We start from the raw sequence: 63619 nt of genomic DNA, 5'->3' as shown, positions 1-63619 counted from the left end.
TGCCTTTGTCACGTTCTTTGTAGAAACGTCACTATTCAAGCAAAAGGCACCGTGGGACGAACCAGAACAGCACACCTCTCACTAGAAGATGGAACTGCCTCTGCGTGGAGCACGGGCTTCACAGGAAACGTATTCACGTCCTGTACCTGGGCACCAAGAAGCGCTGCTGTGCTCCCACTCGGGAGGAACAGTCAGGCCACTGAAAGACACGGTGGCCGCGCTCTGTGCGGAAGGGTCCACACCGAGAGGCCGATGTCTGGGGGGGAGCCTTTAGGACTGGGGACGGGGGGGGGGGGGGGGCTGAGGTGCACACCAGCCTTGCTCACACCCACCTGCGGAGCGGAGGCTTGTGAGTGCTCGCGGAGCAATGCGTGCGTGACTCCAACCCCACGTAGGCGTGTTTGTCTTTGTCACTCTGACTGCGGTTGGTCCCCACCCCAGAAGCCCGGACCCGGGCTGTAGTCCCTGGGCTTCTGTGCTGACGTGGCAGCTGTCACGCGTCATGTCTTGGGTGCTCACTCTCTGATTCTCGGGTCTGACGGTTGGGCAGCACAGTGACGGGCCGCTTTCCCGTGTGCCCCCCACGGGCCCTCGAGCACACTCAGTGCTCCGTAAACACGGGAGCGGCCGGCCCCCGGCCCTGTCTCTGAGCCTCGGGCTTGGTTCTCCCCAGGCCGCTCCGCTCATCACGGCTGGGCCTTCGGTCCAACGCCCTGCAGAGGGTACACCTGGAGCCACCTAATCCAGAGGTCGGCCATGTGGAGCCCCTTTGGAAAAGCCCCTCGGTGCCCATGAGTCACCGTTCACTCATCCAGCCGCGTCTCCTTGATGAGCTGTCGCAGGTACGGGTGCTGGGGGTCAAGCCTTCGCCGCCCCAGCAGCTGGGGGGAGGGGAATCCAGGCGGAAGCTCCTCCAGACACAAAACTGAGAGACGTGCATGATCCACACTCCCGGCTCACAGCGAAGGGATTTTAGACAATGGAGTTGTATGAATTTCTAATCACACGCTCTGTCAGCACAGAAAGTTCACATTTAAATTTTAAAATTAACTTCTATCCAATGCCTTACTTCCAGAGAGCAGAAGAATGAGGGGTCGGTGGTTGTTCTGACCCTTCCCCCCACCTTGGGACAAAGGAATCCGGGGAATTTCATGGTGCTGGGCGGGGGAGGGGACGGCGCTCCTCAGTCCATGGCCTCCTGGTCCAATGCAGTCTCCTCCACGCCATGCCTGCCACGTGGCCCCTTTCAATCAGGCTGCACTGTCCCCAAGGAGCTGGGAGGCCTCACAGGCAACACCAAAACCCGGCCTTTCTCGTGGCTTCTTGGGGGAGCTCCCTCATCTGCTCCTGCTCCTTCCCCTCAAAGGCCTGCTCCCCTTCTCCCTCAGCCCAGACGTCCCAAATAACCTCTTTTGTGGGTGAAACACCCACATAGGACAGGATACAGAGCCTTCAGCTCTGCGGACACCCCCAGAGCCAGGGGGAAAAGAACCCACAAAGTTGGAGCTATTTTCCTAGAATACCTGGAAAGAAGAGGCAGAAAAAATCTACATAACGATCACAATAAAATGTGTGATCAGAACAACAAAGAATAATAGCTTAAGGAAGAAAAACTCAGCTTCAAGACAGAGAGCCCAGGGAGGGAAGACATTCTGCCCTGCAGACATTCAGCAGCAGCATCATGCTGCAGGGACTGGAACCTCCAGTTCTTAGGCTGTCCTCCTAAGTCCCACAGTCTCCTGACATGACCCTCTGTGGACATGCGGTCTTTGCAGATGTCCTTAGTGCAGATGAGGTCACCCTGGAGTCGAGGGGGCATGCCCTCACCCAATAGGACCGGTGTCCTTATGGAAAGGGGGCATTTGGCGGCAGACAAACACAGGGAGGATGTCACGTGAATGTAAAGACCAAGGTCAGGTGGCGTGTCCCCAAAGAGAGGATCAGCACCCACTGCCCGTGAAGTGCCGTAAGCCGAGACCCGAGCAGAGTCTCCCTCAGGGAATCAGAAGCAGCCAACTCCGCAGACACCCAGACTTCAGATTTTAGGGCCACACCCATTTCTGTTGTGCAAGCCACTCTGTGGGACATATTTGCTCCAGCAGCCTGAGCACACGAATACCCGCACCTAGAAGGTCCCCGCGTGTGGTGCAGCCTAAAAGATGAGTGTCACAGTAAAAATAAAACGCCATGCAGAGGGGGTCAAAGCAACGATAATAAAGCGGAAGTTCGCTGCTATGTTAAAGAGAAGGAAGGCCACTTTTCCTGGCGTCCTCCCAGGAAGCAGAGATGTTGGCTGTGCTGTCCCCCCCCAGGCCCAGCGCAGGAAGAACGGGTCTGGACGCTTCTCAGATGGCCACAGGGTGCAGTAAATGAACCTTGTTTTCCACAGCTCTGTGCTCACTAGCGCTGGGGTGTGACTCAGAGGCAGATGTCAGACAGCCTAACAAGACATGTAGGCCAGAGGGAAGGTTCCGTCTACTCTTTCTGCTTCACGTTCGGGGACACCGAGGTGGGATGCAGCCCTTGGGGGCCGTTCCAATGTCGCTGCTTGCGGGGGACACCTCCTCCCGGCTCCTGGTGGATCCTGTTCTTCTCACGCCTTATTACAGGGGGTTGCCCTCGCCTTCAGTAGAAGGTGGCCTTGGTGGCAGACAGGATTTTAAAGGGCCTTGGCATTCTGAAGGGATGATCGGAGAACACAATGGGGCTGGGGGCATTCTGGGGTGTATCTTGGGGACCCGATGCTGTCTCCAGGGCAACAGTGTCAGAATTCGGTGGACGGCAGGATGCCCAGCTGGTGGGGAGCAGGGCTCGGTGTACCAAAGACCCACACGGGCACTGGGACCAGAATCGGACAGGCCAAGTCGAGATGGCCCTGGAGGAAAAACACGTCACCCTGGGCAGCTCCCGGGCCTTCCAGGGATCGGCCTGCTCAGGGCTTTGTGTGATTTTGCTGTTTTTAAGATAAAGTGAATTCCCAGAACGTGAGGTACACTCACATTCATACTCGAATACGTGAACAACTCAAACACCAAACCCAGTGGTTCCTTTTCTCAAATTAACGGTGGTTTTTCTGAGTGCCATGGACGCTCTTCTCATCTGTTAGTGTGAATTGTTGAGAACTGGGTGTTCCATTAAAGTCTAAGGGCACTCGAAGGCTTTAGAAACCTCCAGAAACTATTGAAAAGTAAACTCAAGCATGAACCCGATTCTCATAAAATATGTATAACTGGAAAGATGGGAAACAAATTGGTAGTTAACCTGCCTCTGGGCGATATGATTAGGGGTAATTTTTATTTTCTTCATTTTGCTTTACTCTTTTTTTTCTAAGATACTTCAAATGAGTATTATTTTTAGAGTCATGAACAAAATATTAAAATCTCTCTGACCTCCCCAGCCCATGTTAATGGCCCCTGAGTGGGACTTGCTAGGCAGGGTTCTGGGTCATTTTCCCTCTTTCTCCCTGACAAGGCAGGGTCCGCATCCGTAGGGGCTGAGCATTGAGCGGACCACCCTGATGTGGCTGTCAGGGACCCAGCCCCAGTGACAGAGACTCCGGCCGCCCGTGGGGGCTCTTCGCTGTCTTTTAGCCCCTGGATCTGACCCCTGTCTGGGGTCTGGGGCCCCCCAGCTTTCCCAAGGAAGTGGGAGTTTCTAACCAGAGGTCAAGGACAGGGGCGGGCATGTCTAAGGAAGGCCATTCTGAGTCCAGAGGCCATGAGGCGAGCCCTGGGGCCAGGAATGTGGATCCCTTGGTGTCGAGAGCTGGGACAGGGGGCAGGAGACAGAGCAGGTGACGGGAACGCCGGCTGCTCATGATGGTGGAGTGAGGCCGTTGGCAGAGCGCGCCACGGCTTTGAACACACTTCACATGGACCCACTGAGAGTGCAGGCATATATAAGAACACTTTATTATATTAGGACAGCTTATAACATATCAGACCGATATACAAAAGCACCAGGCACAGAGAAAAAATAGATACACACACATTTCCCTAAAAACTCAGGCAGCCTGGACACACTCAAGTCGAATCTTCAAATCTTAGCACGTGCATTGTCCCCTCTGGACACAGCTGGTTAAACAATCTCTTCAACGGGGGTGTAGGCGGGGTGGGGGGCAAATTGTTGCTGGATGGAGCCTTTGCTGCTCCGTGGGCCCGCTTCTGCATCATGGCTCCCTGTATCTGCCCCACACCCCAGTTCCAGCCTCACCGGGAGCCTACACCGCAGATGATTCTGCCAGATGCTCGCCTGTCCGCACGTACAAGAAAACAGGCGCATTTCCTACCACTTCTCACGGCGTCACGGAGGTGACGCGCGCTGTTGGAGCCCGTCTGCTCTCACTAGTGCCTGATGCTTTCTGAGACAGAATCCCCACCACCACATTACAGTGTAGACTTAAGCAAGAATTCAAGGTGCACAAAGTATTTGCCCTTCACCCGTAAGTTGAGATGCTCAATAAAAAAAAATGAAAACATATTTCATAAAACTGGAGACTCGCATTTAAAACGAAAACCGTGAAACAAAATGTTATATAACTTAAACTTAAATACTCCTGCAACGCTACAAGTCCTCGCTTCTCCCTTTTAAGAAAAGATGCATGGTTGACTGTTTTAAACATTAAGGCTCTGAAAATCCCGAGGGTGTGTCGGGAAGGGACAGGAGGGTCTAGGCAGCTGGAAATGTATTTACGCACGCCGGAGCTTATTTCTGAAGTCCAGCCTTTCTGGCTTGCTTTGTTCTATATTTCCCTCTGGGGAAAGAGAAATGCAGCCTTGTTCAGTCTGGGGAAATTCACTCTAAGTCAGAGGATCTGGGTTTCAGATTCAGACTTTGTCAGGTGACACCCACTGAGCCCCGGCTCTGTCCCCAACCTGCCCCTTGGTTCTCACGTCTGCCCTTTCCTGTTGAACTCGCTACTCCATGTGGCTCAGAGTTCACTGAGAAGCAAGAGCAGGCGCGGCAGCTTCAGCAGCGTGAGGCCCTGGTGAGCCCTGACTCCTGGTCACCCTCTCTCCCACCCGCCGGACCACGTGCTTCCGAGACCAGCTCAGGCCGCCCAGCGGAGAGGGACAGCCACCTGCTCACATACACCCACGAGCTTCTGCTGAGGGCCAGGAAAGGGGCCGTGTTACAACAAACGGATGATCGGGAGGGACCTTTTGCAATCTTTTTCAGATATGAAACTTGGCGGCATCTCAATATTTAGCATGAAAGAATGGACTATCCCATCAGCCAACTAAAAAGATACAGGTTCAGAATGGAAACGCGGGAGTCACAGTAGAAGTGCTCAGAAAACCAACCCCAAGGTAAGCCAACTGACTGAAGTCAATGGCTTTGCACCACCTGTGGATTTCAAGGATGCAAGTATGTGTGCAGTGACCACAGGTCACCAGAGAGCACAGGCGACAGAAAATCAGATCTGGGGCCCCGACAGGTGCCCGCGGGAGGCCCCGCAGGCGGCGCAGTCCGGGCAGGCGGCCCGGAGGCGGGGGCCCTACCAGTCCAGCTTCAGCTCCGCCTTGCTCCACACATACTTCCCTCCGCGCTTCAGAAACGCCTCCTCGTCGAAGCCGCTGAACTTGATGGCTTCTTCCACCCCCACGTCCAGGATGGACCGGGACGGGTCCTTGCGCCCCTGCCGGCAGTTCAGGAAGCGCATCTGGAAAGTTCAGGACAGAAAGTGAGAAGCTGCCGTGTCAGTCATCCTGCAAAACTCAATGTTGGGATTTCACCCACGGCTTTTGGGGGGGTTTCAATCATTTCAGTAAATGTGTGCTGAGGACCACAGGCCAGGCGCTGTACCCAGGATGTCACACTCTTCCAACGCCACGTCTCCAGCCATCGGCTCCCCTCCACCCACGTAAACATGCCCTATCAGTGAGTGCATGGCAGACCGAGCTGGAGACGGGCTCCCGAGGTGCGCGTCCCGCCATTGGACAGGGCAGGGGAGGGGGATCAGGAAAGACTTTGGAAAAACAGGGACATCTGCGTGACGCTTTGAAACTGGGAGCTGGGTGGAGCAGTGTCGTAGAGGCACAGGAGCATGGAGGGGCCGGGGGCCGGGGGCAAGCTCAGGTGTGTGGTGTTGAGTGAAATCTGCGAGCATGAGTGTCTAAGTGTGAACGTGGAGAGAAGCTTCTTTGGAGAACGGGAGAGAGGAAGAGCAGAAAGTTGCTGCAGAGACAAGGGCCCCAGATCAGGAGGGGTCTTGTTTTTGTCCTAACTCATCCCCCTAGAGTCGGGAGCGAGGTCCTCGCACTGCTGTGACCTGCCGCAGTGCTGGGCGTTTTGCGGGACCTCCAGGGACGCTTGTGGAATCAGCATGTTCTTAAACTGCCAAAGCAAAGTTTGGTTCCACTCCGTTTGTTCCAGTTTTGTGGAGACCGGAGAGTCGGTTGAGGAAATTTGGTCAAAATCCCCAGCTGACGGTGATAATTTGGATTCCCAAACTAAATTCTGTTTGAATTCCCCTCTCCCTCTGAATACATGAAGTGCACATTTGCATTTGTCACTTTTCCTCTGTGCCCCAAAAAGAAAAGAAAAAAAAAAAAAAAGAAATATCTGCGAAGCAGCTTTGATTAACCTGAAAACAATAAAATGCTAAAAGTCACTATAAGCATTTCTCGAAACTCTGAATCCAGTCCAAACATTGACACCACGGTTCTTGTTAGAACTCATTTTTTAAAAACAGGTCTTGGAATGGAATTATTCTGTTCTAGAAATATTGGTAACGTTTCATAAATCCAGATGCCCCCCACCCAACAACAACAACAAAAAAATCCAAGGGGAAGGGAAAAGTGATGTATTTTTTGGTTTTGAGAAGAGTGGATTTCCCTTGTCCTTTGGGAGGTGAGGGAGGAGAAGCTGCCAGCAGCCGTGGAGAGGGCCTGTCACCTCTTCTCACCAAAGCCGGGATTGTCAGGCGGAGCAGGAGCTGGCGTCCCCTGAGGTAATGAAGGCCACGTGAGACATGGCTTCCTTCCCAGTTGCCCGGGGTGCCCTGTCGCCAGAGAGCACCTCACCCAAGAAGGCATAACAGAGGACAGCTTAGTGTCATGTCAGTGTCCATGGGACACCCGTGGATCCATAGCCACAGGGGAGAAACTGTCCCCGGGGCTTAGTGCAGACACAGGGACTGGCCCAGGCTCACGCCTGCCCATGGACTTAGCTCATAACTTGACCCAGTGTCGTCAGGGTGCTATAACATGAAAGCCACTCCGTGACCATCAACAGTGAAAGGCTGGCCAAGGACACGTGTGGACTAAGTGGTTATGCTCCCCACTCGACCCTGGCCTTGCTATGTAATTAATTTTAAATGACAACCTTATAATTCATCGGAAATACTCACATATTCATCCAGAATAAGGTAGGAGTCTTTCATCTGCAAAGGAGAGATTAAATACAAATTTAGTTCCAAGTGTACTTGTTCGGTACGCACGCTGAGTGGCCTGCCTGGTGAGGTCTGTGTGCGTGTGTTTTACTCCTTCCGGCTCAGCAGTCCCTGCTCCCGTGTTTTTGGGGGTGTTGCCCTCACTAGGGGAGCACCCCACCACCACACTGAGCGCATCTCCAGGGGCAGCTGGTTGTGTCCCTTCAGATCCCACCAGAGTCACAAAGGCTAGTTTCTCTTCCCCGTGCCCAAAGGGTCTGGGGCCGCCCTGACAACTCCTCTGACCATGAGTCTCCAGCTCATTCCCCCATTCCCTCAAGCGGTGGTGGTGGTGGTGGGGCCTGTGCTTCATTATTTGACATTCCTGGGGGACTGGTTCCACCTGGCCTCTAATGCCTCCCCTTTCCAGTGTCTCTGTTATTGGAGAGAGATCTCACCAGCCCTCCCAGGTGGCACTCAGCCCCCACTGGGGGGGGGGGGGCGGGGTGCACCGGGGCCTCATTTGGAGGCCCCCACAGCTGGAATGGGGCCCCCGTCTAGCAACCCTCTTAGATGTCCCTCTTTGGAACCAGCCTCAAAGTGTGATGGTGAACAAAACATCTGCCAGAGACAACCTTGTCATTGCACTCGGGCACCAAACAGGTCACGTCCTGGTGGCGGTCGAGGAAGCCTTGGAACTCCTCCTTGCTGATGACGAACCTCTCGGCCTCCCTCAGGGCGCCTTCCCCCGCGTTTTCCCCCTCGATGATGAGGCACTGGAACACCTGAGGGACAAGCGTGCTTCCCGTCAGTCGGCGGCCGCGAGCCCCGGTCCCCGGCCCGCGTGGCGTGGCCGCCTCACGCCGAGGATCGTCCTAGAAGGGTGCTGCTCTGGGGACACAAGAGCCTGTCCGGACGCTCAGGATGCACAGATGTGCTTAACACATGGACTCACAAAAACCAGCCTGGGCTCGTTACGCGTGAGCCAGTCTTACCGTCTGATTTTCAGACCACAGAATAGGAAACGCTCGTTGAAGGATGTAGAGACCATACGAAAACATCAAAAAAAGAAGCACATCATTTGCAATCCCCAAACCAAGAAAGAAGTATTTTCCAAACTTCCGCTGAGTTTGACTATGTCCTCCTTAAGCCCCCTAGAATGGATTAAATATAAGCACAGTTTCCCAAAGCCATCAGTTGTGTGTTCCAGCATTCTCTTACGTAAATAAATAGGGGTGTGTGTGTGTGTGTGTGTGTGATGCGTTACTCCACTGAAAGGAATACATCACCTAAAAGGAAAACCCCCATCCCAGGGAATTGTTCGAGGTGACAGGTGTCAGCAAATCACAGACGAGGAGGGCGGAACCCAGGTCTGCAGGGTTTTCATGCAAGAGGGGATTCTGTGCAGCGGGTCATTAATTTTCATCGGTGTACAAGGAATTTTAAATGCCCCACATTTTGCCTTCTTCGCTTCCCCCGTCTCCCGATCGCCCCTTCTGCCGTGCTCCCCAGACCTCCCCTGCTGCCTGCTCAGCCCCTGGCCACGTGGCTGTGCCCTGTGTGCCTCGGTGGCTGCCTTCCTCTGGCACACCACCCACCTCTGCTCCCGCAGCACCCACCCCAGGCCGGGCCCAGGGGAGGACAGCGTCCTGGCAGGGTAGGGGGTGCCTCCACAAGACTTGGAATCCCGGGCTGACACACGTATCAAACACTGCAGATGCACGCGGACATTTTTCCGGGTGACTTTGGCTCCAGAATCCACCAGCAAGAAGGGAAGGGGCCCTCGGGGTGGGGGAGGGGGGGAGCCAGGTCACAGGGGCTTGAAGAGCAGTGGGGGGATGGGAAGGGACGGTCAGGTGGAGCACACAGCAGCAGCCCCCTGGCGTCCCGCGCAGGTGACAGCAGCACCCCCTCCCCTGAGGAACCCCTCACCTCCCAGCAGAGCTCAGCGCGGCTGCTCTGCAGACAGAGCCCCTGAGCCCAGGCCGCGGAGAGGAAGCGGCCTTGGGGAAGCAGGTTCTGAAACCCGGAAGGTGTTGTGCCACCGCCTTGATTGGCATCCGTTTGTGGCCCGCGCCCCGAGCACCTGCTGGCGAAACTGCTATGCGCGCAGGCAGCAGCTCGTCCGCTCCGGCCAAAGAGATCTGGGCTCTGAGAACGTGGCTCCGGAGGGAGCCAGGCCAGGGCACGCCAGAGCAGGGGTCAAGGATCGGAGGGAAAGGCTTCCTAAACTATGCCGCGGAGAGGAGGGGACAGGCGCCGTGGGCAGACCGAGGACCCGGCGTCCCAGCCGGCACCGCTGGCCCAACGTCCGTGCCTCCCCCCCGGCTCCTAACCCTCCGGTCAACCAGGGCAGCCCCGGACTCACCTTCCAGCGGACGGGGTTCAGCTCCTTGATGTGCTTTCGCATGTCCTCGTCCACGTTGAAGCGGTTGATGACGGAGTTGATCTTGAAGGCCACTCGGTAATCCCGGCACCATCTCCTCAGCTTCCGGAGGTTCTCCACGTGGTTGATCTTCCCCTGCCCACGGCCAATCAGCACGTTCACGTCCTCGTCGAAGCTGTCACAGGAGATGGCCAGGATGTCCAAGTACCGGCCTGAGGGAAAACGGGCACCACTGAGATTTCCTTCCGAGGACCAAGCCCTTCCGGCTGTTTTCGTCTCCTGGGGACACCACCTACCTGGTCTGTCTGTACGCTTTAATCTCTTAAAAGCAAACAAACATTTCCCCTCATGCCCTCAAACCCACTGAAGTGTGTTATCCTTGGTCCTTGTGTAAAATAATCATGAAAAACATACACCTAATGAGATGACAGCCATGCTTACACGGGACCGCTCTAGGACTCCGCGTGTGTGTGTGTGTGTGTGTGTGTGTGTGTGTGTGTGTGTGTACTTCCATGACGTATTTCATGAGTGCTGCCACGGGGGCACGGGCATTCTGAGGCAGGCTGGGAGCCTGGATCTAGGAGCATTTGCGGCCCTGACCTCTTCTCAGCCCGTTAGTACGATCGCTCTGCAGAAGAACCCCAATATTTTGGCCGCGATCTTTGTTTACTTCTTGACCTCTCTTCTATATCTGATTCATCATCTACATATTTGCAGAGACCCTGTGACGTGCAGGGCATAGCTGGGCTAGACGTCGGGGAAGCCCAGATAATGGGAGTCAGGTGGGGTGTCAGTCCAGCCGCTCCCCGAAACACCAATACGCAGAGCTCTGATAGCGGGGCCTGACAGAGCACCGACATGCCCACGAGGGCCGTCTTTGCTTTGGTCTCCCCTCCTTCGCTCGCTGTGATGCCCCTTCTCCCCTGCGCTTCCTGTTCCTCCTTTAATTTCCTCGGCTGCTTCACACCCTCACCTGTGTCTTCTTTAATCTGCTTTTGTTGTTTGCATTTTGACTACAATTCACCTTCACTATCACTCTGTATCAGTTTCAGGTACGCAGCAAAGCAGTTAGAAAGTCACGTGCCATGCAGAGGGGTGCCCCCATCTGCCCGTCTCAAAACCACGGCCATTCTCTGCTGCCAGCCCAGTCCCTGCAGTTGACTAAGTTTGAGGCTCCCTCGTTCTTGGGGGGGGGATGCAGAATCAACTGCAGGAGGCAGCTCTGAAAACCACCCTCCAGTGACAGAGAGCAGGGGCTACGGAAACAGTGAGATCCACCGTTTTGGCCCAGTTGCCACTACTGAACAAATGGCTGTTTCTGCGAGGATTTGGAAAAATTAAACATTGACAGCAAATGAACGGTAAGGTCACGGCCTGCCCACTGCGAGCTGCGTGCATGTCCCCGGAGAGCTGCTAAGCTAAAGCCTGAGCCCTTGCTCCCTGCTATTGCACATTGGAACAGACCGAGGGTCATGCTTACCAGTATTTTCTGTTATCTGTCTGGACAGGCTTGTTTACAGGCAGCTCTGCAGAACTAAAAGGCCCTAAACTCAACACACAGCTTGAAGAGAGATTAAAGTCAGCACGTTTGGTTCCCCGGCCCGGCCCGGCCCGGCCCCCGCAGGCCTGGCCCGCAGCCCAGGACGGAAGGAAGAGTGGCCCCCCCAGTGACAGCCGAAGGGTCCCAGGAGGAAGCTCACCGTAATTCATGAACCACCGCTCCCGGATCAGGCTCCCGTTGCTGACGATGCTCACGCTGGGCAGGCCCAGGTCCCGCTTGCAGAAGCGCACCAGCTTGCCCAGGTACTCGCCGCGGTCGTGAAGGAACGGCTCCCCGCCCGAGAAGTTGATCTTCTCCATACCTGGGAGAGACAAAGCACTCGTTTTCCTTCCACGTCTGCACGCCGCAAACATGGTCATTTTCGTGGCAAACGTCGTATGTTCTCTGTGACACAGAAATGAAACGAAACTCGTTATCCTGCCCGCCCCGAAGTCCGGTCCCCAGCGCCATTGTATGGGAATAGCATGTGCGTGATCCAGGGCTTCACAAAAACCACCACCTGAAGTTGTTTCTCTTTTCTTCCTTCTATCGAAACAGCCTCACTGTAACGTAGGGAATTAGTTACAGAGGTGCTAGAATTCCTTAGAAGCCCGAGGGTGCGAGGAGGCAACCCGGAGGCCTGCAGAGGAGAGCGCCCTTTCCCGGTCTAGAACAATCTACAATGCTTGTGCTCGGGCCACCCAGCCCTGCGGAGTCAACCTCCACGGGTCCGGGACGTCCCCGCCCCCTCGCCCGTGTCGCGATGCCTCTTGTCCTGGAAGCTTTGACCTGCTCTCCGTCAGTTCACTCCCTTACTTTGGAAAATTCTTTTAGGAGTTTCCTGGAAAAAGTGTAAACTGGGCATGAAAGCGAGGACTTGTCTGTCTTCAAACAGACGTGCGGTCAGCGGGGCCGCGTGTAATGTTCCGGCGGAGGTCGCTTCGCACTCGGAGCGGTCAGGCCCCGGCGCACTGCGTCCACGGTCTCGCCCCGTAGTCTGGCGACACACCTACACGTGCGGCCCTCTCTAAGGGAACGGCTCTCTCCCTTCCAGAAGCTTCTCCCAACGTTCTGTCAGTCTTCTGTGTGTCAAAGCCAGAGAAGTAAACAACACAGACGCATCTACAGCCAGACCCGTACGTTTTAATTTTACATATAGCATAGGCTTGAACGAAAAGGAATTTTAATTATAGTGTAAATTTAAATATTTAATTATCCCCCAAATAGACTTCCCTCCAATGGCCAGAAACCTGCCTCACGGGACACGGCACCCATACTGACCCTTGACCATTCGAACCCCCTTTTCTTCTCGCTGCTCTGCTTGGGCCTCTTCTCCTACCAATCGCCGACTCGCTCCCCTGCCTCCTCTGACCTGCCGTTTGGTCCTTCCGGTGATCACTGACTTCAGACGTTGCGTCTGTTTTTACGGTTTCCAGGTCTCTTTTTCACGCTCCCGACTGTCCTTATGGCCACCGCTCTGACCTCTCCGCCTGATCAGCTGCTAGTCCTTCTGCTGGAGGTTCCTCCTGTTCTTCTGTTTGGGGTCTTTTTCTTTGTCTTCCCATTCTGGCTGCTGCTTTGTGTTGGTTTCCCTGGATCAGGCAGGTCTGTGAAGACTCTGGGGCAGGTGTCGGACAGCCAGGGCCGGGGACTGGCCCTGGGCAACCTGTTTGGAGCCCTCAGGACCACAGCGCGGGGCTCTCTCTGCCGGGCCTGGGTGTGTGCGGGAAGAACCAGGCGGACCACCGGCCCGGGGGAGGGTCAGCTAAAGCCTCCAAGCGCAGGGAGCTGGGCCTCTGCCCGCAGGCAGCCTGCTGGGCTCCCCACCCAAAGGGCCTGCGGCTGTGCTCCTCCGCAGCTGGGCTGCGGCTCCGCAGGGCGAGGCCCGAAGGATTCCTGCGGGAGGGGCTCCTGCTCCCCCACCTCAGGCTGCTGTTGCAGGGAGAGGGGGGTCTGCCCCAGAGAGGCAGCTCCTGCAGCCTGGGCCGCGACTCCGCACAGGCGTCCTGGTGGCTGACCCTTCAGCTCTGTCCCCAGAGCCACCACCCCCAGAGTCCCCGCACGAGTCTCTGGTCCACTCTGCCCTCCCTCCACCCCAGAGCCCAGGGACAGTGGCTGGAAATGAAATCCTGTGCATCCGCCAGTGAGCAGGCACTTCGTGTGTCTCGCCATGTCTCCCTGGCGGGGAGACACCTGCCGCTTTTCACAGCCGGCTATTACCGGGGCTCCTCTCCTGGGGCTGGTGCTCTGGGCTGTGGAGGCCGCCCTGGGGGTTAGACCCCACAGCTCTCAGCGGGAACGCGCTGCCCCCTCCAGCCACTGCGATGTCCCTCTGGCTCTTCAGCTGCCACCCGTGGGAGCCCAGCCAGCCCTCTCACGTCTTCTCTGCACTTTTTATCAGTTTCAGCGGGTGCTGTGGTTCCTCCCCTGAGTCCTGGGTATAAGGCTTCTCTCCAGCCAGCGTCCGGTTGGTTATTTAGGGTGATTTTCTATAATTTAGTGGTAACTCCAGTTCGGTCCTGGGAGGACGTCAGTGCTGCTCCCACCTGCTCCGCCCCGTCCTGGGTCCTCTGCTTCGACCATTTCAATTCACTTGGCTTTTATTGACTTCAGACGGAGAGGTCATTATATGAAAGTACTAATTACAATTATTTGTCGTAGTTTAAAATCTACAAAAATTCATAGGCATTCACTTATCTGTGCCTCGTAAAAATATTTTGAGGTTGGTATATGAGTTTTGTCCCTGTTTTAAAGATTATTAAACTGATATTCAGAAAAGTTCGGTGTCTGGATAACTCTTGTACCTGTGGCCCTCAAGCCTTCGTGAATCAAGACCGAAGACCTTCCCGCAAGACAAGATTGCTTCTCCTTCATTCATTCACTCACCCATCATTAATTCGCCTCTTCCAGAACATTCTGAGGCCGCTGTTCTGTTCTAGCTACTTTGCTAGGCATAAAGATACAGATGCTAAGATTCACCCTTGGAACTCAGACTGTTTGGGGACTTGGGTGTTAAAAATAAAACACACAGCCCCATTTAAAAAGTGCTATGATACCCGTGTGTCACAGTGCTCTGGGATCACAGGTGAAGGGGGGAGACCTCCATAACTTCTGCCTGAAGGGGCCCGGGAATAATTCTAAGGAGCTCGGAAGGTTCCCCGACAGGGATTGGGGTGTCTGGCGTTCCGGGAAGAGAGGACACCGTGCTGGCAGGCTGGGCGGCGCAGGGGTCGGTGCGGCTGGGGTGGAAGGTGAGGTGTCTGCCACAGAGGCGTGGGGCCTTGCAGATGGGGGGGGGGGGCGGGGGATGGCGGCACGGGGCCGGCCAAGGGCCTCGAAGGCTTTGCTAATGAGCGTGGGCCCGGAAACCACGCAGGACAGCTCAGGGGAAGGGTTGAAGCGTCACAGATACGTCTTAGCACGATCGTGTGCTTTCCCGTGGGGACAGCGGAGACGGGGACGTGGGCAGCCGCAGTCCTGCTGAGAAAGGCAACGCCCTATGCTGGACCCCACAGCACGGCCGGGAGGGTCTGCACTCGGGTCAGCCGGGGGTGACGGAGCCAGCATCACGGGGAGCAAAATCAGTCAGGTCCAATAAAACGTGAAGTCAGGCAAAACCCGTCCCCGCGCCGGGAGATAAGCTAGAGGCTGCCCCGGGGCGGGAGGACCGTGGCTGGAAGGGAGCAGGCCCTTCTGGGGCTGTGATGCCTTCTTCCTAGATGTGCGAGCCAGGATCCTGCCTGGGGTCCCCGGACGGACCCTCGCGATGTGGGGACTATGTGTGTGCGTGTTTTTCGTCCTTGACAGAGTTAAGCCAGTCGGGAGAAAAGTGGGCGCTGCTGCTGCTGAGACTGCCAGTTCGGAGGGGCTCCGGGAGAGACAGGACGGTGGAGGGAAGGGAGACAGGTGGGGCTCGGAAGACTGCCTTCGGGTGGGACGGCCGAGGCTCCTGGGGGCGCGCGCCCACCCGAGAGCAGGCTCATGGCCGTCTGAGAGTGACAGTTTCTTCCCGGTTTCTTATTAAGAGTAGTCACCACCCGCAACGGAAGACTCCACTATCGCTCTGAAGCGCGAGTGTCCGCCTGCTTTGGCCCTGGACTGGCCTCTTTTACTGTTTCTGGGAACCCCTGACACATCGCTGCTTCGCACGAGCCCAGCAAGCAGCGCAGCCTTCCCGTTCTGCCTGTCCCCCCAGCGCGGGCCACACGGGACGCCCGCCCGCGGGCTCTGGGGTGAGAAGCCCTCCCGCCGCCCCGAAGTCAGAAACAGGGTCTGCCAGGGTGCGGTCCTCCCCTGGGGCCCTCCAGGCTGTGTGGGCCCCCGCCCGCCCCCCAGGGGCCAGGGGCTGAGCAGCCCGATCCCTGGGAGCGGTGGGCGGCGGCGGGGACTCACCGGCTTCCTTCAGCAGGCGCAGTCCCCGCTTGGCCTCCTCCAGGGGCAGCACGAAGGACGTCTTGGCCGTGTGGAAGCAGAAGCCGCACTTGTAGTTGCACTGGCGGGTGAAGTGGTAGTTGACGCTGGTGGGCACCAGGGACTCATCGCTGCCGCCACCCTCCTTTCCCTCTCTGGCTCCCTTGCGTCCCTTCCTAGGCGGCCGCCTCGGCCCCCGGGTGGTCCCCGCCACCCAGAACACGGCCCTGAGCCAGAGGAGCAGGAGGACCAGGCTGCCCCACAGGGAGCTCAGCGGCTTCCTGCAGGCCCGGAGCAGCTTCCCCACGGAGGCTTGGGGAACGGGGACCGGCATCGTGCCAGGGGCCGGGGGCAGGTGCCAGGTGCCGATGGCTGCCCCGCGCCTGGACACTCCCTTTTTATAGGGCCAAGCAAACAAACTGTCACACGCAGCGTGGACACACCTCCTTTGAGTAACGCTCAGCTGAGTTTGAGTTTCGATTTTTTTCTTCCTGAAAATGAAAGTTGGAGCCGGGCCAAAACGGACGGCTCGGGGTGCGGGCGGGACCTGCCTGGCCTGGCCTGGGGCCTGGCCCGCGGCCTGGGGACGGGGCCCAGGCCAGGACACCGGTATCTCCCTGCATCTGCAGCACGTAGCGACAGGACAGGACAGAGAGCCGCCTCTGCCGGGGCCGCGTGACTCACGCAGGACAGAACCTCTAGGAGCTGCGCCCCCCACCCCGCCTCCCCTGCACACGCTGGGTTCTCGGGGAAGCTTTGCTATGGAAGCTGAATCGTGACAAGAATGACCTTCCCGCGCCCCCGTGCAGAAGGACAGCAGAGCCACTAGCCTCAGGACCCTGTCAAAGCACAGCCGACACGCACAGGCACATAGTGACACACCGGGCTCCGTGCTTCCTGAGCCGTTCACCTCAATCCACGCTCAGCCGTTAGTCGTGGTGAGAAAATGCAGCCGTTCTGGCTTCCTGAACGTCCCTGTGTTTCTACCCCACCCTCCCCGGACCGCAGGAAAGCCAGCGCTTTCCTAAGATGCTCCTCAGTTGACAGGAATCACTGTGGCTTGCTGTGTATTGTTACAGTTTTCTTAGAAAGTGTTGTGCCTTCTGTGCTGACGTCTCCTCTCTTTCCGCCTTTTCATCCCATTTCCGTGGGAGTGGGTGGTCTCGGACCTGAGACACGAGGAAGTTGGCGTGGGCCGAGGGTGGGAGCCACAGGAGCCTGCGCCCCGAGCCCATCACGGGCCAGCTGGCCTGTGCTGCTGGGTCAGTTTTATTTCCCTGGGTCTCCACTTCCTCCTCTGCAAGCCCAGGGAGCTCAGGAGGTTCTCTGATGTCTGGGAATCTCTAAGAACGGGGCGTGGATGACAGCCAGGGTCCGTGAGGGCCAGCTCCCGCTGTCACAGCAGGGCTGTGGTCTGAAAGGAAACAGAACCCCCCCACCCTCTGTGGGGTGCGGCTGGGAAGGGAAACTGAAAGCCAAGTGTGGACAGAGGCCAAGCCGCTGCGAGCCCAGCCAGAAGCTCGGAAACCCTCACCGTGCCTGGGCTCGAACCAGGAGCTCCTCTCTGCTAGATCGCGTGGGTAGGGAGAAGCGAAAAGCAAATCTGTTTACGTTTCAAATCAGGAACCAGGGGAGGCACTAGGCATTTTATGGTGGGAATCCTAGTCCAGCCAATGATGTTTAATTGGGGGTACATTTCTTTCCCTGCTTGGTCTTGTGAACATACCTGGGAAGTACGGGGATCAGTGTCTCACCCACAGAGGGCACCTCAGGGGTTAAATGGCAGAGCGCAGAGTGCGCCCTGAGAAGGGTGGGCACAGGAAGGAGAGCTCCCTGCAGACAGGCAGCGCCCGTGCCCGGCACCAGGTTGCTCTTCCTGGGCCCTGACTTACTTTACACCTGGAGAAACTTACATCCCACGGGGCAGGAGGGGTTGAACTTGGATTTAAAAACTTGCAATGTTGCTCATCATGGATCGTCATTATCACATTATTCTATATCATTACGTCTTTAAACTTGGGAGTTCCAAGTATCAAGCTATTTCATTCTCATGAGGCTTAAGCTCACGCAGAAAGGTTATTATTACTTCTTGAGTCTGTTTGGTCCAGGCCAGTGTCTTTTATTCATTCAGCCATTCTGTCCTTCCTTCCTTCCTTCTTCCCTTCCCCGAGTGTCAGAGGCAGCCTCATGTGTATCATGTGAAAGACTAACATATATAAAACGTATACAGAAAATAAGTACGTCCAAGTCCCTTCTGGGTGAAGGGCGCACGGAAGTCAGCAGTCCTCACGGTGTATCTGAAGATGGGCTTCGTTTTTCCTCCCCTGTTTTTCCCCGCCTAAGAGCAAGGCCCAGGAGGGGGGGCCTCTCTTTTACGAAGTCCTGGCTTTGAACAGCCAGAGGGAGTCTTTTTCTAACTGCTTGAGCTAAGTGGGCTGGAGGGAGCCGAGGCAACCCCTTCTCGCTCTCCCCGCTCCTCAGAGCTGGCCCCCTCTAGAGGCCTTCGCATGAAACTGGGCAACGGCTAAAGGTCAGCATCATTCCTCCTAGCCCCGGGGACCCTGCCTTCCAAACACGTCAGCCTCCCTGACATTTCCCAGACTCGCCGAGGCGGGCAGCCCCTGCGGCAGCATCAGGCATTGGCTGCCGCACAGTGTGGATTGCGGAATGGGTCTCGTGGATTGCAGCAGTCTTTTTTTTTCCCCTTTGGCAAATCTTTTATTAAAGCGCACTCCACCTATTTCACAAGTGCACACGACTTCACAAGTGAACAGCACAACAATGTTGCGACAGAATGAACACTGGTGTGGAATGACCCCCTGGTTTACGGAAAAAAGAAAAGAAAAAAAACTTGACCAAGACGCTGAAGTCTCCAAGGCCATCTCCCGGGGCCAAAGATAGCCCTGTCCAGTTTCCTACAACCATCCCCGAGGCTTGCCTGCTTTTCCATTTTGGGTGGACCCGTACGGCACGTCCCTGTTCTGTCAGCTCAGTGTTCTGTAGGTCTCCCCATGGTCGTGGCTCAGCGGCAGCTTGTGCGCAGTCACGGCTGGCTAGGGCTCCCCAGTTGGGACACACCAGTTTACGTACTTGGCTCGTATGGTGAGCACCTGCCACGTTGGCTGTCAGGCTACTCCTCTGGGTCCGCACACATGGGCATGGGTGAGCCAGGCCTGGAGTCCCTGGCTCGGAAGCCATGCCCATGGTCCCCCGAGCACACACCTGCACAGCGTTCTCCAGGGTGCTGGGGCCTCTGAAGAAAAATGTCGGGGCACCGGCAGTCCCCCCGCCCGGCCTTGTCCCTGTCCGGTTGTGTGTGTCTGTCTCACTGCCGCCAACCAGCGTGTGTGTAGAGCTACTTCCCCGTCCTTTCAGTTCCCAGCTCTCTGATGACTAAGGACGGTAAGCCCTTTCGAAGGCGTTTTCTAGACACTTGGGCGTTCTCTGCTGTGAGGCACCTGTTCAAAGCTCTTGCCCATTTCCTGTGTCGGGCCTTCTGCCTTTCTATGCGTGCGTTGTAGGACTGGGTTGTACGGCCTGCACGCTCTTGGTCATACGTGTTGCAGAAACTTTAACTCCTCGGCTCTCCTGTTTCCCTACTTGCTGGTTGGGATTTAATTCACGGAACGGGGGCAATTTTACTCATTTACAGACCTGTGTGTGTGTGTGTGTGTGTGTGTGTGTGTGTGTGCGTGTGCGTGTTAGGTGGTGTTTTAGCGAGATGACCGTCGTGTGTGCTGATTGGCTGAGAGAACTCCTGAGGCTCAGGAGCACGTTACACCCACAAGCAGGGCTCCCTGCAGGGAAGGAGGGTGCAGAGCGAGAGCAGGAGGTGCTCAGGGTCCCCGTCACACCCAGCCTGGCGAGGCCCACGTGGGCCTCTGAGCCCTTCATCACCTGATCTGCGTGTCCTCTCCAGAGTGACCTGCAGGGACCAGCGTGAGACCGCGCCGGGAAGCCACGGTCGCCGAATTCCAGGCCCCTGATGTGAACGAGCCGCCCACCCCTGGTCTGGACGTGCGTGCACAGAGGGCGGGCCAGGGTGGGCGGTGCGCTGCCAGGCTCCGGGCACGTGCCGGTCATCAGCGGTTCACAGCGAGGACCTCCTGGGGTCACGTTGCTGAGTGTGGCCGGGACCCATCCTGGTTCCAGGCTCCCCCGGGGAGATGCCCACATTGAGCCTCTGAACCTGTCACGCTGACAACACTTTCCTCACAGGCAGAAGCGGACTGAACGGTGGGCGCACGGGGTGCGCGCCCTGGGCCCCGACTTCTGAAGGGCCCCGCAAAACCCCAGCTTTACACCTTTTTCCAATGACACCAAGTTTGGTTTCATTACGACGCTGCATAAAATAGGGTGAACATGTATTTTTATTTTCCCTGTCTCTCTCTCTTTTTTAAGGGGCCCCATATTTTCTTCTGAGCCCGGGGCCTCACCCGACCTTGATCCGTGAGTCACGTGGAGCCCTAGAAACCGCATTTCTTAGAGGGACATCAGCTCCACCATCCGACGGGCCAGCCCTCCAGCCGGAAGCCCTTGTGTAAGAGAAGCAGGCCTTTGTGCTCGGGGACGTTTACCTGTCCCCTGGGGAAGCAGCTGCTTATGCACGCTGTCAGCCTTTCTCAGACCATTCCTTTCTTCTCGCCTGGATTTTAGAATCATCCCGTTGTTCTCATTTCCCAAGTTCATCGGTGTCTTGTGACACTCACAATTATTGATGCAGAATCACACACACTAACCCCCCTTCTCTTCTGGGGTCCTTTGGAACCCATGCTTCTGCCCTCTCCTGCATTCCTGCTATGGACCTGGATAGCCTGCCTAGAAGGGTAGCTATTTAAATAGGGGTTCATAAACCAATCTCTTTCCCAAAATAAATGCTCCTTTTCATTTTATTGTTTATCACTTGCTGCATTTCTGTTTGCGAATGCTCCCTTTCTGCTTTGTTCCCCCCATGAGTAGAATGGCTAGAATAGTTTCGCCTTGTCCTGGGTAACAGTGTAAGTGCCGAAGGCTGTGGCATCTTTAAGTGAAGAATGCTGTGTTTGTTCCCCATTGATTAGACCTCTCTGAAGTGGGCTCCCAGCTTCTCCTCATCCTGAAACCCCCGGGAAGTGTATTCAATGCAAATACCCACCCATGTCGGAGCTAAAACATACAGGATAGTTTTATGAACGGAGATGGTGTGTCTTCAGCATTTAACACTGAGTTAATCTTGCCTGAGCTCAGAGACTGTGGCGTCGTTAACTTCACGGTCTCCTTGTAGCACGGAGGTGGGTGAAAACAGAGAGGAAAATTTAAAGTAGGAACAGATGGGTGGGGGGCGCTGTCCTGAAGAACAATGAGGCGTTTGTCTTGTTTTTATTTTCACTTGTTCAAACATCTCTGTGTGCAAAGGTCCCCCGTTCAGACTGCTCATAGAGAATAAAAATAATCCTGTTCTCAAAGGGTAAACATCTCTTAACCTCTGACTTATTCCTTGTCCATTAACACACATTCAACTACATTTCTATAATAGTTCATGTTTGTCAAAAAGTTTTTCTTTCAGAAGCGCACACTGATCAAATCATAAAGGTTGCTTGCTCTCTCTCAGTTCATCTGATGTTTTCCATCTTGACATCAATGTTACAGTTTCCAGATTTTTCCCAGGGAACTGTTTTATTTTTGATTCAGCCTGACAATCACTTTAAAAGATAAGTTAAGGAGGACAAACAAAGTAAAATATCAGAAGATTGCGGAAGTCCTGCCCTGGAGGCAGTTCGGTGATCCCTCACTTACGGCAGGGATTACGTTCTAGACCCCCCCCCCCCCCAGCAATAGGTGAGAATCCGCAAAGTAGGAACCTTACATTTATTTTAGTATTTATATATATTTTAAGGCTTTATAAACCCTTCTCACACACTTATAAACCATTCCCACTCTCTTATTAACCCTTCCCACTCCCTTATTAACCTTTTCCACACTTTTATAAACACTACTTATGTTCTTAAACATATTCTGCACTCTTAGACTTACGTAACTTAACAACACACGTATACAGGACCGCAACATCCCGTGATATAGTGAAAAATCCGCAACAAATAATTAAACATAATATTTTTTAAAATCCCACGGCACAGTGTGGCCACGACCAGTGAACCCCGATATAGAGAGGGACAGCTGTCATGCTGCCCACAGCGGCTTCCTTCTCTCAGCCACCGTTTCAGGGGGTCTGCGCTCAGGACTTTGGTTTGTGGAAGTCTCTCCAGAGGCACAGATCCAGTGACATCTCCCAGTGTCGGCCAATAAAGAGGATAATTCCAAGAAGAGGGAAACACAGGGAAGGGGGAGTGAAAAGTACTGGGTCAGGCAAAAAGCAGCTCCTGGTAGGACCTGGTCAGGGTGGAGAGTTGAGGTCGGAAAGGGGCTGCAGGGCCGGCCATGCAAGTAAATCCGGGGTGCAACTGAGGACAGAGTCACACCAGGGCCCGGGACCACCTGCGAGGGGACCCCCCCCCGCCCCCGCCCCCGCCCCCGGGCAGGCAGCCCTCGGGGTGGCGCCCGGGGACTGCGCGGCCCCGCGGCGACGCGCACCTGAGCGCGTCCCCTCCCAGCCCGCCCGTTGGCCGGACCTCGGCCCCGGCTCCCCGCCCCCGGCTCCCCGCCCCCGCGGCCAGTTCGCTTTCGTTTCCCGGAGGCGCCTCCCCACGGCGCGCGGCTTCATTGGCGAGCGCGGAAGCGAGGGACCCGCAGACGCCCATGGTCTTGGCCCGCCGCCTGCGCGCCCTGCTGAGCGGTCTCCGGTCCCGGCCGCGGCGCGGGGCCTGTGCCCCGATCATGGCGCCGCCGCGCTGCTTCGCGCTCGAGCTCCCCGACTGCACCCTGGTGCACTTCGCCGTGGGCACCCACGACCCCGGCGCGCCCCTCGACCCCCGCGCGGCCGCGCTCCTGGGCCCGCCGGGGCGCAGCTACTCGCTGTGCGTGCCGGTGGCGCCGGGCGGGGACTGCGCGGCCCGGGTGCGCGCGGCCCGGCTGCACCAGCGCCTCCTGCAGCAGCTGCACCGCGGGCCGCTCAAGCGCTGCCAGCTGCGCCGGCTGCTGTGCCACCTGCCGGGCGGCGGGCCGGGGGCCCTGCAGCGGGGCGTCCTGCTCCACGACCCCAGCGACAGCCCCGACACGCGGCGTGCGCTGCTCGCCCTGCTCGACTCGTACCTGGAGGCCCCGCGCCCGCGTCTGGGCGAGTTCTTGGGCGAGCCGGGCGGCCAGCTGTGGCAGCGCCCGTGGGAGCTGCGGGAAGGCCAGGGGTGGCTGCAGGCGGATCCCGAGCCCGTCGTGCCCGCGCCGGAGCCCGCCCTGCATCCAGTGATACCCGACCTGCCCAGCTCCGGGGTCTTCCCCCACCGGGAAGCCGCCCGCGCTGTTCTGGAGGCGGTAAGAGTTTCCGGCCCTTCCCAGCACTGTGGGTGCCCCCCCCCCCCACAACTCCCCTGATCCGAAATACGAGGGTGGACAGAGCTGGGGGGGGGCTGCCTATCAAGACCTCTCCTGCCGGAGTCCTCGGTTTACGCCCCGGCGGGCGCGCACTGCTCCTGTATTTACTGCTGCCCTTCCTCCCCCCGGGGATGGCGGGGGGGCGCTGCAGACTGACCCTGATGGCGCCCACCTTTCTGAGCTGAGGGCACACAGTCACACCAAAGCCGTCCCCGCTACTCAGCCTCAAACACTGAAGGCTGGCATGGTGCCCATCGTGACCCGGCCGGGGAGCGGCCGGCTAGCATGCTGTCCGCAGTGAGCCCGAGAGGCTCCTGCTGGGGCCCAGGCTCCCCCACGGACGCCCGCACCTCGTCTTGCAGTGCACGCCGTTCCTTCCCGAGGCCCGGGCTGCGCTGGAACTGGTGGGCCGGAGCTTGGGACCGGTCCAGAAAGGCAAGTTCCCGGTCGTTGTCATTGAAGGCCTGGATGCCACAGGTAAGAGAACGGTCCTTTCTCGTTATGGCAATGAGATGCATCCATCAGTTGCAGGAACAGACAGGTCTTGGCAAATGAACCTCCGTGCAGAGATCAGATTAGCCTCCCGTGAGCCTCTCCTCTGGGCCGGCAGGGAGCGGGCAGGCCTGGGACGCTGAGGCGCATGAACCCTTCTGTGTGAGGCTGTGGGGGGCCGGGGGCCCCGAGTGCAGCCGGGCTGTAGAGGCCAGGGGGCCCTGGACAGGGTCAGGCGGGGGGTTCACAGCTGGATTGTGTGCGCAGCCTAGAGAGGGGCTGGCCACGTGCGGAAGGCAGGATCGCCCTCCTGCCAGAAGGATCCGCACATGCAAAGGTGTCACACCTGGGCCAGCATCACGTGTCTGGGAACCCGGGCAGGTCAGAGGCCTCTCGTGGAGCACGAGGTGGAAGAAGTAGGCGGTAGAGGGAAGAGGCCTTTGGGACTGCCAAATGGATGTCAGAACACAGTGGAGGTGGCTGCAGTTAGCCTGGAACACAGCAGCAGAAGTGTGACCCCAAGGGCAGCAGGGGACCCCAGAGGACATGGCTGAGCTGGGGCCACAGTAGCGTCACCTGGTTTGGAGGCAGGAGCGGCTCCCTCCCAGGGCAGCTGAAGGGAGTCAGAGCGGGTGACGGCCTCCACACCAGCTCCCATTTGTTTGTCCAGAGCAGGGCCTGTCTGGTTTTCTCCCAAGTGTCCTGACAGCGAAGGGGGGCCCCAAGTCCCCGAGGGTCTGCAGCTTTCTCTAATCAAGTGACTCAGTCAGCTCCCTGGGTTTGCAGTGGGAAGAATGTCTTTGCTCCTGCTGAGCTGATGGTGACTTTGGGGAGGGGTGCAGGGGCGTGAGGGCTAAGGTGTGCTCTGTCGTCTGCATGGCCTGCAGGTAAAACCACTGTGACCCAGGCAGTCTCGAACTCACTCAAGGCCGCGCTCCTGAGGTCCCCACCGGCTTGCGTCAGCCAGTGGCGAAAAGTCTTCGATGACGAGCCAACCATTGTTAGAAGAGCTTTTTACTCTCTGGGCAATTATATTGTGGCTTCTGAAATAGCCGAAGAGTCTACCAGGTCCCCTGTGATTGTAGACAGGTGCGTATAAAGGCGAAGTTGGCATCTTCTTCCTAACACGCGGGTGGTGTGTCTGTGTGTGTGTGCGCGCACATATTTATGCAAGTACACAAGTGTGTTTATTAAGTGAACCTGTATCATGACGGTAATAGCGATAATGTCTATGACTTATTAATTACCTAGACCACTGCCTGCCATTTTGTACCACTAGCGGGAACAGTGACCTGGCGAGGTAGGTACTAAGCGCTGTACTGATGAGAAGCACAGGCCTGGGAAAGATGACGCCACCTGCCCCAGTGACGCAGCTGGACCGAACATTGAAAAAGCAGACCAGTTTGGAGCCACGGGTACCCCACCACCTTTGGGTGTTTATCATGGTTCCTACGTATCTGTTGCAGGCGACTGTCCTTGGACGCTGGGTTGGGAGTTTTGCAGTTAGTCGCTTCATGATGAACTATGCCAATTAATAAAATAATTCCTGTTCACTCACTCGTCCCCGAAAGGCGTTCACGGCACACATCTGTGCGCCAGATGCTGCTCTGGGTTTGGAAAGCAGAGGGGACCTAAGGGGCATTTTCAGAGGGAGGAGACGAGGTCAGAGCTGTGATCAGCCGGCTCTCATGTCCAGCAAGTTCTTCTGCAGCGTCCTGTGAGGGGCGCTGGGGGGAGGGACCCAGGAGTCAGGCGTGGGGGCTTCATCCGAGTGCGACCATGAGGGACCAGGAGGGATCCGGGGACTGAGACCCGCACTGCAGCCAGAGGAAGAACCGTGGGGACCCCAGCCCCGCCCCCTGTAGGAGGTGCCTGGGGAAGCCATTGGGAATCTTCAAAGACGGCCGATTTGGTTTTCTTTTATGGGTGCGATTTTCTGTTCCTCCCCAAAACATGTAAAAGCAGCCCGTCAGGAGGGACCAAGTTCGCTCAGGGACGACTTCCCGGAGTTCCGCGGGTCGCACCCGGGTTTCTGTCTCCCTGCCCGGTGCAGGGAGGGACCCGGGCTGCAGCCAGCGTTCCCAGAGCGGGGGCTCCATTGGCCAGTTCAGGTTTAGAACCAGGTAGGAGGTGAGCAGCATGCAGGGGTTTTTTGGACCCGGACCCAGCATGACATTCAAACGGACTAACAAACACGCCCGCGTCCCCACCGCCCTGCCGTCTCAGAGGACAGCAGCACCCTGTGACCTCGGACCACCAGCCCTGCGAAGGGCCCGCCGCTGCCTTACTGTGGCTGTGGGGTTCTGCCTTGCCGCTCATGAACACTTTAGAAACAAGACTCCGTGTGATTTGTTTAAGTGATACGGTGCTGGGAGACCTTGACCAGGGCCACCTCTGATTTCGGCGTCCTCGGGGGCCACCTTGCTTTCTTCTGCAGACGGAGAACTCACCACTGCTTCCTCCTCAGGTACTGGCACAGCACGGCTGCCTACGCCATCGCCACCGAGGTGAGCGGGGCGGTCCCGCACCTGCCCCCGGCCCACCACGCGCTCTACCAGTGGCCGAAGGACCTGCTGAAACCCGACCTGGTGCTGCTGCTCACCGTGAGCCCCGAGGAGAGGCTGAGGAGGATCCAGGGCCGGGGTCTGGAGCAGACCAGGGAGGAGGTCGAGCTGGAGGCCAACAGCGTGTTTCGCCAAAAGTAGGTGCCCCCCTGTGACGCGAGGGGCAGGGCCCCGGGCCGCGGCAAGCGCCCGGATGGGCGCTGACTTCAGGAATCTGGCAAAATGGCCTTGTTTCTGGTTCTCAAACCCGAGAGCCAGCGTTCTCTCACTGAGTCCAGCCTGTTCCAGTGGGCTTGTCAGATGGGGCTACGGCACCGTTGTTTTAAAGCCATGGGACGTGCCACTGGGGAGCAGAACTCCCCAGTCCCCCCACCCCAAGGCCGGGAACAGCCAGACCCACGCAGGGCAATACGCGCGTGTGGGTCTCGGTTTCCCCGTCAGACCGCCGTGAGCGCAGGGTGCTGTCTGCTGAACCCAGCGACTCCCCCTGCTCGCTGACCTCTGCGCCAGGCCTGTCACCTGCCAGGCTCTGTCACGTCTGCAAGGACAGACATCGGCCACGTTGTACAGTTGACAGCCTGAGGCCCAAAGAATTAAGTGGTTTGTCTAAATTTGGACAGGCACCCCTTAGCAAAACGGGGGTGAAAATCGAGGTCTTTCTGATTGTAAGGCGGTGCTTTTGTATCCATGGAAAAGAGGAGCCGGGAGCAGAGGTCTGGGCCCCTGCGCCTCCCGGGCTGTGGCGCGGGGCTCAGTCCTGTCGGGCGGGTTTGAGGAGCCACCGCGGGCGGATTCCATAAACAAACAAGGCCCGGCCGCAGCGTAAATGCAGAGCGGCCCTGCCGGGTCTGCGTAACTCTGCCATCCCATTAACACTCGGGACGAACGTGCTAGGAAGGCCCGGCTTCAGGCCTCACTTTACAGATGGGAATCCGTGTTACCCACGATGCTGCCGTGCGCTTCCGTCACGCGGTGGCTGTCATTGCAATGCGTGGGTGTAGCCAGCATGGGACAGAGGGGAGGGATCCTGGTGACGTTTCAGGAGCCCCCATGTGTGTGCGCGGGCCTCTGGCTTGTAGGACGCTTGGTTCGTCTGAAATCCTTCAGGGCACGGACTGTGGAGACACTTGTCACTGGGCAAATTACTTAATCTCTTTGGACCTTCGCTGCTTTCTCTGCAAAATGGGGGTGCCCATGCTCCTTCCCTGAGGCCCCTCCAGTGTGAGAGGGAGGAGTCAGCAGATTCCTAACGCTTGGCAGAAAGCAGTGTTCACCCTGCTGGCTAGTAAACACTGCGGGTCACGCATCACACGCGATGTCGCAGGTGTGTCCTGGGGGCGCCAGCGGCGTGCTTGGTAAACAGGACGGGGGCGGTGCTTCAGGGGCCTCTGTCACGGAGGGAGGCGCCGTGTGCGCGCAGCTGTGTGGAGCTGCGTGCCAGCCCTGTCCGTTCTGCTGTCCCCAGGGTGGAAGTGTGCTACCAGCGGATGGAGGACCCCAGCTGCGTGGTGGTGGACGCCAGCCGCCCCAGAGAAGAGGTCCTGAAGGCGGTGTTGAGCCTGATCCAGAATGTGTGTGGTTAGCGGCGCACGGGACCGGGTATCGTGTTGTTCGTCCCATCTCCGCCCGCCACGCTTGGACGCTTTTCCCCGTTTCTGTCGCATAAGCGTGCTGTGTGGCAGGAGAGCGGGGCTGGGCATTTCCATTTCACCTCGATTGTTGTACTTGCTTCTGACTGATGGACCCGTCCAGGGGCAGGCTGATCGCGTTCCAGTGAGAGGCCGGTGGCTGCTTTCTGTCTCATGTAACACATGTGTTCTTGATATGTAATCCTAACTACACTCCTACCAGAGGCGTCCAGGGCCTGCGTCATCCAGAAAGCCCGCGGCGTACAGAAGCCACCAGGAAGATGTCCCAACGCAGCAGAACGGCTGTGCGTCCGGGCCCCCACGGAGCGGCCCTGTGGGTGGGGGGCCCGTACGCAGGGGGAACCCGCCCTCTGTCTGCCACTCACAGCCCTGACGGGTCCTCTCCGTGGCTCCTCAGAGTCAGCTAGGGAGCCAGCCCTCCCACGATACCCTCCGTACAGAGAGGCCAGCCTTTCCTGAATTACCCTCTGCTCATTTCGACTCCGGTCCTTCCCTCTGCAAACAGGGCTTCGGACGTGGCGACTGTTTTGCCCGGGGCTGGTTGCGTTAAACTTCACCCGCGCGGCGATGTATTTCTATGGACGTTTCCCTGCGGGTTCCCACTGCAGGGGCGAGGCTTCATTCATTACAAGGGAAGCGGAGATGCTAAGGCTGGTTCTGTCTCTTCATTACACGGATTTAATTTGTCTCACTACGTGGGTCCTGGAACGAAGAATCTTAGTGAATTATCTTGCACGCGAGTGTCTGGTGGTTGCACATGAAATCAGTTGAGGGATTTGTTTGGCTAGAAAACAGCAGCTCAGAAAAGGGGAAGTTCATAGCTTCGTGGCCTTGGGGGAGTCATTTAACAAGGGCAGTCGGTGTAAGTTGATTTACCACGTGAGAATGATTCTTTACTTGTCTTAAGGAGTTGGCTGAACTGGGTGATTACCTGAAATTCCTTCCATTTCTTAGATGGATGAATCTGTAGAGTAGTTAAGGGTTCATCGGGTTTATAACGTGGGATCTTAAATTACCCTAAAGTTTGTTATTAACTATAGCATATTATTTTCCACAAGGACTAGGTAGCTTATACACAATCTGTCTCTGTATATACCTATGCGATTGACTTCCATTGAAAATATTTTTAAAGCAGATAAGTAGTGCTGGGGTTCTTTAAGCTGCGATACCTAATGATGTGATGGGTGTTCACCACGTGAAGCGGGCGGCAAAGCCGGCTGCCGGGACGAACACGCATTCAGCGCCTTCCGTGTGTGCCTTGCAGGTTAATAAACTTGCTGTTCTCTGATCTGTGCTGTCACATGTGTGTGTGTGTGTGTGTGTGTCGGTTTTCTGAAGGAGCCCCTCCAGGGTGGCCCTCGGACCGGAAGGGGATGGGGGGCAAGTTTGAGCGGAGGCGTGAGCTCCCGGGGCCAAGTGTACGGGCATCCAAGTGTTTTCCGAGGGGGGGGGGGGCTGTTTTCGTTTTGTTCAAACACCGTGTCAAGGACGTGCAGGCCCTTCCTCACCACGCACACCAGTGGGGTTTCCTCCCAATCCAGGACTACCTAATTCATTGTACGCGTGGGCGCTGGGCGCACCGGGAGGCATGCGCTCCGTGAGCCTGAGCTAGGAGGGCAGCCCTCATGCAGACACGGATGACAGGGCTCCTGCGCTTGGCTCTGCTTCGTGACGGGGTGAGTTCCGTGCCTGTCCCTGTGGGAGACCGCTCTGCCCCAGGTGCTTCTCATCCCTTCCCGCCGCAGGGACAGAGCCTTCAGCTGCACACGCGGCTGCCAAGAACTAGGAGAGCGTTTCCAGGCCCTTCCACCTGGGGCGGCCGCCTGACCCCTGCCTGGTCCTTCCGTCACCTGCGAGGTTGGGGAGGGGACCCTGTCCCCTCTGAGCCCTCACACTGGCCCGTGGCAGCTAGCAGCGCATCTGGGGACCAAGAGATGGGGTGCCGGCTTGGAGGCGGGTGAGTGGTGGGCACCCTTACTTCGGACAGGCAGCTGAGGACGCGCTGTGACGCTCCTCCTTCCTTGTGGCAAGGCCGCCGGGGAAAAGCCGTGAAGCAGACACGTGTGTGCAGAACCCCGACGCCCACCTGCTGCCTGTCCTCCCGTCTCGGCGGCGGGCGCCTGGGTGTCGGGAGCGGCTCAGTACAAAGTAAGTACATTGCACGTCAAACTGCATCGAGATGAGCCCCCCGCCCCCAACTACGCTCCTGGCTGCGCGGGCGCCGCTTGTCCCATTCAAACGGTCTGACTCGGTCACCTTCATCAGTGACGGGCGTTAGGATTCCCGTGGGCACATGGGAAACACAGCATCTCGCGTGCCCCGGGAGTTCCACTTGGAGCGCTTCAGTGCGGGTCCTGAATTGTAAAAATAATTGTGTGGAAAACGGTAACAGGCCCTTGGTTTGATCCCGGGCGGGGCAGGACTCCGCTGCTTCTCTGTTTTGTTGGGCGACGTCCGTGAACTCACAGCAAGGCCGTCGCGTGTCCACCAGGGGTGGAGGAGCGCTGATGTCACCACGTCCCTGCCTCTCGGGCTGCTGCTGCTGCTGCTCCTGGTGGCCGCCAGGTTCCTGCTCAGACGCAGACCAAGGGCCCCTTTCATTTTTATTTAGATGTCCCCTCTAATGGGGGAACAAAGGACGGGACCTGGGACGTCTCAAGGTCAAAGCTGCGCGCCTTTAACAGTGGCTAATTTCTTGCTTCAAGAATTCTAAATACAGCCCCGGGGTCAGAAAAATACTCCAAGAAAGGCCTGAGTGATCCCGGAACTCAATGTCCCTCTTTAATAATTGCGGGAGACGGGGCGCCTGGAGAGGTCGGCCCTGCCGAGGGTCAGATGGTGTGTTAGCCGCGGATGGGAGCTAGAAATGTGACCCCGTCCCTTTCCATTGCTCTTTGTAAAGCGACAGACACCAGCCTCCCCGGGGCCGTCACCATCACATACACGCACCGACGTGTGTATATATTTACAGACTTATATATGTGCATCCGTTTTCCTCCCAGTGCGTGATTTATGGGCTAAGAGGTTTGCGACCTGAGACCTCGCATCAAGAAACATTCTGGGGCTTTCATGTGTCCTTCTTTATTTGCTCCTAAAGCCTCCCCACCCCCACCGCAGCTCCCACCCGACTCCAGATGCAAATGCCAACGCTTCCCTTGGGGTGGCTCATGGCTGCCACCAGCTCGTGTAGTAACGGACCAGGCGCCACAATATGGACCACGGTTTTGACGGTACATCGCAAACTTGCCTGTGACGTGTCCCCAGTTTTCATTAACGTGCATGACGTTAACGTGTGCGCTTCCTTTGCCGCGATTGAAGGTGTGCCCCACCTCTGGGGAACAAGAGGGCCTTTGGGGGAGCTATGGAGCTGCCCTTGAGGCTGACCCTGGTCTGGGGCTTCCAGACGGAATGTGTCTGTGTGCCTCTTCGAGGTAGGAAGGATGATTTTTTTAGTTCTTTTTTAAAAGATTTTATTTATTTATTTTTAGAGAGACGGGAAGGTAGAAAGAGAAGGAGAAAAACTGATGCGAGAGAGAAATTGAAGCGAGAGAGAAACATCCATCGGTTGCCTCTCATATACACCCTGACCAAGGGCCGAGCCCACAACCCAGGCACGTGCCCTGACCGGTATCCAAGGGGCAGCCTTTCTCTTGGCAGGTCGATACCCCACCTACTGAGCCACACTGGTTAGGGCTTTCGTTTGAGTTTTAATTGGAACCCCCCACACACACACACACAAATCTTCTATGTTGATGTTGTTAAAAAAAAAAAAGCCATCAACAAATGTGTCCTTGTTTGCAGCCACAGGAAAGTACACCCTTCAGCCAGAACTTGCGTTCAGGAGTTTCCCTCGCGGCGCTGAATATTCTGAGTAGTAGCTCTGGTCTGTCTCTACCTGGAGACAGTTGGCCGCGGTGAGATTTAGGACTCAGCTTAGTGAATGTGGAGGTGCCTTGACAGAGTGAGTTGTGGGCAGAAATGGGGCCACTCTCTCAATAACAGCTGACCAAGTGTCCCTCCTTTACGCGCACCAAGACGAAGCAGTGAAGGACAGAACCCTGGCTGCCAGCAGGTGCCCCTGTGACTCCCAGCTGCGTCGCTGTGGCCTTCGACCAGCGGCTGCAATTGCACCGCATGGGGCGGGGAGACACCCCTCCCACAACACACACTCCTAGTGGGCACGCTTTATAATCCCATAATGAATACGATTCACTTACAGTCCTACGTCCCTTGTCACTTTTAGCAGGGTCATGACACAGGTAGGCCTTTTTAGACCATTGCGTTACCGTTTCAGTAACTCAGAAAAGCCTCACACATTACATAGTGCATTGGCTCCCCTGCAGCCTTCAGGTAAATGAGTATTTTATAAACACAGGGGCTCTCTAGTCCCTAGGGAAAGCTGATGACTCACCCCTCTTCTCACCTGGGACCTGCCCAGCAGCCCCTCCGCAGGTGTTTCTGCCAGCTCTCTGCTGCCCTCTGCGGTCTGGCCGCCGCGTGGCACCTCGTTAACCCCCCGGGGCTTCTCGCAGGCCTCCCTCCGCCGCTGTTCACATGGCGCCTGAGAGAGGCCCTCCCATCACTCAGTCTGAAGTGCCTCCCGCAGTGCTCATCCCCGTTGCCTGACGCTGCCAGCGCCTGTGTCTGTCCGTGTCTCCTCCATGCCCACCTCTCCGTCCATCTCCACATCCGTCATATCGACATCCTTATCCATATCCACGTCCATAACTATGCCCATAGCCATGGCCATATCTATACGAGGTCCGTCCAGAAAAAGCCCAGCCATTGTTAACATAACAAGAACAGTTCGCGTGACATCAGTGTAACCTGGCAGCCAAGGAGCGTGGATGGGAATGCACATGCGTGAACAATGACGACCTCACTGTACCAGTCAGTGGTGGCGGTAGACGCTGTGGAGTGAGCGTGTGTGCTGTGTGGCCGTCACATTCAGAATGCCTGAGTAAGTAGAGCCATAAATTTGTATCCCATTTTGTGTTAAGCTGGAACATTCCTCTGCAGAAACTACTCAGATGACACAAGGCTTTCGGGGACGATGCCGTGAGTGCAGCACAGATAATTGTGTGGCACCGATGCCTCAAAGATGGTCAGAACCTGTTGGCAGTGACCCACGTCCTGGGAGGCCTGCGACAGGCAGACACCTGAGGATGCTGAGCGTGTACGCACTGCAGCCAACACAGATGGGTGACTGACACGCGAGGACTAGAGGCTGGTCTGGGGGTTCCAAACACCGCTGGGTCTGAGGTTCTGACGCAGGGTCTTGGCATCAAACGTGTTCTGGCAAAATTCGTTCTGCGGCATCTGCTACCAGAGCAGAAGGAACCTCGTGCTGCAGCTGCTACTGACTTGGTTCAAACCGCCGCCAGTGAACCAGGATCCCTCAGGAAGGTCGTGACCGGAGATGCGTCGTGGGTCCGCGGCTGTGATCTGGAAATGAAGGCCCAGGCGTCCCAGTGGAGGTCACGGCAAAGGCAGAGCGAGATCAAGACCGTGTCAGCTGTGTGTTTGATTGGGACAGTGCTGCCATCATGAGTACTCACCTCCAGGCTAAACAATTAATAAGCAGCACTGCCTCAATGTTCTTCACTGGTTGAGAGACGCAATACAATGAAAATGGCCGCAGCCGTGGGCACCTGGTGACGGGCAGCTTCCTCACGACAATGCACCGGCTCACGCATCATGTTTTGTGCAGAGTTTTGGCAAAACATCAAATCACCCCGGTGACTCAGCCCCCCTACAGCCCAGATTTGGCGCCCTGTGACGTCTGGTTTTTCCAAAACTAAAATCACCTTTGAAAGGGAAGAGATTTCAGACCCTTGGTGAGATTCAGGAAAATACAGCGGGGCAGCTGAGGGTGATTCCAACAAAGGATTTTGCAGTGTTTTGAACAGTGGAAGAGACGCTGGGAGAGCTGTGTGAGGTCCTAAGGGGCCTACGTTGACGGGGACTGAGGTGCCATTGTCCTGTGTACAATGTTTCTTGTATCTGGTATCTTCTTCAGTAAATGTCTCTAGTTTTCACAGTACATGGCCGGATGCTTTCTGGACAGATCTGTATATTCATATCTATATCTCTATCCATATATCCTTAACTATATATATAAATAGATCTATCCATAGTCCATAACTATGTCTATATCTATAACCTTATCTGTGTATTAATAACTATATCTGTATCCATAGATACTCATTACCATATATATTTATACCCATATATAGCTATATCCATATTTATATTCATAACTACATCTCTGTCCACGTCTATAACTATATATCCACATCCATCTCTGTAAATATATATATATAGACACATACTGTGTTGGTTTAGCTCAGTGGATTGAGCGTCGGCCTGCGAGCTAAGTGTCGCTGGTTCGATCTTCCAGTCAGGGCACATCAGAGAAGGAAAACTCTGATTCCAAAAAACCTCCGCTGCCTTGCGGCATACCTCTTCAGGGGAAAGGCTAAGGGAGTAAACCCCGACAGAAAATCCAGAGCCGAGTCCCTAAGGCGGTTTGACGTTGTAGTCAACACCGGCAACTCCTGCAGCGCACCTGAAGCCAAGCTGTATTGACTCCGTCTTTCCCTTGGACCCTTCAGCTGCGAAGAGAGGGGGGGTCTGCTGCATGGGCAACAGCAGACCCTCCATATCACCCTGCCCAGGCTCTGTAGCTTCAGCTTCACTGGAGAGGACACTCCAGCGTCTTCGCAAGATGTCGATTCAACACGGGAGGAGACAGATACCGTGTCACTCCCGAGTCGGACTGCACAGCCATTCTCGGCGGTGCAGATAGACTCTTAAGAAGCTACACTATCGTCTCTCGAGACGGACGGCTGCCGACGATGACTGTGTGTGTGTGTGCTTAGACTCCTGCATGGGATATGCACTCCATGAAGGAAGAGCACGCTCATCACCAGACCCCATGCCTACGACAGAGCCTGGCACACGGTCGCAGCTCAGCAAGCATTTGTCAGATGGTGAACGAATCTCCTGCCTGCCTGTCACCTGTGCACTGGGCTTTGGGGTTTGGCTGTTATCTGCTCTGTGGACAAGTTATTTCATTCAAAGCAACTTAGTTTTCTCACTGTGACATCAAGGGTGTTGTCATGCCCCTGCAAAGCCAGACAGGGATGCGCTGGAACGGGAAGGAGCTCCCAGTCCCGGCTGAGGAAAGGCACCGGTCAGACTGACGGATCCTCCTCCTCCTCGCTAGCCGGGCCTCTCGGTCTTCCACGGCTCCGTGGGCTCACAGGGGAGCGCGCCCGTGACTGGTCACGGAGGGTTCACTGCTGCACCGACCAGCTGAGAGCTGCCAGCCCAGGAGGTCAGAAACAGAAGCGCTCTTTCCCGCAGGAGGGACAGCCACCAAGAGGTCAGGGTTACCCAGCAGTTCTAAGCATGGAGATGGTAAGTCTGTACTTTTCCAAAGTCAAGAACAATGGTGGCTTGTTATTTAAGGTAAGAAAGAGGCAAAAATAGAGAGCTAACCTCTCTCCTTTCACCATCTAGGTAGCCCGAGCCTAAGCGCTTACCCAGTGCCCAACACGGGAGACTGTGTTATAAGTGAAAACCTTTCAGCGCGTTTGTAGTTGAAACCCAGTGCTTTCAGAACAGAAAATGTGCTCCCTTAGGAATCGGAGCCGCACGTTATCGGACGGACTGCTCGCCGCACGCCTGCAAGGCGACTTCGACAGTCATCCTGCGTCTGCGCCGGACCCGAGGACCCACCCGAGCAGGACTGCGCAGCGGCTGAGCGCTGAGGCCCGGAGTCTCCCCCGTGCGCCTGGCCCGGGAGCTGCTGATGGCCCTGTGCCCCGGGCCAGTCCCTGTGCGCTGACAGCTCCACATCAATACACTCACAGGACAACAGTGAAAACCGAGGGACAGAAACCTGGGTCGGCTCAGCATCGGATCCCTGAGGCTCGTCCTTATTTATGCGCTGGCCTCTGGAAGCCAGCTCCGCCCCTTCTCTGCAGGACTGGGCGGCACTGATGCCACTTTCTGGAGGAGGCAGGAGAAGCGAGGCGGGGCCCCTGACTGTCCCCGGTGAGTGAGGAGCAGGGTGGGGCGCTCCGCCCTCCCAGGGCCCGTCATTGCTCTCCCTGGCCTGTAGGTGAACGGCTTCTGTTCCCTGGTCAGAGACCTATTTACGTGTGTAACAAGCCTCTCCACGTGCAGGGAACTCTAGTGGCCGCGGGAGCATGCGGCTCTCATATGAACCTGGACACAGTCCTTTCTCTGCGGAGAGACATGTCATAAGCAAATACACATACGGCGTCAGCTGGTACATGTGCCAAGGACAGAATTCACATACGTGAGGGAGATGGGAGGCCAGACTGGGGAAAGAGGTGAGATTTTAAACTAGGTGGCTCCTCTGCTAGACAGAGGCTTGAGCATCCCACGGTGCCGAGGGAGCAGCTGCATGGTTGTCAGGGCGGGTCCCGCAGAGACCGCTGCACGTGCCGAGGCCCTCACTGATGGGGCTCCCCTGGACCCTTTTCCTTTTTCTTGTATATAATAACTCCGTGTGCTTTAGTAAATACTAAGCAGGCCACTAACATGTAGAAGCTGCTAACATAGTAACAGTGGCTTCCGTTTATTGAGCAGCTACTATGCACCGAGTAGACTCTGTTCAGGCTTGACTTGTTTTAATTCCAACAACTGTGCAAGGTACGTATTACCGGCTCCGCTTTAGACATGAGAACACGAATGATCCTGAGACCATACATCTTAACGCGGCAGAGCTCAAGTTGGTGCATCTTCACAAAACCAGAGTTTTCCAATATCGGGCGCTGCTGGTGGCGGTGGAGGAGGGAGGTGGATGATGATGTATGGGGTACAGAGGAACCCCTCTCTGGTCCACCGCCTGGGTTTACAGTCCAAAGGGTTCGGCCTCCACAGCAGGTATTTTGTTGACTTGGAATGCAGCCTCCTCCTGGCTGCTGAGCCCGATGAGGTAAGGCTTGGTCAGTGGCCCACGCTGGCGTGTGTCCCGGGGCGCCGGGCGCAAGCACCTCACAGTGATAATTTCCTCCTAATTGGCTGTAACTAATGCACTGCGTTCTGGAATTTGTCACTTACGGAAATGCACCTTAGCAAATGGACCGTGTTTTCCATCTAAATGTAAATTCACACCCACTAAGGAATGGCCGGGTGAGAGGGAAGAGGTGACCTGAAGGACGTGGCTGGGTGGGCAGTGGGTGGCCCAGGGAGGGGCCACCTTCAGCTAAGCCTCCTTTGGGTGAGGGAGGGTGCCTGAGACAACTAGAACTGGGGGTGGGGAGACCCAGGGGGAGGCCAGCCTCTGCCGAAAGTCAGGGGGTGTCGTCTGGGTCTGTCCTCCTTCTTCTGAAACCTGTTTCCTCACCTAAGGCTTGGTTCCGTCTGGGGTGACCGGCTCTGCTCCACAGAGGTCCCTGGGGCCACTGGGAGGAAGGGGTGTGGGAGGGACCAGTCCCCCGCTCCCTGGGTCCCTCCGCTCTCTGCTTCGCCTGTTTTATACCTTAGGAGCCCGCAGCAAACAATATTCAGACCAGTGGAAGTGCGGGTCCCCAGCGTCCTCCCGTGGTGACACCCTGCAGTCTCTGTAACATGTAACCCGCCTCCAGAGTGCCTGGGTCACGTGCTCGGGTGGAGGGCGCCAGGACAAGCCCAGGGCACGCTGCCGTGGGGGTTTCCCAGGGACAGACAGAGGTGCGGGAAGGGGTCCAAGTCAAGCGAAGCCCGTGGGCGCCCCAGGGCCTGTCTGTCCCCAGGGAGAGGAGCCGATAGAGCAGAGGGTGGCTCAGAGGGTGACTCAGGGCTTGGTGTCCCCATGTGGTGCTCCAGGGCTGGCGCGGCCAGGGGCGTGTGCAGAGCCAGGCTGCCCCAGCTGGCCACCTTTGGGCGGTGCCCACCGGGGTCAGGGCAGTTTTCCTGGGGGGTGGGGGGGCACCTGACTTCAGGAAGGGCGGGCCAGGAGCCTCAAGGGGACGAGTCAAAGACAGATGGGGGGACTGAGATGGCAGGAAATATTCCGATGGAGAGGCAACTTAGGCTTTCTTTTAATTAAAAAAGGAAACTGTGAATAAACTCTGTCTCCGTCTTTCTCTGTCTCTCTCGCTCATCTATTGTCCACTGTGCTGTGACTTTCAGGACTCCAGGGGTCTTAGGTTTGCACACGTGGTCAGGAGGCGGTGACGGCCTTATAATTGGGTGCCGTGGGGACCAGGACAGGGGTGACAAAAATATTTGCACTGAGCCAGGGCACATGTGTTGATGCCACGTTTATCCTTGGCTTTGGCATCTGGAGGGATGTGCGGGTCTCACATTTTATCAAAATTGCAGACGTTTTCTGCTCCATAACCCATTCGGAAGCCCTGTGCGCTCTGAGCCCCCGAGGACGAGGGAACCGGGCGCAACGCTGTTACCCAGGAGACTGCGTGGAAATCTCACTAACCAAGAGCGCAGGGGGCCAGACAGAACGGGCTTGCACTCGTTAGGTCTGCCGGGTGTGAGGGTGTCGCTGGGACACGCAGGGCGTCCTGGGGCAGCGGACTCCGGCCCCCAGCGCACAGCACCGCAGGGGAGCCGGCCGAGGCAGCGATGCTGCCACACCTCTGGGCAGCCCCGGGTGGTCGGGAAATCTCTCATTCGGCTCCTCTCGTGACCTTGGTGAAGCCCGTGAGACGCTGGCCTGGCCTGCGTCTGGGCGCCTCTCCAGTCCTGCACGGGACGTGTGCGTTTCTTTCCTGTTGAACCCTGACCCGACGGGTCATTGGCTGTCCTGTGCTTGGTTGAAGACGTGTGCATGGCTAATGGTTCGCTATCGTTATTTTTTCATTCCAAGAGCGTCCGTCTTTTCCCACGTGGCTCGAGTTCATCAGAGAGCACGCGTCTTCTTCATCCTTTTGAAAGGACCTTAACGATTTGCATGTCACGTTCAGCTCACGCGATCGATCACTCAGGTCGGTTTCCATGGCGCTGGGCCTGGCCCTGGGTTCCATCACCTCTCCCCGTCCACTGGCGTGGCTGCTGCGTGACTCGCAGCCGGCGTGCTGAGGTATTCGAGCCAGTGCGTGTCTGTGCGTGTTGCCTTGTCCTTCCCGTGTTAGCCAGCTCCGCCCAGGGCCTCGGGAAGGTGCAGCTGCAGTGAAGTGCGGAGTGGTGCGTGGAGGGGGCTGCCGCCCGCGGCACATGGGGGCCCGGGGCCCGGCGGGAGGGCCGGGGTGAGGGGGATGCTGGCAGAGGGGGACTGCGCGTCCCCGACTCTCCTGTGTGCCCCTCGCTCTGTCCTCCTGGACTCCCTCTCCCTTTCTCTCTCAGCCTCCATCCCCGGCTAGCCCTCCCCGTCTTAGCGACGGAGCTGAGGCCTTCAATGCTGCCCCCAGCCTGGGTTAGACTGTCCCCCGTGCCCCTGAGAACAACCCCCACAGTGCTGGCTGTCTCTGTGCCCTGGGACACAGCCCCCCTGTCTCAGCCCCACAGCGCACCCTTCATTGCTCCTGTCCCCGCCCCCAGCATGGAGCTGGGCAGAGCTGAGGGGCTGAAGAAGCATCTGTGAAATGGATCTATGAGTGGGTGGGTGGGGACCGGCGGTGCCATCTCAGAAGGGACATGTGAGAACCCCCAGGACCCACGGTCTGTCATCTGCCCCTTCTTCCAGCCGCAGGCCCCAACCTCACTGCCTCTGCTCACAGCAGGGCCACGCCCAGAGGGGGACCCACCGGAGTCGCTGTCACCAGGAGATGGGCTCCTAGGGGCCGACGCAGCCCCAGCTCTGGCCTCGCTGCGGTTGGCGCCTGCTCATTTCCTTTTCTGAGGGTCCTGCTGGCGCCTGCGGGGTGGGGGGGGGAGAAGGGGCCCCGGGCCGAAGGGACAAGGTTGAGCTTTATTCTTCTTTTTCCTAAAACGACCCACGGAACCAAGTGGAAACGTGAGTATGCGCACAGGGTCAGGGCAGAGGGGCCCATGGGAGAGGGAGAAGGAGCTGAGAGCTGGGCCCAGTCCTGGACGGTGGGAGAAGGGGCCCTTCCACCAGGCGGGCTGGGGGAGGGGCGCAGCCGGCCGGGAGAGAGGCCCGCTGTCCCCCACTGAGGCAGGAGGGCAGCAGAGGCGGGACCGTCACTCAGAGGACATTGGTGTCAGGGCTCGTGTTTATTTATCTTACTTTAAAAATCCAGGCTAATTTATCATTTTATCAATTTTCACGCGGCGTCCTCCAGAGTCTTCACTCTACGTTAACCACGTCTTCACTGGTGACGTCCTCGCCGTGGGTGCGCGGCCCTCAGCGCGGGGCGCCTGTCCCGCGACGGAAACCGTCCCCCTGCTCCGCCCCACCCTGGGGCATCCTCCGTGGGGCCCGCTCGCCCTGGCGGTGCTGGAAGGGGGAGCAGACCGGCGTCCTCGCTCGCAGGGAGAAGCCTGCTGGCTGTCGATGAAGGACACTGTGTCCTGAAGCGCAAACTCCCGTGGTTTTCCACGGCCCAAAGGAGAATCTTCTGGCAGCTTCCTTAAAGGTGTCTGCTCGATGGGCACCTGCCTGAGCCCTCCCCGGGGCTGTGGCCTGACACAGGGCGCAGGACAGGGACTGGGCTGGGACGATGTCACCGAGCAGGGGCCTCACCATGCCGTGCCTCTGTCACTGTCCCCTGTACAGCGGGAGACGCACGGCTCTGCGGGACCGGAGCAGACAGTGCGGCCTGCATAGCGCTTCTGGGACCCCCTCTGGTTCCTCCAGCGTAAGAAACGGGGGGCCTGGCCTGAACGTAGCCTGGGAACAGGCAGTCCTTTGCTTTTCCAGAGCCCGTGACTGACGGCGGAGGGAGTGGGCGTCCTCCTGCCATCGTCTTCGTCCACCCGGGTCCTCACGCCTGGGGCTTACAGAGCGTCCCGCGGTGACCACAGCGCCCAGCCTCCAGCGGGCCCCTCACCTGGGCACACCAGCTCCGGCTGCTCGGGGACACGTGTCAGTCAGGTCCCCGCCCCGGCCTGCCTCCCTGTCCCCGGCTGTGTCAGGAGCACGTGGAAGGAAGCCCAGTGTTCATGCAAATGTGCCAGCTGCCACCTGCGCCTCAGATCCAGGCGGCGCCAGGCCGGGGTGGGATCCGGGCCAAGGCACGGGGACGGCCACACCCAGCCCTCCGCCCATCGCCACTGGCCGGTCCTCTAGCGGCTCTGCTGGAGTCCAGAGTCACGAAGTTCCTGGCAGCGATCTCCGCCTTTCCCAGGCTCTGACCACAGAGGCGGCAGGCATCCGACCATCCCTGTCCGCAGCCCGAAGTTCCACTGCCCCTGCCACCCCGCCCTGTTTCTAAGCAAAGCTGTCGTCTGCGTCTGGCCCACAACAGCCCCCAGTGGCACTGCATCGTCCGCACCAGCAGCATCCCGGAGGCCTGAAGGCTCCACCCTGACGGCCGCCAGACTGAGAGCCTCCGAGTTCCTTGGTCAGGAAACCTGGGCCGCGCGCTGACTCCCGGGGCCGTGCCGCAGAGGATCCGTGATTGGGAGTCTCCCCGGAAACCCAGCTGCTACGCCGGTGCACGCGGCTGCGGCGCTGCCCTCGGAGGGAACTGGCTTAAGGCAGAGGGTCCCGGGACCTAGCCTGTCCCCCTGCCCTGTCTCCTGCGAAGCGTCCTGCCATCTCAGGAGGCAGTGGCGGGAGGCGGGGCTCTCCAGGAAGCACCTGGGAGAAGGAGCAGCCAGAGCCACACCCAGAGGCACGGAGGTGACGCGCCCGGCCAGGTAGAGAGAGGAGAGGAGGGGAAGCCTGTCACCCAGGAGCACCGGACACGTCAGCAGGGGAGCCGTCTGACAGGGCGGGCCACTCTCACTGGGAGGCGTCCGGGCTGCAGCCCTGCCTTTGGTGGCGGCAGCTTAACTCATCTGCTCCAGGCGCTCGCCCCCACCCACACTCCTGCCCCAGCCAGAGGCTGTGTGGGGGCCCTGCCCGCCCTGTGGGCTCCCGGCCAGGCACCGCCCATGACGTCACCAACGGCTCACGTGGGAGGTAGAATCCGACCCCCTTGGTGCCGTCATCGGCCGGCAGAAGCAGAGAAAACCCCTCGTTCGGACCGGGCCGGGACCCCTGCTCACGGCGGAAGGAATCGCCGGCCTTTCTGATGGACATCGGCACACGATGCAGCTCGTGAAACGGGCTTGGAGGTCTTCCTCTCGACACTCCAAGCTGTAAGGAAGACGGGCATGTTTGCCCGGGGACCGCCTGTCCGGAGTCCCCACGTGGACCGTCAGCGCCCTGACGTCGGCCTGTGCGTCAGCCCCCAATTCGCCTCGGCCACGGGGGGTCCGAGGCCTCGGTGTCCGGGCGGACGTGTGTTGGTGGCGTTTGTAAGTGGCTGGGAGGTTATTATGATCATTACATTACATTACTGTTTTGCTATTGCAGGGGTCCCAGTTTTCCCCCTTTTCCCCCTCTCCACCCAGCCTGCCCCCCACTTCCATAATCAGTCCCCTCGCGTTGTTCATGGCCATGGGTCACGCGTGTATGTCCTTTGACTAATCCCTCCCCCTTCCTTCAAGCCCCCCCCCTCCTTACAGCTCTCGGTCTGTTCTCTGAGTCTCTTCCTCTGGTTCTATTCGGGGCGTTAGTTTACTTTGTTCATTAGATCCTCTTACAAGGGAGGTCGCATGGTGTTTGTCTTTCACCGCCTGGCTCATTTCACTGAGCGTAATTCTCTCCAGTGCCATCCATGCTGACAGATTATTACTTTAAGAACCGTACAGGGAATACCCGTGTTCTCTGTGGCTCCGGAGAGAAGAACCAAGTCACGCTCTTGCCCAGTTGAGGGTACCAACCTCAGTGCCCCATGAGCTCCATCCGGCACCGGGGGGCTCGTTTCGGAAGTGGGGAACCTGGCCTTGGAGCACCTGAGGGAGGTGTCCTGTGCTGCGTGCACTGTGAGCTGCCGTGTCTGGGTACGAGGACCTCAGATGGCACTTTGAACTCAGAGATGGTGTCCCTGTTTCCTGGCACGTCCCACAGAAGAGAAGAGGGCAGGCCGGGTCTGAGCAGGTGTGTTTGGCTTTGTTTCCTCACAGGGTTTTTCTGGGAACGCAGAGCCTCTCTGAGTAAAGAGACATTGAAAAACACAGGCTGAATCCATTTACAGCACAAACAACATTTGAAAATCACCATCATCTCCCCATTTTCACGTGGTAACTATCATTCCTTTTATTCACAGAAAACCCATAGTTTTCAGGGCACATGTAGGGAGGGGTCCCCCTTCTTACCTTCCCCCTTTTCTTTGGTTCCTGTCTCAGATCTTCTCGGTCTGGCCACAAGTTGCATTTCTGTGGATGCACTGAAGCCATCACGTAGCGTTTCCTGCCCTGGATGCTCAGAACTTCAAGCAGAAACCTCGGTCTGTCACCAAGGATGATGACGTATTTGCCGTGCGGAAAATGAAGCCAGGGCCCATTCTCTAGGAATGCCAGCCCCAAAGAGCCCGGGGTGAACCCTTCTTTTTTCTGGCCCCCATCTGGGCAGGGCTGGAGCCTGGAGAGGACCCTGCTTATAAACCCGTGTAGCACCCCCCACCCCTCAGGTCGGCCGGCACCCCCAGGCCGCATGGAATTCCCTGGCACACGTGCCTCCGCCTCCTCTCCCATCCCTCGTGTCCAGCCGTGACATCAGAAATGACATGTGTGCGGCGGCTGGAAAGCCCGCATTCTGTGCAATTTAGAAGGAGAGACAGTCTGCAAGGCTCGCGGACTTAATCACAGGATGGAGAAGTGGGGGGGGGGGGCATGGCCCAGAGCGGACAGTGGGGGGCCGCACCGGGCGTCCCTGCTGTCATCGCCCGGAGTCTCACTGACAGGCCTCGGGGGGCGTTTGGGTCGGTCGATCATAAACAGGCTTTCCTTTAACTGCTGGGCTAATGGCCCTGTAATTTTGGTGGAAACGTGTGTCGGCAGAACTCCGTCTCCCTTCCTGTCCTTCTTTCCCTCTTTCCCGCCGCATCCCTTCAAGGCTGCCCGTGGGCTAGCGGGACGCGAGAGGACCGGAGGCTTCTCCTTCCTAAGGCGGCTTCTGGGAACACGATGGCCTCCCGCGCGCGCACAGTGTTTCTGAGCCGCCGAACCTGCGGACTGGCCGCAGAGGGGACTGGTCGTCACACCAGGAGGGCTTCCAGAGCGGTGACCGGTCATGCTTGCAGCCGCCGGCCGTCCCCTGGGACAGCTCAGCCTTGCGAAGCTCTGACTCAGGGTGGGAGCCTGCGGGAACTTCGTTCCTTCCCTTTTATTCCGGCCTCCGCCCGGAAGGTTCTGCTTAGGGACTCGGAGTGGATTGCAGATGGTTGGGAACCCAAAGAGCGAAACGTGCTTCTGCCCTGGAAACCATGGCAACGCTGCCGCCCCTCTGACTTCACTCCCGGACCACACGGGCCCCACCTGGGGCCAGCGCCCCGCCTCCCTGAGCAGGGCCAGTGACCTCAGACAGCGGGCGCCCTTTGCTGCAGCGCCACGTAGGGCTTTGGTGCGAGCTGTCATGTAGCTGAAGGTCGGAGGTGCACGGATAGCCTGTGGGTCCGTGATGCCACCGTGTCCCCATGAGAAGCACCGGACGGCCCTGCAGTGGAGGCTGGGATGGCACGGGGGCCACTGCCCCGCCTCATCCCCTCCACTGTAGCCGACTGACTCCCTTTGCTTCTTACAATGGCCTTCCTTCCACCGTGAACTTGACCTTACGTGCACGCCCTTTCCCCTCCCCTCTAGCCCAGACCCACTGAGGCTGCTTCCTGGGGATCCGCCTGGGTCCGGTTCTCTGTGAGCAGAGCCATCTCTGGGCTCCTGCAGCCTGCTCGGGGGGTCAGCGAGCGTCTCCCCCACGTTGGCAGCGGGGTCTGCACCCAGGGATTGGCACCGCAGCCGCGGCGGGCGCAGGCACAGCGTTCTCCGGGGCACTTTGCTCTCCTTGCTGAGGGGCCGTATGTATCAGCCCGCTCATTGCTCAGAAAGAGGCTGGAACCTTCCATCCGCCAGGAGAATGCGCTCGAAGCTTGCCTTGACCTCCCAGCTGACGGTGGTTACCAAGAGCAACAACCGCACCACCGTTTTCTGTCGTCACGGTGACTCTGTGACAATAGCTGTTACTACCACCGCCCGTCGTGGGTAAGAAAAGCGAGGCTCCCAATGGGTGTGAGACTCCTAAGTCGACAATTCTGTGATAATGAAAAGTCACACGCGCTAACCAAGTCCCGCTCACGCCCATACACGGGGCTTTCTCTGTGCCCATCACCTTGCTTAATTGTCCCAACGCACGACAGACGCGTTCGGCTCTGCTCGAGCCCCGTTGGCAGATGAGGAGACTGAGCTCCCGGGAGAGCTGCTGACGAGGTCGTGCTGCAGTCGGGCCGGGATTTCAGGCTGAAGGACCAGCGTGGCTCCACAACCTGCCTCTCTTCAGCGTTGGGCTGAAGCAGTCAGACCTTGGCAGCTATTGCATGTCAAAAACGCCATCATAAATATCGGGAAATCTCCACCCTCCTCATCTGGCTCCAGGGCTTAGTCTCACCTGTACGTAAGGGAATCTCTGCGGGTCTGGGTTACATAGCATGTCCTGAAGTGATGTCCTCTCGTTCAGTGTCACTCACAGTGTCACTCATAGCGTCAGCGAGGGGAAGTGGGATGCTGGCCTGGGACAGCGTTCGTGTGGAGTTGGCAAGGCCCCCGGGATGCCGGCTCCCCCCAAGTCCTGCAGCTATGCCCGTGAGGTGAGGTCGTGTCTGCATGACTGTGGGTGGGGGTGGGCCGCCCTGGGATGACGGGCACCCTGTCCAGGGTGGTCCTGCCTGGTGCCCCGAGGCTCCGGCCCCCGAGACTGGGAACTGCAATCAGTGCGTCGGAAGAGAACATTCTTCCTTATCGTCCTTCCTCTTCCTCTCTTCCTCCTGTGTTGGTAGCGCTCACAGTCACGTCAGTGTTGATGTCAGAAGTGGCTGGTCTTTATGCAGACGTTTGCTTGTGTGTTTGTGAACAGACATGGGCCGTAGGGACTTCGCTCTTCTTTCCATCCAGGAGCCGAGGGGAAAACCGGCTTCATTACCCATTGTTCTACTTCAAGTGCCGGTTTCAAGAACTGCACTGAGGACTTCCTGGAGGAGGTGGGAACTTCCAGCACTTCTCCGGGATGGGGCCCCTGGACTGGTGGGTGCAGATCCAAAGCTGGCCAGACCATGTGAAAACACAAATACATGAAACAGCCATTTGTCTGATTTTTGTCTTTGTTAGATGAGCCCGGCTGACGTTTAAGCATCTCACTGAAGATGCGGCTGCTCCCGGCACGTGTTCTGCACCGGCCTTCCGGGCTGGGCCTCTTCTGGTCCTCAGTAGCTGCGGCATGCTTCGGTGCTTCAGAAATAGCCTCGCGCCAGCTAATGCTGTGAAAATAAGGGGTAATGTCCACCCAATTGTACGTAATGGGGCTGCAATCCCACGGAGAGATGCCTAGGTGCTCCGCTAATGCCATGAGAAATTCAGCACGAATTCCGTGCTCTAGTTCACGTGCCGGATGGTGTGACGGGTTTGCCTGGCGGCCCTGTGAGCTGGTGTCCTGAGGATGTGGTCTCGTGAGGCCCTGGGGTGGGCAGAGCTGGTGAGGAGTGGGGGCCCTGACGGGTCTCTCAGCTCTTCCTATATGTACAGCATCCTGCCCAGCTCTCTGCGGGGATGCCCCTCCTTCTGTGACATCTGCACCCTTTCAGGGTGTTGAGGGCTCCCTCCGGCGGGAACTCAGGGGATGGAGGAGTACACCAACTTTTGGGGGCAGGATGAAGGGGTGGAAGGAGCAGCGGCCTCGCGGGGGGCTGTGTGTTCGCCCCTCTGCCTGTGTGCCCTGCAGACGCGGCTTGACTTCACTGTCCTCCTAGGTGACGTGAGGGGACTGGTCATGCTCCTGCCCCGGAGTGAGCTGAGGAGGACCGGCTGGACGTTGTCTGTGAGGCACCGGGGGTAGTGCTTAGTGGGCTCTCAGCTCCTTGGGGTACACCCGTGAGCTGCTTTCTCCCCTCCGGCTTCCGCCTGAGCTCTGCTCTGTCTGTCTGTCTCTCTGTCTGTCTCTCTGTCTCTGCCTCTCTCTAGCCTTTCTTAGTTTGCGTCTGCATCTGTGGAAGGGCGATGGCGCATTATACCATTTCGTTTAAATATAAAACCAGAAAACTCATTCTTACAACAATATTCTGATTTCTTGCATTTGTCAGCTATTTTACAAAGTGCGAACAACCTTCCCTTTATTCACGTATTTAACTCCCATTCTCCAGGCATTTTATGTCTGGTTCACACTTTCTTACTTTACCCAGGACACCCTTTGAGCCTTTGGAGGGAGGGCTTGCCGGTCACGCGGCTGAGATCCCGGGATCTGCTCCAGGTCACGTGGGAGGTCGTACCCTGATGCCCAGCTCTGTGACCAGTGCCCCTCGTGTCCTGCAGCCTTAGCGGGTCTGTCAGCCACAGAGACGGGGTCGGCCGGGAAGCAGCAGACGCCAGGGGCTCTGGTAGAAGCCCGCGGGCCCCCAGGGCGTGCCCTGCCCACTGGTGTGACGTACAGTGGGGTCTCCATTCTACACACCCGCTGGCTCCTGAGCGATGCTTGGGAAGCACTTACCCATGGGGCAGCCTTCCCACGTGCAGGGAAAACTACCAGAAATCGTTGGGGTTTTTTAATGGAAAGACATGCATTCTGTCCTCATAAAGTGTGCCAAACTAAGGGACAGGAAGCTACATTTTCTCTAAAATTTTTGACAAAAGAATGCAGCAGGCTAACAAAGCCACTGTTGCTCTGTCCAGAGCCCCGGACACAGGCCGGAGGAGGAGGAGGCTCATTTTGGGGGGTTCTGTTCTTTCCTCCCACTTCCGAGGTTGGGGTGGGGGCTCTTACTGAATGGACTTCAGTACTGCCAAGGAGTCAGCTGGGCCCTTCTTAGGGTCTCTAGCGTGGAGTCAGAATACATGCAAACATATACACCCTCATGCACATAGATGCATGCACTGCACACACATGCACACACAACACGGGCAGAAGGGGGCTGATGTGGGTCATGTGCTTTTTCTGGCCACACTGTTTACGTATCTCATTCCTGCTCCCGCTCACAGCGGCGCCGGGAGGCATTGTTCTAGGTTACGGAGGAGCGGCGGGAAAGGAAGGAAGCCGGGCTGTCATCCCCGAGAGCACCAGCCAGCGCCGGCCGCTGCGCCCGGAGGTGAGGCCGATCCGGGCAGCGGCCCAACACAGACATCTGCGTCCACAGAGGGGAGGGAAGTGCCGGGTGCCGGGAGGAGCCGCAGGCCCGGGCGTGGAAGCAGCTGTTTCCAGGTGTTGTCCCTCCAGTGGGCCCGGCGCGGGAGCTGCTTCTGCTGGAAGCTGCCCTTGACAGTGACCGCCAGCCATGCCGGAAGTGCTGGGGCTGGCAGTACTGCATCCGAGACACTAAGCAGCTCCGCCAGGGGCCGCCCCTTTCATGAACATGGGGGAGTCATGCCCTGAGAGTCCCCTCTGGTCCCAGCAGGGAGCAGATCAGGGTGGACGGGCCCGAAGTCTGGGGGTCTTCATCCTGCCGCCTCATTGGTCTTCGCTGGTGGGTCTCTCTGTCCGGAGAGTTGGTGACAGCTCCCTGGTCATCAAGGGCACTTCTGTCTGAGGAGCCAGGATGCCGGACCCCTATGAGGACACCTGGCGGGTCAGGATTGGGACCAGGACTCTCCCTGGAAACCATGCCAGCCCAGCACGATGACAAGAGGGCAGCTTTGATGTCCGATGGCTGCAAACGCCGCGAGACCTGGGTCTAAGTGAGGGGGTCAGTGCCTGGCTCCCAGGGCCGTCATGAGGACCCAGAGCGGAGACACCCATGGAGCCCCTGATCCAACGGGATGGAGCCCCCGTTTCCTGGCCCGCAACCCTCTTCCCCCACATCCTCCTGTGTGCATTTTGGACACCATTTCCTCTGATAGGCTTTCTGCTGCTCACGTCTGTGCAGGTGTTTGAATCAGTCGGTGCGGGATGCTTTTTCCTCCTGTATCAGGATGCACGTGGTCCTAAAAGTCACCAAACTATGATAAATCATGGAGAAAATGGGCCTCGGGACCCACACTGGAAAGCTTTGTCAGTGACACAGAAAAGGGTAAGGACCTCGTGAAAGCAGACTGTTGTATGCATGTCACGTGACTAAGACAGGCGTCCATGGTAACCTGGCCCGGAGAAGGGCCCGGGTCTGCCTGTGGACTTGGGCGTGGAGGCACCTGCTGGGAGCTGCGGGGTGATGAAGAATTGTGGGGGACATTCGAACGCCAGGCGGGCTGGCTGTGGCTGGAAGCACAGGTGCTGATCTGAGGTAGCTAGACAGGCTGGCAGGGTGTGCGCATGTGTGTGCATGTGCGTGCTTGTGTATGTAGTGCTAGGCTTGGATCAGCTGGGAGCAGTTTTCCATGTTCCCCTTGGGTTTCTTGTGAACGGCATCGCGCATCTACACACGCACTGGTCCTTCAACAAGTCGTCCCCTGACCTCCTGACCTCCTCCAAGCCAATGCATGTGTCAAAACACACGTTAGAGCGGACCAACGGCAGGGCGGGCACGGGGACCCCAGGCTCCCTCCCTGTGTGTCAGGCAGTCTCCCCCAGGGAGGGGCGAGGTCCACGGGGCGGAGGGTCCGGGCGGACACACACACTCCTGTGTTTTCAGTGCCGTGAGCCGCCACAGTTTGCGTGTCTCTGCGCAAGGGCTCTCACAGACGCTCTCATCTAGTCTGAGCTTTGCCAGCCCCCCAAAGGGGACAGGTGCCTGCAGCGTGTTCCTGCAACAACCGTGGGTGGAGGAAGCGCAGTCCAGGTGACTGGCGCCAAGGTCTGCGCTCAGTGCCAGGGCTCCGTCCATCAGAGCAGATTAAAACGATGACATTCTAGTAAACCTGACACCAGCCAATGCTCATTTCAGCACCATACAATTATTTTAAATGTAGACTTATGCCCACTGTTATTAACCACGAACCCCTCTTTCTGTGAGCTGGGAGTTAGCGCCTTGGGGTAGCAACTAATGAACGTACAAATCCATCATAATTAGCAAGCCGTTTGTGAAAACTAAGAATCCGCAGATGAAGACACGCATTTAATTTGTTGGGCAAAAAGGCTGCTGTGTTACATTTTTAATTTTATGATTTGCAAATTTCCGCTAAACTCAGTGATCAGAAGTCTCTTCTGAGTCTTTTCCTCAGTGAAAAAGAGACAACAAGCCACACTGGTGGATAAAATAGTTTTTTCTTCCGACGTTGGTGAAAATGGCTGAGGCAGGGAACAAGGACGCAGATACGAAGGTGCACCTTGGTCTTCACACGCCTTCGGAAGATGCATGAAAATATTATGAACGATCGGAAGGAACCAAGTCGTGACTCACGTGCTCAGCCTGGGTGGCTCGCTGTACAGTCGGGAAGCAGAGACGTTTGTACCACGTCCAAGGAAACTCTGGGCTGACAAGGAAACACACAGGGAACAGCTCTGCAACCTGCAGAGACGTGGGCCGGAGCAGGTCCGCCCCGAGCACCGAGCCCCTGTTAACAAAGCGACGCGTGACGGAGAAAGTCACGTCACGGCAGCCAGGGAGGCTTTGCCTCAGGAACCCCAGCAGCCGGAAGCGTCCCGGCCGGCATGCTGCACGTGGTCCCAGTGTGGTTCCTGCCACGCTGCCCTTGCCCACGACTCAGCCCTTTTCCAAGACGCAGAAAATAAATACGAACGCCTTTGACATCACACACGCATTTGCTGGCCATGCCATCGAGAAGCCTTCAGATTCTCAGACTTAAAAACGGGTCATGAACATGATCTGCTCCATGCACGCGACGCTTTGGGGACATGCGTGGTAAAGCCCGCTCTCCTCCGAGGCCACCAGTCAGATGTGGTTTTAATGAATTGCGTGAAAACAAACAAATGGTGAATAAGTAATCTGAAACATATATTCCACTTACAGGGGACCTTTAAACAATGAACGAGAAAGTGGCTGCTTTGGGGGAGACATTCACACGTGGAGAGGGCAGCCTGGGATTAGGTGTCCAGAAGCGAGTCTGCCGAGACGAGGGCTTACCATCAGAATCCGCATGTCAACAGTGAAAACACAACCCTCTCCTCCGTACGTGATGATTACTTAACAAGATATTTTTATTTAAAGTTTTCTAAAAGGAGATAGTGTTTTGCACCCCTGGATAAAATTATAAAAGTGCCCAAATGTCTGATTAACTTGTGACAATGGACTGACATTCAGGGAAAAGACTATTTAGTAGCTGAGGTTTAACAATAGCCTGAGTCTCCTTGGAAATGCGGAAGGGGGTTGAAACATGGTTCCAGACTTAGAAAGGGCAGCTGATGCCTCACTTCTGTCTGGGTGTGTGTACTTTTATGAAATATATTTCTCAACATTGACAATTAATACCAAAAGGAAGCAGAACTTAGAATTGTATTGTATCCCAAACTGTCAAACCCACATAAAACATAAATCTATTTCATCGTATTCCTTTCACTAAAATATTAGTGTCATGTTTTGTTTTGTGGATTAAAAAAATAACATTCCCAGAAGTTGCGATTGATTTGTCGGCAGCCGTCCGTCTCGAGAGACGATGGTGTAGCTTCTTAAGAGTCTATCTGCACCGCCGAGAATGGCTGTGCAGTCCGACTCGGGAGTGACATGGTATCTGTCTCCTCCCATGTTGAATCGACATCATGCGATGACGCTGAAGCTACAGAGCCTGGGCAGGGTGATATGGAGGGTCTGCTGTTGCCCATGCAGCAGACCCTGCGATTGATTGCTCACAAAGATACAGAGAAGGTCAGAGATGGCATCGGCCTCTGGGTCCCAGGTTCCTTGCTGCCCCCAAATGCAGGCGGAAGTTCCTGATTTGAGAACCAGCCTGTCCGTCAGCAAGGACGTCCCAGCACCCAGTGGGCGGCTGAGGAACGGAGGGGTTGGGGACAGAGGGAGGTGCAGGAGCAGGCGCGGCCCTGCCGCGTGGGGTGGGGAGAGGTGCCGGCAGGGGCTCCCGGAGGGCAGGCCAGACGGATGGACGGACGCAGGGTGCCCCGTCCGCGAAGGGGACCGAGGAGAAGGCCCAGGCCAGGCAGGGCGTGGAGGGCCGCCCCAGGGATGCAGGCAGGGGGAAGCCGATGGGCACAGTAACTCAGCGCGCGCGGACTTCATTGAGAACCACTTTCTGCACGTTTGACTTCACTGGTGAGAGAAGCAAACACCCCGGGGTACAGTCGTCACACGTCTGGTCCACGTTAGTGCGAGACTTATCTGCGTTTGGGACGAACTCCGGGGGCATTTCTGCCACTTTTTCCTATCTGGGGGTGGGCCGTGTTCCCCCCACCGGTGAAGTTCCGTTTGTTTAGATCTTTGAATTGGCCTTTGCTGTACATGTTACTCACAGATCAGGTAAGCAGTGAAGTGCGTGCATCTGTGCATGTGGGTTTATTTCCCCCGGAACACGCAGCCACCGGGACCGCGGCCGAAGGAAAGCGGAGCGCAGCGGAAGCCACCGCTCAGTCCCGTGCGCGCGGCCTCTCAGGGCGTCCCCGCTGCCCGGCACGGTGGCTCGGAGCCGGCTCCAGGCCGCCCTTCGTGTGGACAACGACTTAAAGACGTGGCGCGCGCTGGGGCAGCTCAGCTCGCTGCCTGGACGCGGAGGGGCCACTGGGGGGCACTGTGGGTCCACGGAGGGCACGGGGGTCCCCAGGCCGGCGCGGAGCACAAAGGCGCGTTTGCTGCGTGCGCGCCGTGGATTTACCTGGGGGAGGCGGCCGGTGTCGGGCTGCGGACCCCGCTGAGCATCGCGCCTGGGCAGGCACCCCCAGCTCTGCACCCCAAAACCGCAGCCTCGGGTCACGGGCGACGGCCCCCACGACATCCCCCGGGGGATCAGGACTAAACCGAAGCACGTGTGACTTCAGGGGGAGCCCAGAGAGGACGGGGACTGGCTGCGAGAAGGAGAAGGGCCGCCGGCCCCCGGTCCGCACTGCGTGGCAGAGGCGGCTGTGGAGCGCGTGGGCTGCTGCCGGTCCCAGCGCACGTGCTGTGTTTCACTGTTGGAATCAGGAAGCGCTTCCTTCTCCCGTGTCTGCCCTGGAACTCCGCGCGGCTCTGACCCGGGCGACATGGGCAGGGTCCCCCGGGGAGCTGGCCTCGGGGCTGGGGCTGGGGGCACCCCTGCCGTGCGGGGCGGAGAGCGCAGGGTGTGGCTGGGTCTGCGGAACCCACCGCCCTCTCCACGCCGGGCCGGCTGCGTGGGCAGGCTCACCCCGGAGTCATCCATCTCCGGCGGCTCCTTTGTCTCCCAGCCCCGTGCCCGGCAGCCCCGGCCCCGCCGGAGCCAGAAACGGCGCAGCTCTCAGCAGTCACTTCCTGGCTAATGGGGACCGAGCCCAATCATCTCGTTTTTCACGACTTGTCAGGCGGCCGGGCTGCGGGGTGGGGGCGGGGGTGCCGCTCGGCCAGGTGGAGCGTGGGCAGCCGTCCTGATGAAAAATTTACGAGGAATAATCAGAGGCTCCCGCGCTCCCCCCTCGGGGGGAAGCCTCCCCGGCTTCTGGCTCAGGCCCCTGCAAGAACAGTGGAAGAGGCCCCCAGCGCTCGGAAGAAAATCTGGCTCTGGGGGCGAACGCCTGGTGTTTGATGCGCTGGGCCGTCCTCCTGGGACCGGGTTGCAAATGCAGTTCAGGAGAAATTGATGAGGTATCGGTTAATCTGAGGCTGACAGTTTAGAGAGGTCCCAGCTGTGCGGGGCTGCCGGGGGCTCACGAGGCGGGGGAGGGGAGTGAGAGGGAGAGCTTTCGTCCTCCACACGCGGGCACCTTTATACGTGGCAGCATTGCTGGCCCTCCCCGTCCCCCGAAGAAGCACCTTGAATTGGGATCCCCGCTCCCACCCCCACCCCCCGCTGCAAAAATCCAAACCCACATCCCAGCTGCCCCTCTCTCCTGGGGCGGGAAGGGAGAGATGCTGCTCCTCCTGGGAACAGGCAGTTAGGTCGCCTGGTGCAAATGTCCTTTTTAAATTGGGGCGCTGAGTCCTGTCTAGGTGAGGGCCTGTCTGCTCCCGGTGGGCCGCGCTCTGCTCGGAAGGAAGCGCCTGGGAGTGGTATCTGATCTCCAGAAAGAGCCAAGAATAGCAGCCAATTCACACCGATCCTGAATCGTTGTACCTGCAGGACGCCGGGACTCCAGGGCCCGGGGGTCCGTAACCCAGGGATGCCGAGGTCCGGGCTTGTGACCGTGTGCCTCCAGCTGGGACGCAGCTCTCAAGCTTGGATTCACCTGCGCCGGGGATTTCGGGGGCAGGGGGATGAAGCAGGGTGGGTCTGGACCCAGGCTTCCCTGAGCTTTGGGAGAGAGCTCGTCACCCCCATGCTTGCTTGCTGGGACACGGGACCAGAGGTGGTCATGGCCTTCAGTCACCAGGTCGCTAGTGGGTGACAGAGTCGGGATTCTGATGCAGGTGTTCCCCTCCCTCCATAGACCCCTTCCTTCGAATCACAGGAGTGAGAGACGTTCTCCCGACGGTGAGCAGGCCGACCGTAGCTCACCGAATGCCACGGGGAAGTGTACAGAAGGAGAACAGCCTTTCTGGGGAGGAAACCCTTTCCACGAGACAGGAAGCCGTGGGGCTGTCAGATGCCAGCCCGCGGCCGGGGCGCCGGGCTCTCCCTCCCGTCCTTCCGCAGGCTGGCCCCTGGGGTCGGGCCCACCGTGGCTCCGAGCAGGTGCCTGTGCAGGAGGTGGAGGCGGGATGCTTGGGCCGCTCACGGCGGTGTGGTCACACGGGGTGCATCACGGTGCTCTGAGTGCAGGGACTGGGAGCACCCGCACGGGCCGTCTCTAACTCGGGCAGGTGGCGGGGCTCACCTCTCTGGACCCTGCTGGGCAGCGGGCCAGGCAATGGCAGGCTCCCCACTGCTCCCCACTCTGGGGCCAGGAGCCCGGTCCGTTATTACGGAGGCTCTGCCTGGCGCTTTGGTGGTTGCTGGCAGGACGGTCAGTCACCGCGGCCAGAATGGAAGTCTCAGGCCTTTCGCACAAACCAGAGAGAACCCCCTGGGGCTCCTTCCTGTCACTTACAGAGGGACACACATACCACACGGGCAGATGCACACACATACACAGACCACACATACAAACACACACCCCACACGCACACCTGCACACACCACATACACATATATAAGTACACACCCATGTGCTTTTAAAAACAGTTCTTTTTTTGTAAGTAAAATGCTGCAGCTGGGACCCCTGCCAAGGGCTGGGGACGGCTGTGTCTTCCTCATGCGGTGGCTCCGAGAACGAACAGGGGGTGGTTGTCCCGGGCTCTTCTGTCCCGTGGGAGGCGGCCTTTGGGAGCCCCCCGCCAGTCTCTCCGCTGCTCCCAGAGCTGCCCTGTCTGGGAGGGGCCCAGCGGATGTCCCAGAGAGTCGGGCTGCCTTTGTCAGCCCGTGGGTGACTGGGGGCAAGACGGAGTGACAGTGTCCTGACCACACGTACGCGGCCCTGCCCGCCCGCCCTGTGGTTAGAAACCACATCTGTTATTGGTCGCATTGTTTTTTTTTTTAATTACTGCACATGAGTTCCTCCCTTTAGGAAGCTTAGCTAGGCTTCAGTTTTAGAGAACTTTCTCCAAAAAGAGGAAAATGGAAGAGGTCCCCAAAGCCACCCTGATGGTTTTAAGTCAGAGTGAGAACTAGGGGCGCAGGCCACCGGGGCTCCCCGCGTGGGCCCGGGACAGCGGCACCTCCCGCGGGCTGCTGGGAGAACACGTGGGGCCACACGGCAGGCCGCCTTCCAACATCATAACCCCCCCAGCCCATGTCGGTATTTTTTCTGCTTTGCTTCCTTTTCACAAGAACACAGTCAAAGCTCGATGAGACGCGGCTCGAGAAGCCGGACCCTGGTTGTATCTCAAAGGCCCAAGGTGCCTAAACTTCCCAGCCACTCCTAGCAGTCCCAGGGGCCATTTTGTTTTTCCATAAATGAAAGCAGTGATCAGTGAGCCTTCCCTAAGATACGAACATTTTAAAAAAACCACGTAGAATCCCCATCATCCCCAAGCTGTGGGCGGTTGGGAGAGGTCCCGGGCTTCTCTGGGACCAGCCTTAGGACGGCCACTCAGACAAGAACCCAGGTCTCTCGAGTCCCCTGGCACGGTTGTTTGCTGGTCACATCAGCTTGCTCCTCCTCCTGCCACACCTTTTAGAATCACGTAAAGAGAGGGAATTAGGTCTAAAGAATGGCATCATAAAATATGTTCAAAAAATCACGGACATCAACGTTCAGCGTTTGCTTAATTCCCCTTTAAAGAGACACGTCTGCCTTCCATGACTAACATACGTCCCTGATGTATGACATTGCTTGTCCCAAAGAAGGAGCTTTTAGAAACGACTTCATAAGGATGCGCTCCCTCTTAGCCTGCCCATAAAAACCCAACGCTGATGAAAAGTCGCCTTTGTAACTGAGTCACAGGAAGTCTGAGGTCACAGGGGTCTGTTCGATGCTGTTACAGATTCCCGGGACGCTACCACAGGACAGGAAAGGGACCCTCCGCGGGCCGAGGTCACTCGCCTGGAGGCGTTCGCGGAGAGAGGCGAGCACAGGGTTGCTCTCACTGCCGGGGCCCCGGGCCCGGGACAGAGGTTGGCTCCAGGCCTTCCCGTGGCGGGCCCGGAGCGGGAGGGCTGGTGACGGGCGCAGCCTGGCGTCCTTCCTGGAACCCGATATGGCATTAAATCACTCTCATATCTGAACCCCCAGACACCGGTCATCTGAGAAGGCAGTGAGGTTTGGGGAGGAAAAGCCACACCGGAACCTGGAGTCCCTGGGTGTGCCTGCTGCCTTAATTAGTCTGCTCCCCGATACATGGCTGGGCCTTTGATGCAGAAACCAGGGGCTCCCGACTGCAAGATGCCTTTTTTCGTTACTTATTGTATTGTCGTTCTATTACCGTTGCCCCAGTTTCTCCGCTCCTTGCCCTCCCCTGCCCGCCCCCGCTCGCAGTCAGTCCCCACCCTGTTGTCCACGTCCATGGGTCGTTCATACCTGTTCTGTGACGAGACCTGCCCCTTCCATCCCCTGTCACCCCCCGCCCCCTCCTTTCCGGTCGCTGTCAGTTTGTAGCTTATTTCCGTGTCCCTGGTTCTATTTCACTCATTGGTTTGTTCTGTTCATTAGGCTCTGCTTACAGGTGAGATCCAAGGGGTGTGTAAGGCCATGGTTTTCTGGAGCGGGAAGATGAATACCTTCCAGGCGGAGTTTGCAAGTGAGTAAGCTTGTGAGGCCCCTCGGCTTGCAGGACAGCGTTGGAGGGGGGCCTGCCCTTTCAGGGAGCCAAACTTTAACCTGCGTGGGGGCGATAAGAAGGGTGTTCATTCCCGCTATCTCCGTAGGGGAATTAGGAGCAGGCAGGTATTGACACATAGATCAGGACAGAGGGAGCCCAGCCCCGTCCTGCCTGGGGTCATTTACAGTCAGTGCCCAGGCTGTAGGGTGGCTTCCCCGTGTCTGAGCTCCCAGAACAAATAAAAACAAAGGGGTGGATTCCTGGATCTAGAATACCTTTCACTCACTTGTGTATGTACATGTGTGTACATATATTTCACACATAACAATATGAGAATATACACACTTGGGAACTCTTTTCATTTTATAGCATATTTTATGCAGCAGCAACTCGAATAATGGCTTACCATTTGGATAGCAATGTCAACGAATGGACAAGATTGTCCAAGATGTCCCTGGAAGAATGTTTTAAATTTTATCAGTTCTGCAGGAGAAGACCTAAGCCATTTCATCAGCGTCGATTCTTGTTCAGCCACACCATCCACCGGTCTCCCACGACCCAAGTAAACACAAGAGCAGCCTCTCTCGGACCGTCTTCTTGTTTTAATGACCCGGGAGAAAGGCATCTGTTTGTCCTTCAGCTGAAATCGTCACTATTAATATGGGATCGGTAGCAAATGAGAAGACGGGACCGTCCTTTCACGGGACCTGCCGCTGTCGGCTGGGTGACATTTGCGCCCTGTCCTCCGTGGACACCTGGGGCTGACCTCTGGCCAGTCTTTCCCGGGAAGTAGCTACTGGTCCTTGAGGCCAGCGCTTCCTGTCCTCTGTGGTGGTCTGGGACTGCCCACTTCCCATTCTCCGTTCTCCCGGCCGGAGCGTGTGACGTTCGCACGTGGAGTCAGGAGAGAGGCTGTCTGTCCTAGACTCACGAGGCCGCGAGGACGAAAGCCTGCATCCTGCTGAGGTTCTGTGTCCACGTGTGCCTTTGCCTGCCACACAGAGACTGTCCACACAAGGAAGAAATGACGTTGGCCCCACGGAGGACCGGATGCCGAGGGACACAGAGAGGCTGCTATCGGCGTCTGAGTCCCCGGATCTGGGCAGCCAGCACCAACCTTGGGCTTTGACCCGGAGGGGGGGGGACTGACTCCCCCGTCAGCTCCAGGAGTGACAGCTGCGCCGGGAACTTGCTCCTGAAGGGGTGGGGACCCACACACGGCCTTATAGTGTCCCTGACCTCTGTGACACCACATGTGTGACACTCATCTACAGAATCACTAGTTCCGATCACAGTAGGGACATTTCTGGAAGTCTCTGAAAGGTCTCAACAGCAGCTTCCCTTCACATCCTTGCTCTCCTCCTCCTCCTCCCTCCTCTTCATGGCGGGAACTCTGTCGTCCGCAGGTGTCACCTGAGCTCATCCAGCAAACCCTCCTGCTTTAGAAATGTATGTGGTTTTTTTAACTTAGGGTATTTCAAGACAGTGAAGAGACCGACTCAGCCAGCACTATGAAACAAAACACAGTCTATTAAACCGTCACACAAGAACCACGCAGGTGCACCCAGTAAGAAGCTACTGGGAGACCTGAGTGTCAAGTCGTCCCCAGAGCGCCAGAGCCTCACCTGGCCCAGCCCCCGTACCCACTCCCAAGTCCCTGCAGGGGACCCCGCATGCAGAGGAGCGGAGCAAGGCAACACCCACGTTAGCGCCCTCACCAGACCAAACCTCCGCGCAGGGGCAGAGGAATCTGGGCTGGACAGTGTGCAAGACATTATTTGCCTTTCATTTATTTAAAAAAAATACCCATTCTTGTAGCAGAAATATTGACGCCTCACTGGTAGGCGTGTGTAGCGGTGTCAGGTCAGGACTGCGCAGTTTCATGCAGGGTGATGTAAAATATGCACTTCTGAGAAGCGCTGTCTTAATTGTATTTTTGTTTAACTGTAATGTTTTCTGTTTACGTTTGTTACGTTCACGAAGGAGGGCACAGTGTTTGCGAAACCTCAGCCTGGTGCTATGCTTGTGTCTGCGTTCATTGTACAACACTTACGTGGGGCGCGGGGAGCTGCATGCTCCCTGGTGCTCATCTGCATCCTTGCAGCCCTGAGACAGGCTTCCTTCCTTCACCTGTCACGTGGGGGCTCCACGTACATGCAGTGCCGCAGTGAACCTAAGACAGGAGCCTTCCCGAGCCCCAGGGTCTTGGCGCTCTGCTTGGCACGAGGTCGCTGGCTCTCCGAGGAATGGGTGAGCCAATGAATGAAGGAGAGCTGTAGAGCTGTGTGACCTCTGAAGGCTTCTTCAGTACACAGGACATGTACACACCCATGTCCGCACACACGCACAGCTGTCCTTTCCTCGTGGAAAGGAGAAGTGTGCCTTTAGCACGGTTTTTCCTTGCGTGCTCCTGGCGTGAGGCGCCTGGGCAGGGCTGCCTCGGTACCGCTAAGCACCTGTCAGCTGACAGACGGGATGGGGCTTAATGAAGGACAGGGTGAAGGGACCAGAGAGACTGATTTATGGGCCAGATTAGACATGCGAAGTGCATCCAGGCCACCCAGAGCACTGGGACACGGAGTGGGGGTCCTGTGCACAACTCGGAAAATGCACAGAATTAGGACGGAGCTGCAGGACGGAGCTTTGTGCGTGGATTCGTAATGAGTCAACGGAGGCTGAACGGGACCTGACTGTTAGACTGGGAATTGCCCCCTGGGACGGCCACAGGGGCCCTTTGGTTGTGGGATGGAAAAGCTACTCAAGGAAAACACGGGGATTCAGATTTGCTACTTCAAGCATTTCCCAATGAGGTCAATGTTCTGAAAGCCTTTGAAAGAGGGGAAGAACATTCTGGAAAAGGGTCATCACTCCTTACGTTTACTCTCATTCCTTAGCAGGCATCTGGCCCGAACCCAAGTTTGTGGGAACGTCCGATTCTGCACGGGTGGCGCCCAGTGTGAGTGGGCAGTTTCTCCGTCTTCCTGTCCTCCCGCTACAGTAATGACCTACACCAGACTTAGGGCTTGTTCTGTAGGCCAGACCCCTGGTGCAGGTCTCCCTGGGCTAACATCCGCGGGTCTGCAGGGCTGCGTTCCAACGCTGGCGTCTGTTTTAGGGGAAAGAGTCCCCTCTTCGGGGCTAAGCCACCTCCAGCCACCCCCGCGAACACCGTGGCCCAGAGCAACCGCGTCCACTGGCCTTGGCTTCGCTCCTGGGTAGGGGCACAGAATGCATCTGAGTCCCACTGGTGGCAACTCAGGAACCCCTTAGGATGACTTGAGGTTCTGATATATTTACGTTGCGATAAACAGACCTAAAGCTCCCCCAAACCTCCTCCAACAAATGGTGACAAATGATAGATTTTTATGGATGATCTCTGAACAATTCCCCACGGTGACCAGATTCACCGTGAAGTCACCAGCCAGGATGTGTCTGTGTTGCCTCTGGATTGTAACTTCCGTCTTGGTAAAACCTTAACTTAATGGTTAAACACCGTGTGCTCTTGTCACGGATGTCACATAAACATCTCAGCCTTGCACCTCAGTGAGGTGATGTTGAGGACTTTGCGGGACGCATTTCCCTCCGGGCTCAGTGCGTGGGCACGTATTTATAATAAAAGACACATGTCATCCTCCCATGACAGAAGTCATCTTTCTAGGGGCTTCCTTCTGTTCTTGAGCCTGTTTGCCCGGGTGGGAGGTTCTGCCGTGGGCCGTGTTTGATCGGAACGTTTGAAGGGACCAATCTAGCTTCTCCTCTGCGTTTACGCTCCATTTGCGTGCTCTCTCGTCTACTGTAGGAAGCAACGGAGGCCTTGTTTCCTGGAGTAATCGATACAGTGAATTCTGAAAAAGAGGAAAGAACGGCAAGGGTGGCTCTGCTCTGCTGCTGTAGGCAGATGACTTCGTTTACAGAAAGAACATTCCTGGAAACACATTTCATTCATTTCAGACACCAAATGCATGTGTTCTTTAAAAGGAGAAGAAAATAACATTACCCACTTACGCCCGTGGCACTCAAGCACTAGGTTATTTATAAGATCGTAAATCTAGTTATTCCAAGGAGCACCACGAACTGTAACAGAAGGCACTGCGGCTTCTTAAGTCATAAAAGGTGCGCGTTCTGCCATGTGCGGGGACTGTCTGGGATTAGGGGACTCATCGCCTCTGTTTCCTTTAAAAAATACGTTCATTGTAGAACAGAGATAGCATATTTAAATATGTTACATTAACTTATTTTGCATTTGATTCTGTTGAAATCTTAATTTCAAAAGACTCAAATACAAAACAAAAGTTCATATTTTAAGACGAGCAGCCTCTGTGACCAAAGATGCTTGCACGCTGATTGCAACTGCGGTCCGTGCCCCTTCCCCCCTCCCCTTCTCTCTCTCTTCTGTAAACTTTTTCCCAGCAAAAGCTGGATGTGTTTATAGTTCAGTTTCATTTACCTATGTTCATTTGTTCTGCCCTGTGACAGATTTAAGCGATCATAGATTCTTGGTGTCGGTGGCGTATTATTTATATTCCTATAAATTGAGGTCATTATCATCAAAGATGGCCCCTGACAATGGAACGCGGGAGCTGGACACAGCCCTGAACGTGTCCTTAGCCCTGATGAATTCTCTATGGATCGCATCCTGGTGCCGACTAAGAAATCATTGTCTGTGCTGGAAAAAGGAGGTCTTGAGTAGTGATAATAATAAGTCACTGATGAAAGACAAAAACTTCAGGACTACGTGCCGACACTGGTTTTTAATGGCCCTAATGACGCACTGACAATAAATAGATGAGAGAAATAACGCGGCCGGTCACGCCAGCAGCCCGGGCTCCGGCCCGCCCCGCCGCAGGCCGTTAGCCTCTGCGACACATTCTCATCACGTGTTTTAAACCCTCCTTTTATCTCTGAATCGGAGGATGGTGTCTCTGCCAAGGGATTTTTACACCCGAGTTCCAGGACAGATGGGGTAGGTGGGGGACCCATTTCCTCCCAGCACCCATAAAACAGTCAAAACTTAATTAATGACTTCAGCACAAAGCAGTTTATTTGGGATGTTGGAATATTGTGAATTAATAATCAGATATGGAAGATAAGAACAGGAGAGATGAAGGAAAATACTTGTCTCCGGTCACTCTGAGAAGCCTCTGTCTGGAGCCACCTGGTTTACAAGCTGAACAGAGCAGGGCAGGGTCCTGGCTTTGTCACACCCGGTGCCAGGCCGTGGTCAGGTGATGTCATGTCACTGAGCCTCAGCTTTTCCACGGGGGAAACCGGGATGCTCCTGCCCCGGAATCGGAGGGCCTTAAATGCAGTACGTCCCGTGGGTACGGATTAAATTACAGCTGCTAGCTGGCGTGAGTTTTCCAGGCACCTGCCTAGCACACAGTGACACGTGAGCTCTTTTGTAAAATTCAGGTATTCAACAGTGAGAGAAGCAGACGCAGCGGCACGGGGCTTCCTGCGTGCGTGTCTGTCACTAACACGTCCTGTCCTGGGACAGGAATCTCTGTTGTCTGCGTTGGGTTTTTCTTATTCAGGCTAAGCTCCTTGAATGATGGTTCACTGACCATCAGCAATGCTCTGGTATAAACGCTGAAACTACCCCGAGTCCATAAATAAGGAGGAAAGCCCAGTGTTAGGCACTTAGTGTTTATTAAGGCAGCACGTGCCGCTGAGTGAACTTTAAACCCAGTAAGATGTGCGCACGGCAGGGCTCGGGCTGCGCCGGGAAGGCCAAGCCAAGACTCGGTGACGGGCACGTGCTTCTGGCTGAGGTGACGGGGGCAGGGGAGCACACGGGCTCTGACGTCAGGCGGGGCTGGGGCCCCGTCCCGGCTGGCCCATCATGGACCCCATGACCCTGGGGGAGCTCCTTGGCTTCCTCAGGGCCTGCTCTCCTTGCTGGGGACAGGGGAGCGGCGTACCTGCTGGTGGCTGCCCGGGATTCGGGGAGCGCACCTGTCCTGCCATGGCTGGCTGCGCTGCTGGCACCGTCTGTCCCAGCCCGGGACGCTGCGCCTCCGGGAGGCTCTTGGAACTGGGAAAGGTCCCGGAAGGAGCTCCTCACGCAGGCAAAGGCAACAGCCGGGAGGGGAGGGAGACCCAGTGCCGCCCGAGCGCTGCCTGTGTCTCCCCCTCGCCTGGCCCCAGATTCTGTCACCTCAGGGGAACCAAAGCTCAGACGGAAAAGAAGGATCGAAGGTGAGAAGCAGCCCCAGAGGGGTCTGTCGCTAAAGGGTTTAGACTCTTGTTTGGGAATGAAACCAACAAGCGGAGGTCACATCGAACGTTCTCACCGCGGAAAGCGGGAGGCGTCCCTGCGCCTGGCGCTCCGCGTTCTGAGTCAGGACCAGGGGACACGGTCGGCCTCTCGGCCGCACTCCGGGTCCTGGGCGGCACCTCGTCTCTCCGTCAGCACGTTGCCTGTACTCGG

General features: G+C 57.2%; 2 protein-coding genes across 3 annotated transcripts; one reads left to right on the top strand and one right to left on the bottom strand.

Annotated features, from left to right (window-relative positions):
• Window positions 1-3893: 3893 nt before the first annotated feature.
• Window positions 3894-16147, bottom strand: RSAD2 (radical S-adenosyl methionine domain containing 2). The gene is made up of 6 exons (XM_090280880.1): window positions 15691-16147; window positions 11459-11620; window positions 9741-9970; window positions 8008-8157; window positions 7352-7384; window positions 3894-5662 (listed from the first exon to the last, which is right to left on the bottom strand). Exons 1-6 carry the CDS (start codon window positions 16040-16042, stop codon window positions 5498-5500), a joined length of 1092 nt encoding a protein of 363 aa, XP_090137006.1. The 5' UTR covers window positions 16043-16147; the 3' UTR covers window positions 3894-5497.
• Window positions 16148-22395: 6248 nt separating this feature from the next.
• Window positions 22396-28390, top strand: CMPK2 (cytidine/uridine monophosphate kinase 2). 2 transcript variants are annotated; one of them, XM_090280878.1, is made up of 6 exons: window positions 22398-23115; window positions 23538-23652; window positions 24555-24756; window positions 26135-26368; window positions 27697-27802; window positions 28083-28390. In XM_090280878.1, exons 1-6 carry the CDS (start codon window positions 22444-22446, stop codon window positions 28251-28253), a joined length of 1500 nt encoding a protein of 499 aa, XP_090137004.1. In that variant the 5' UTR covers window positions 22398-22443; the 3' UTR covers window positions 28254-28390. The 2 variants fall into 2 exon arrangements, with proteins under 2 accessions (XP_090137005.1, XP_090137004.1); XM_090280879.1 differs by lacking the exons at window positions 27697-27802; window positions 28083-28390 and having other exon boundaries at window positions 22396-23115; window positions 26135-26372.
• Window positions 28391-63619: the final 35229 nt, after the last annotated feature.

The sequence above is a fragment of the Furipterus horrens genome, unplaced genomic scaffold, assembly GCF_987537825.1.
Source record: "Furipterus horrens unplaced genomic scaffold, mFurHor1.1.pri manual_scaffold_6, whole genome shotgun sequence".
In the NCBI taxonomy this organism is placed as follows: domain Eukaryota; kingdom Metazoa; phylum Chordata; class Mammalia; order Chiroptera; family Furipteridae; genus Furipterus; species Furipterus horrens.
The sequence above is the reverse complement of the archived record's forward strand: the minus strand, read 5'-3'. Positions and strand labels throughout refer to the sequence as shown.

Bases quoted from the DNA above. Each gene is read 5' to 3' on its own strand.
- RSAD2 (XM_090280880.1), bottom strand. From the start codon at position 16,042: ATGCCGGTCCCCGTTCCCCAAGCCTCCGTGGGGAAGCTGCTCCGGGCC. The intron at 8,158-9,740 runs GTGAGTCCGGGG...CTTGTCCCTCAG, and splicing joins TGAACCCCGTCCGCTGGAAG to GTGTTCCAGTGCCTCATCAT. The intron at 7,385-8,007 runs GTTGTCTCTGGC...TCTCCTTTGCAG, and splicing joins TGCCCGAGTGCAATGACAAG to ATGAAAGACTCCTACCTTAT.
- CMPK2 (XM_090280878.1), top strand. From the start codon at position 22,444: ATGGTCTTGGCCCGCCGCCTGCGCGCCCTGCTGAGCGGTCTCCGGTCC. The intron at 24,757-26,134 runs GTGCGTATAAAG...CTTCCTCCTCAG, and splicing joins TCCCCTGTGATTGTAGACAG to GTACTGGCACAGCACGGCTG. The intron at 26,369-27,696 runs GTAGGTGCCCCC...TGCTGTCCCCAG, and splicing joins AACAGCGTGTTTCGCCAAAA to GGTGGAAGTGTGCTACCAGC.